Source organism: Lactuca virosa, chromosome 7 (genome assembly GCF_052849685.1).
Source record: "Lactuca virosa cultivar CGN04683 chromosome 7, Lactuca_virosa_CGN04683_v6, whole genome shotgun sequence".
Taxonomy (NCBI): domain Eukaryota; kingdom Viridiplantae; phylum Streptophyta; class Magnoliopsida; order Asterales; family Asteraceae; genus Lactuca; species Lactuca virosa.
In genome coordinates, this window is record NC_136432.1 from 202,399,094 (window position 1) to 202,471,182 (window position 72,089).

Consider the following 72,089-nt stretch of genomic DNA (forward strand, 5'->3'; position numbering starts at 1 on the left):
GTTTATTTATGATTCTTGAAATTGTTGATATGAACATTCATGAAGTTATGAGTTTAGAAGATCATAGGAATTATTTGTAACTTTCTTGTTAGTTTAATTCTTGATCATTACGTGTTTTAATAGAATCCATAATTTGTCCTCAAGTTATGGATTACCAAAAGTCATTCTTTTAAAGTCCATTATTAAACACATAGGTTACATAAAATGAAAAGTCTCTCATTTTATTAATCCATTAACTCATAAGTTATGAAAGATGAAAAGTTTTGAAAGTTACAAAACTTGCCCTCAAGTTTTGGAACATGTAAAGTCACTTTAAATACTTTAGTTCCAACCCCTAGAATTTTAAAAGTTAAAATTCAACCCCTATACTTTATATTATTATAAGTTTAATAATAATTATATATGTATAAGAACAAGTCGTTTTACCGTTAGTAGGCCTCATTCACGAAGCCGATCTATAAGGGGGGTATAAGGTTGTTGCCTATAAAATGACAGCTTAATGGGTGTCCACTCTCACCCACCGCTTCCTTGACTGGTGGAGGGTCGTTAGCCGAACGGGTAAGACAAGGACTTTAAATTCTCATTAAAAGTATGATGAAAAAATAAAGTAACTAAATGTTTTATAAATTCCCAATCTTAGTTACTTTAGGAAAATGTGAATAAGGTGCTAACCCATGAAGTTACACTTTACACTTTGATTAAGTCGTTAGTGGAGCGTGTGTGGTTAACCGGCACACTAACCTAGACTTAACAAGGTAGGTAAAGGGTAACTTAATGTTTATCATAGTATCGATGGAGCGCGTGTGGTTAACCGGCACATCGATTGAGGGGTAAATATTAAGGGTACCAAGTAATTTGCATGGTTACTTCACACCTTGTTTTGTGATCCTCGGCATCCCAGTCACAAAACCTGAAGGGCACACTCGAGATTGAAACATGCCATTGAAAAGTTCAATGAATCTCAAAGAATCTAGGAGTTTCAAAACCAATTAAAACCTAATAATTTATTTCGTTTTTCACGGTGGAAATTGGTGAATCGTCATTCACCTACCTTTCAAATATGTTATTGCTTAGATTACGGCATCCCTCTTCTAAGTCATAATATATTGTGATTAGGTCCTAGCCTTAATATTACATTTGGGTGTTTTATTAAGGACTATCTTTATATCTAATCTAAACTTGTCTTTTCTTCTTTTCAGATGTCTTCCAACAATGCTGCTTCTGGCTCAAACCCTACTGGCTCCTTCTCTCTCATGAACCTTTGTGGGAGAGTCATCTTTGATGGATCCAACTTTATGGATTGGATCAGGAACATCAGGATGGTCACTCGGTATGAGGACAAGGAATATGTCATCGACAAGGAGCTTAAGGAACTCGATGAGTCATCTGCTACTCCTGAGGAGATCGCTGAATACCAGGCACATGAGAGAGATGCTACCAAAGTGTCATGTATCATGTTGGCCACCATGACAGCCGAGCTCCAAAAGTCCTATGATGACTACTATCCTTTTGAGATGCACCAGGATTTGATGGACCACTACCATCAGAGTGCTCGTCAAAAGTGATATGAAATCATCTCCTCCATGATAACAACCAGGATGAAGGATGGTGAACCCATCACGGGCCACATGCAGAAAATTCAAAGGTATGTGGACCGTTTGTTGAAACTAAATGTGAACTTCCCAGAGGAGTTGGCAATAGATATCATTTTGCACTCCTTACCTTCGTGTTATGATCAATTCTGCATGACATACCACATGAACAAGGAGGAAGTTACACTCAGCAAACTTCAAGGACTTTTGAAGACCGCGGAAAGTGATCTTAAAGGTAAGTCGGTTGTTACTACTCCTACTCCTACCGCGGCCCCTGTCTTGGCAATCGGGCAAGGCAAAGGAAAGAAGAGGAAGAGCCCTTCGAAGGGTACCAAGGGAAAGTCTCTTGATGGCTCCTCTTCAAGTGGAACCAAGAAAGGTTTCGTCACTCCTTCTGCTAACCCTAAAGAGGCTGAATGCTTTTATTGCCATGAAAAGTCGCACTAGAAGCAAAACTTCCCAAAGTACCAGCAAGATGTTAAGGATGAGAAAGTAAAACCCAACCATTCAGGTATTTACACTATATTGTCTAATAACTCACCCTATTCTAATTCTTGGGTCCTTGATACAGGTTGTGGTATTCACATATGTTGTGATTTGCAGGGACTAAGAAGAAGTGAGAATGTAGAGCATGGGAAGATAAACTTGATCATGGGAAATAGGAAAGTTACACCTGTCATCAAGATTGGAGTTTATTCTTTGTTGCTAAGTAGTGGGTTAACATTATATTTGAATAAATGTTGTTATTCGCCTGAAATGGCAAGAAAATATTATTTCCTTTCATGATTTGTACAAACAAGGTTTTACCTTTTAATTTGATAATGATAGTGGTGGTATTAATGCTTTCTTTAATAATGTCTTTTATTTTAAAGCATTACCTTGTGATGGTGTGTATGAAACTGTGTCGGTTGTAGATAACCTAGGAAATAATGTATTGTGTATTGATTCTTCCACTAGTTTGGATAAAGCATCATTATGGCATTGTCGTCTTGGACATGTAAGCAAGAAACGCATAGGCCAACTCCAAAAGGATGGAGTCTTGGAGTCATTTGACCTAAAGTCAGATGATAGTTGTGAATCTTGTTTGCTTGGGAAAATGACGAAGTCACCCTTCACTGGTACTTGTGCTAGGGGTGAAGGTTTGTTGGATCTTGTACACACTGATGTGTGTGGACCCTTCAGAACCGCCACAAGGGATGCTAACCGCTTCTATGTGACTTTTACTGATGATTTTAGTAGATATGGATATGTCTACTTAATCAAGCATAAGTCAGAGACCTTTGAAAAGTTCAAAGAGTTTAAACAGGACGTGGAGAATCAGTTGGGCAGGAACATTAAGATGCTTCGATTCGATCGAGGTGGTGAGTATCTTAGTACAGAATTCCTTGACTATCTTAAGGAATGTGGAATTATCTCACAATTGACACCTCCCAGGACACCACAGTTGAATGGTGTGGCTGAGAGGAGCAATCGAACCTTGTTGGATATGGTTCGTTCCATGATGAGTCGAGCTTCGCTACCAATCTCATTTTGGGGGTATGCCTTAGAAACTGCCGCTCATATCCTTAATCTAGTCCCTACCAAAAAGGTTGCCAAAACACCTCACGAGATGTGGACTGGAAAAGTTCCCAATCTGGACCACATCAAGATCTGGGGTTGCGAGGCTTTTGTGAGGCGTGAGTCTCACGATAAGCTCGAACCTCGAAGTGAGAGGTGTATTTTCATCGGCTACCCACAGAGATCCTTTGGTTACCTCTTCTACAGACCCAGTGATAATGTGGTCTTTGTAGAGGTGTATATTCTCAAGTACCTGCGGAGGACTAAGGACTGGGTCCTTACCCTCGGTGGGAGTGATGACTTGAGAGTATTATGGTATAGTGATGCTAGCTTCCAGACTGATAGGGATAATTTCCGCTCTCAGTCAGGCTGGGTCTTTACCTTAAACGGAGGAGCAATTTCTTGGAAAAGTTCCAAGCAGGAGACAGTGGCTGATTCAACTTGCGAATCAGAGTATATAGCGGCAAGCGAGGCAGCAAAGGAGGCTATATGGCTAAAGAACTTCATTGGAGACCTTGGAGTTGTACCAGCTATAAAGGAGCCTATAGAGATTTTCTGTGATAGTGAAAGTGCAGTTGCCTTAGCCAAGGAACCAAGGGATCACGGGAGATCCAGACACATCGACAGAAAATACCATTTCATCAGACATCGAATAGAAGGACTCCTTGTGGCAAAGAGGGTATCATCGGATGAGAACCCAACAAATCCCCTCACGAAGGGACTGAGCAGGGTTAAGCATCTCCAGCATGCGAGGAGCATAAGGCTGAAGGATGATATTAGTTTTAGTAGTTAGATAACTTTGAAATGTGTAAAGTGTAATTGACATTTGATGATGAATAAAAGTTGTGTTTATTTATGAGTAAAGTGTTGCTATCTTTTGTCAATCGTTTACTATTGTTTCATTTTGCATGTTTTGACTTCCAGAATAATTATGTTATGGTATATCATATTATTCAAATTCTCCACAGTCGGTCATATGTTGGAAGTAGATATGAATCAAGACTGTCATGAGTTGGCTTGTAGAAGTCTAAGATGTTGGACATAGCAAAGTGTTGCTACAACACTCATGAGTGCTTATAAGTTCTGAGTATTGGATTCAACCCACGCTCGCTGGTATCACTTCATGGAATTTATCTCGAGTGATCGCGAGACGGTAATATCATATAAGTCTTCAAACCTAGAGATATGTCTTGTTGCCTATGAGTTGGTTATACATTGATTGTACGAAAAACGCATTGGTAACTCGATGTTATAAAACGTGCCTTTGTGTATAATTCAACAAGTAGTAGAACAAGCATATGAGTCGAAGTTTATCTGTTCCTTCTTGGATTAGAAGCGATATCTGGGCCCCTCGATGATTTTGTGTTGACCCATGTACCGAGCCCGGTCAGAACTAAGTTGATGTGTTCAATTAAGTTCTATGTCAAACAAATCGGAAATCGGGAAATAAACTGTTGGACAATAAGTAAGACATTGTTCCATGTATTTGTCCGGCTGATATCTAGAACAGAGGATTATATGATCACTTATCTTAAATGGCGTATCATCATCATCTCAGTTCCGAGAGACCTTGAAAGAGCTACGATTGCTGATCGGTTCCTGAAGTCATACTTGTAGTTATAATTATTAGACTTATCCAAGTGGGAGACTGTTGGATAAGGTGTCTAACTCCATAACTATTTATGGTATGTACTTGACCCGGTTTGGCATGGTCCATTTGGGTTGCATGGCATCATCCATTTGGATAGACTAAAATGAGAGAAATAACACTTATGGTTTATTAATATATTATAAGTTCTAATATATAAATAATATTATTTAATTAGTATTGATCAAGAATTAATTTGGAATTAATTAAGTGATCAAAAGGAGACTAATTAAATATATGGGTTGATTGTGTAAATCATCCATACTTGTATAGTGGGCTAATGTTCCATGGATTATCAAGTTGGGCTAAAACCCATAGGATGCTCCATGGTGTTTTTGAACCCATGGATCCAAGAAATGAAAAGCCATGACAATTAGGGTTTACATGGTGTAACCCTAATTGTAACACACTATATAAGCATCACTTTGTTCACCAAAATCGGCCACTAAGTAAGAATTGTGAGGGCTAGCCGATTTCTAAGTGTTCTTTATTTCTCTCTAAGTTATTCCAAGTGCATTTGGTGTTGTGTGAGACATTTGAGGCATCACACTTGAGGTGCTAGGCTCACAAGGTTCTCAAGGAATCCAAACTACTACACGGTATGTTTTCTTACTTACTTTTATGTTTAAAAGTTCCCCATGTATGCTAGATAGGTTATGAACCTTGGAAAAACAATTTTGCATGTATCATAGTAAAACATAGATCCAAGGTTTCTAGGGTTGCATGTACACCATAGGAGTGTTAGAATGCTCAAATCCCTTCAGGGGACTTAACCAATCCATGCCGATGATAGCATCAAAGCTCCTTATTGTAACAGGCATTAAATTAATTGGAAAAGAGTTATTGTTTAGTGTTAGAGTGCACCCTATGTACACATCTTTAGTGCTTTCTGTTTTACCATTTGCCATTTCAACTGTGAATGTTTCGCTAAGTGTTTGAGGTTTTTGGTTGAGTAATTGTTTAAACCTATGACTCACAAAACTCCTTTTCGCACCGCTATCGAATAGTATGCATGCATAAGTGTTATTTAGAAGGAACGTACCGGTAACCACCGTGGGGTCCCTTATGGCCTCCTCATACCCTGTTGCTAGAACCCTTCCGGTGTTCCCCGTGTTCCGGTTATTAGCCTTCGGACAATCCTTTATGAAATGCTCCACTTCCCCGCATCCATAGCACGTTCGGCTCACTCCCGCATTTGAAGTCAGGGCGGCTTGTTGGGTCGGTGCTTTGCAAAATCGGGTGGTATGCCCTTTCTTATTGCAGTTTCTGCAATGCATTTCCCGACATGCTCCGTTGTGATGGAAATTGCACTTGTTGCACTTGGGTAGATTTCCAGCATATTCCCTTATGGGTGTTGGGTTGGCAGGGATAGTAGCGACGTGGATTGCTACCATTTGTTGTCTTTTGGCTGGCTCTTGCGTTGGCTGGCCCTTTCTCTTGTTCCATTGTTTTCTTTTGTCACCATTCCTTTTTGGCTGTTCAGGGAGAGCTGTCATAAATCCCTGGCAGACTCCATGATCCACCAGTCTTCGTGCCAAGCGTTTGGCACTGTCAAAGGTGATGGGGTTTGAGGATACATTGTTTCCTTGAATCTGGGGTGATAGTCCCCAGATGTACCGTTCAATCTTCTTGCTTTCCGGGGTGATCATCCCTGGGCATAGCACCGCCAGGTCACTAAATCTGGCAGTATAGGTGGTGATGTCAAAGTCTTGCATCGTGAGGTTCCAAAGCTCTTGTTCCCGTTTTTATACCTCGCCCCTCGGGCAGTATTCAGCCAACATTATAGCTTTTAAGTCTTCCCAGCTTATCGATTTAGCTACTGAGAGGGTCAGGGACTTGATATGCCCATTCCACCAGGTAAAGGCTCTTTCTGCGAAAGTGTAGGCCGCAAACTTGGTCTTGCTTTCCTCCGGATACGAACATATTTCAAATACAACTTCCGTCTTCTCGAACCATCTGGTTAGGGCAATGACGCCCCCGTTCCCATAGAATGTCTTCGGCTTGCAGTTCGAGAAGTCTTTGTAAGAACATAATCTCGAACGACTCTTGCTTTCTCCATGAGTAGAACTATTTATACCACCTCCCGATCCATTGGTACTTATTTGTGCCATTGTTGCGGTCACGGCAGCTATTACAGCAGCCTGAAAGACAGCAGTGTCCATCGGTGGAGGTGGTGGCGGTGTAGGTGGTGGCGGTGGAGGTAGTGGTGGTGGTGTTGTTGTGTTAATGAAACATCCTGGATTTCTTCTTGGCAGCATGATTCTGCCATAAATTCAAGGACAAAAAGTTGATAAGTCTTCGATAATAGTTATGTACAGTCTTAGTGATATTTGTTTTGTGTCTCGACTTCAATGTATTTGCAAGTTATTTGTAAAATGGAAACCTACTATAATAAGTAACTGATTTCTTAACTTATGAACTTAATGGTAACATCCAATGAAATAAAATGCATGCCACTTTCATTGATATTATAATTTGATACATGGTTCAGGAAAATTTGACCTTGATAAAGGTCTAGAATACATCAATGTAAATGGGAAAATTTTGGCAGCATTCCGACCCCTTAATAGTGTAATCACTTATCCGTAGGGTTGATAATACATACAAGAAAAGAGTAGCACCAACGCTTACTTGAGAAGCCTAGTCTATAACATATTGTGGGTAGCATACGCGCTACTCGGGGTGTGTGGTATGCTGAGGACCATGGTATGAAGTCATGAAAGTCTGCATTTGTGCTACTTGGCGCTCAGCCTCAATGACATGCCTCTCCATCTCAGCTTGACATTCTTGGGACTCTATTACTTCAACTCTAGTCGTGGTAACTTCCCTCTGAAGGGACTCGGTGTGGTCTCTACTATGATCATGATCTTCGTCCAGACGACGAAGTCGTACTGCAGTAACTTCAGTGGTGGCACCAACTCCCATAATCTGGTTGGTGGTTTCTATTGCTTGTATTCCTTGGCGAGCGATGCGTCGAACCATGACTAGGAGAACCCTGTCCACTGAACCTCCATTGCTGAGGTTGTAGAAGCCTCGATTCATGTCGTATGGTGGGCGTTGTCCCTATTCCTAATTCCATTGTTGCAGATCCAATCCCCATCGGGGCGACGGGCCCTGAAAGTTCCGTTAGGGATTTGGAGCGCCTTACGGAGGGTTGTAGACCTCTGGTTCTGAGTCGGTGTCTTCCTCGACTTCTTCATCTTCTTCCTCTTCTTCGAAGATCTCTTCAGGATCCTCCTCTGGATCCTCCTCGATCCAGCCTCCGTTTCCTTGGTAAGGGTAGTAGGGATCTCTAGGGATGAAAAATCCTGCCATTATGCCTAAGCGAGAATAAAGGTAAGATGTATGAAAAGAGTTTAAAAGTGCAGTTCTATAGTATCTTAAAATACTCTTATAGTATTTTAAATTTGTATGTTTATGTTTTCTTTGTATGGTTTGATGGTAAGTTTGAGACTCGGCATTCCCTACGACATTCATCGGCATACATCAGTCACATCCTGGATAAATATAGTTGATCAGGCTATATTCATCCCAGACCCGATTACATACCCCGAGGCCTACTCGTAGTGTTCGAATTATGTTAAAACTTTTTGTTTTGTTACCGTTATGACTCTGTACTAGCATTTGCGTATGCATTGATGTTTTTGTGATTCTCAATCCATTCCTGGTCCTTCCATACTTTCCTTGTGTATACAAGTCATATATAATCAAGATCGAATAGTCAATCGAATAAGTGATCTTACCTTAAGCCCACATCCAAACAAGGAAAAGGAAGTAAAGTGAAACCATAAATTCTAAGTCTATAAAATCTTTATTAGATATAACCCTAACGTATACTCTTAACAAGCATAGATTTACCAGAAGAAGGTCTTAATGTACTTGTGTTTTTGAAATCCTGGAACCATTCCTGGTCCTTCTATATTTTCCATGTGCATACAAGTCATATATACTCGGGATCGAATACTCAGTCGAATAAATGATCTTACTTTATATCCACATCCAAACAAGGAAAAGGAAGTAAATCGAAACCACCAATTCTAAGTCTATAAGGTCTTTAGTATATACAACTCTAACATATCCACTTAGCAAACATAGAATAACCAGTAAGGACCCCTAATGTTCTTGTTTTGAAAATGATACGTCAGAGAGTTTTAGTCCCTTTGTATTAATAGTTTGTATATCTTATGTGGTTTGATATACTTAGTTCACTATAAACAATGCTTTGATACCAATCCGTCACACCCCCAAACCAGATCGGCAGAAACATCCGAGGGCGGGTGACTATCATGTATAATATCATAACAGTTGAGTATAAATGTTCAAAGCAAACACAACCAACATATATATAATTGAAATAGTTATAACATTCGTATGTGTTATATGTTTCAAAATGTCAATTACAATATGTTGTCAAAGTATAGATAGACGATTAAGTGTCCCATCTTCAAAAGCCAGTTGTATCTGATTACTGGTTTCCTGAAAATACAAGTTATTTGAAAAGAGAGTATCAACAATAAAGTTGGTGAGTTCATAAGTGTTTTGTATAAATAATTTAAAAACCTCTCATTGCAATGTAATGGTATTTTGTTACTAGAAAATCCTATATTTTCCATAAAATGAGTTGTAGTCTTATCTGTACCAAGACCGTAATGTATAAGTTTTTCACATACTTAAGATAATTTTATGTAGTTTTATTTATATATAAAACCATTTGAAGACTAATTTTGCGTAAACTAAAATGTGTCATTGTTACTTTATGTGAGTTTTTATATCAGGCTGATGACCTAGATGGCCTGTAGCGACGTTTCTTCAGGCGTCGAAGTGTTATGAAATTTGTCACCCACGACCTGTCGGTCTAACTGTAGCTAACACTTAGGGTGCGGGATTGTCAGTCCCGTATAGATCTATACGCAATATCACGCTCCCCACACATGAGATTCTGGTTATAAAACAGGACTTTCGTGTGTAAGTAATGTACCGTGAAAACAATGATTCACAAAGTTTATTCAACGAGTTTACATGTTTTTGTACTTAAAACGTTTGTATATGTAACTATCCTCTGAGTCTAGGATAATAGAGAAAAACAACGTGAAATAAGTATATATGCATTTTATATAATTATACCCTTTGCTCATCGGTTACAAAGGGGTAAAGTTTCGTAAACTGTATTTATATAGTTTATTGTAGAAAACGAGTTTGTAAACCAAAACATATATATGGATATATATATATATATATATATATATATATATATATATATATATATATATATATATACTTTAAAGGAATGATTTAATATGTTTCGCAACAATTGTTCATATTATTACGTTTTTATCAAAACTTTGCCCGTATTGATATACGAGTTTGGTAGTAAAGCCATTTCATGTTTTTATCACTTTTTGTAAAACTAGTAAATAACCATTGTTATATGGTTGCATTTTAACGTAAAATTTCTTGTGAGTTACTTGTATCCCCCCCCCCCCTAAAACATAGAAAAAGCTTGTAAAATGTAGGGGTAAAAACTCACCTTATGTATAGTTGCGGTTTGATAACGAGATGACGATGATGATCTTTACGTTAGATTACTCGGAAATGATCGAACTCCTAAGCGTTTTAGCATATTCTAATGTGTAAATAAAATGAACTAATCATAGAAAGAATGTAGAACACTATGATGTTAAGAGAACTTACCAAAATGCTAAGGAATGAGTCTCAAAGATGAAGCTCCAGGGAAGTTTGATTCTTGAGAGAGAATTGGAAGTGAATGGTGTTTAACTGAGAATGGTTTTTGGAATTGTGGAGGTTTCTAATGCGTGTATATGCATCTTATATGAAATGTGATAATAAGAGTTGATGAGAAGTGATAGTGAAGTGATATTTACCTGGGTAAGAGCACTTATCACCTTGGGAAGCTAATTTGACCAATCAAGTGGCACCACTTGCGCACTTTATGGATGATTTCGGTCAATAAGGAGGATATTTCCGCCAAGCATGACCGAAATCTCTCAAATATACATACTAGAACATGATTTCGGTCGTAATGGACCTTAAGGAAGGGATTTCGGTCCCATGTGGTGTAGTTTTCGGCCTTAGTGGGCCTTAAACTTAAGGTTTTCGGTCCTATGTGTTACGATGAAGAGTTTTAGGTCCTATATGGCCGAAAATTCAATTGTGTAAGGCCTAAAAGTCCAATTCACTAAAACAATGCAATTCCTTTGACTATTGTTGACTTTCCAAGGCTTATTACTACATGGATTTCAATATATACATATACCTAACTTATATAAGTATGGTTTTCAAAGTATATTTATATAATAACTTATATAAACATGGCTTTCAATTTATATTAATATATATAAACTTGCCCTCTTGAGGGTGGTTTAACGTGACAAGGTTACAATGTGGTTCTCACTTATACATGGTGCATCTTTCGACTTGTTTTGGCTCTAAGTTCGCCAGTTGTCACAGATATAGATTGGAACCCAAATGTGAATTTGGGTGTTATTTCGTATTAATAGCTTAGGGATTCGTCAGACTAGCAGCCAGGGATTTTTAATGAGATTCAGCAGTCGAGGTGAGTTTCCTCACTGGGTTTAGCGGGTCTAAGGCACCAATGTCGGCCCTTGTAACTTATGTTAGGATACTAGGAGTTTTTGTGACCCTTGCATGTGATATGTGTTGCTATGTATACCGGGCGGGGCTCGATGCTGGGCGAGGCCCGATGACTGTATCATATGCTATTGTTTATGATCATTGCATATGTTAGTATGATTATGTGATAAATGTCTATGTGTATATTGGACGGGGCCTAAGAATAACAGATTTGTATACCGAGCGGGGCTCGAAGTTGAGTGAAACTCGATACCGGGCAAGGCCCGATGGAGGGCGGGGGTTAGTATGTGATTTGTTTTGTATGGTATGGCGTAGTTTGAGGAACTCACTAAGCTTTTTGCTTACAGTTTTTAGTTTATGTTTCAGGTACTTCTGGTTCCAAAGGGAAGAGCTCCGGATGACTGCATCGCACACACGACATGAATTCTGCTTTTGAGATATTACTCTGATTGATTTGATGTTTGATACACTTATTTTCATTTGGTCGTATGGATAATGTTTTTGGAATATTGTTTTAATTAAATCAAAAATGAAATTTTTGGATCATATTTTTGGACGTTAAAATACTATAAGAATCAACATGTTCAATGTTTTTTTTTTATCTTTTTTAGTTTTTTTTTCACGCTGCATCAAAATTATAGTTATTGAGAACAATATATTAAAGAGTATTTATTATGAAGAGTTGGTGAACAACTCTGCTTAAAAGAATGTTAAGAGAGCATACTGATTGATGTAACTATGTATGATTAGATTCTACATTATCGTTATTTTTTATTATTTTTCTAACAATTATCGATTTATCGTAGTATTAATGAATTTTGCATACATATAAAAAGAAATTATGTTTAGGGGCCCAATTTTATTTTTAACATAGGGCCTATAAATGAATAAGACATCCATGTAAATTTTAAAAGTAAAATTTATATATGGTATCTTTAAAGTCTTAATTATAAAAAAGGTTTATTGTCTTAATATTGTGAAGGTATAATGGTATACCGGAAGTATAATACAACAAATTGTTAGATTTTTGAATGTCTTAATGAGAAAAAAAAAATAACTAAAAGTATAATGCTATAATTAATAACAAAAATCTAACAAATGTATATTTTTGAAATACAATGTCTTATATGGTTAAATTTTAAAAGTGCAAAGTCTCCATTAGAAGTATAATGTTAACGATGATAAATTGTTTAAAAGCACACTATCTTAATAAGAATAAAATTGAAAGTCTATGCATTTTTAAATTGTAGAATTATAGAAAATGGCCATATGTATTACTAAAGTTCTAGAAGTGACCCATATGTCCTAACATTTCTCATGAATTTTGTTGGTGATTTTAGTATCACCATGTCATTTTAAGTAACTGAAACTAACATGTGAGCTAAGAGACTTCAAAAATTGTACTCTATTATATGTACGGGGGTTGTGTGGAGTGCACGCATGTATAAGATCGAATTAGAAGCCGGTTCGACGACTAGTCGAAGGTCCGGGGGCAGCGCCCCTTTGGCGGGGTCTAGAGGCAGCGCCCCTAGCGGGGTCCAAGGGGCAGAGCCCTAAATCCGGATTAATATTACTTGCTTCCAAAGCAACTAATGACGGCCCAACCTGATAAAACCCTAATATCGTTTATTATACAAACGACTCTTCTTTTCAGAAGAGGGTTACGATCTTAAGCTCTCGTTTTTCATCATACTTTCACAGAATCCTCTAGCATTTTGGCTTACGATTTCTGTGCCTAGAATCGTAAGTGTCCACTTGGATTATCCTAGGCTGAATTTCTTGTAACCCAGGCATATGGTAGAAATATCAGTTCGGAAAGTGATATCACGATCCAAGTCGGTATCCAGATCTCCACCACAAACCCTAATATTCTCAACATTGGCAACATTATAAAAATGGTTATGTATAATTGCAGGAAATATAAAAATTACAGAAATATTTCGTATGTAATAATAAAATTATAGAAATAACCCCTATGTAATAATTTAAAACTAAGTTACATAATAGTAAAATTACAAAATGGTCTCTTAATGGGAAATTAAAGATTCAATATTTTCATGTTATAAGTGGTGTATCTTTTTGATGATCCTTCAACAAAAATAACATAATCAAAATGCATCCATTATGTAGTTTCTACCAATATTATAAAAAGTACCTATAACAAATAATGTGAACTTAAACTTCAAAAGAAGATATTATATACACAAAAAACAAAAAATATTGTTTAAACTCCTACTGCAACACATGAGTTTTAAAACCCTCGTTACTATACAATTTTTTTTTAAACTTCTACTAATTTGGTTGTTGATGGTTGACTTTGAAATATTATTGTAATTGTTGTTCAATAATTTTATTTGGGTTTAAGTTAAGGACATCTTTTGGCAAAAGAAGTTAAGTAAAATTTAATTGGAAATGAAAGAGAAGATGTTAAAATTTTGTTTGAAAATTTAAAATAATGAATGTACTGAGTCTAAAAATTAAAAAATCAATTACAAACGGTTGTTTAGTTCAAAAGTTTAGGTTTGACTTTTTCATGTTGTTCATATCTTTAGCATACAATGGATTCTGTATGTATAGGATGATCTTAATTTACTTATTTCCATATGTTTATACAAAGATGATAGAATCTATAAAAGCTTATCACTGTTTTTTGGAAATTGATTTTTCAGGATGTATTAAAATTATCAAATAATCAATTTTATGTTTTCAAAGGACAACCAATTTTTATTTTTGTATGGTTACTTGTTATTATATGAAATTGAATGATTTACCCCTCTTTCTAATTCTACACTTTTGGCACACATTTTATATTTTATTACAAATTTTGTCTGGATTTAAAATTTTGTTATGTATTGGCCCCAAAATTAGTTTTTTTATTTTATTTTATTACAATTCAGTTTCCTACGGCATTTTAAGACTTTTTTTATAACGTTTTAAAAGAATTTTTTCTTTAACTTAAAAAAAATTACAATATTTTCTTAATATTTTTCCAATTTTTACATTGTCTCATCTACATTAACAAACCAATATTTCTCATTGATTATGCCGCACTTGAATTTGATGAAAATAACAAATATGATTGAATCGTTGTTTTAGTATTTCTTCTATTTTTTAAATTATCAAATCCAAGTGCTGCACAATCAATGAGAAAATTTGGTTTGATAATGTATATGAAGCAATGCAAAAGTTGTAAAAAATTGGTTATTTCATCAAATCGTATTTGTTATTTCATCAAATCCAAGTGACGTATAATCGGCTAGAAAAATTGGTTTACTAATGTATAGAAGCAATGCAAAAGATGGAAAAACAATTAAGTGAATATTATAATTTAAAAAAACAGTAACAAAAAAAATCTTATAAACCGTTATAAAAAGTTGTGGAAAAAAAATTTGTAAAAAAAAAAAATAATAAAAAATAAAAAAACTAAACAGGGAACAAATTTGTAACAAAAATTTCAAATCGAAACAATTTTGTAATAAATTTAAAATCTAGGCAAAAAATATAAACTTTAAAAAACTGATAGACCTATTTGTTAGCAGGTAACCAAATATAAAACATAAGTTGGTTACCCTTCTTAAAACATACAATATGTTAATTGGCAACTTTAAAACATACAAAGTGTTCCGATGATCTCAATGGATTTTTCAAACGCATTTCCTACGTAAAACTTTTATGTTTAATCTAATATGATAATATTTGTGATCTTGAGAAAAAAAAAATGCTATTAGGGATAATTTCTTCAATAACATGCTTGTTGATTTCAAGAGACACATTAAAATTTGTTACATGGTCCGAAATCAAAGTTAGTGCTCCTGTGGAGACACTCCTATGTGGTAAAGCTTGGGACTAGATTGGTCTTTATTTAGATTGTATTAATCATGAAGTACTTGGGATCGTTTATGACGGAGGGACAAAGCTGAGAAGTAGAGTTGTTGGTTGTCTTATTTGTAACATATTTTCACCTCATTAATGCCAATAAACCATTTAATCTCATCATATTATCCTTTAGTAAGTCTTTTTGTGCTTAATAGCAATTTGATATTGATTTTCGAACAATAGATAATCACTCTCTAGCTTATATATTTTAAGCTTCTTATCCTCAAATTTGTATTTTAGCCGCTAAAACCCTTTCAAACGCTCTTAAGGCCTAAAGTTGCATTACTGATATTTGAACTCTTACATAATAGCACACTGTTGAAAAATGATGACCCTAAAAAAAACTACATTGTATTTTACCTTGCTATTTTTTGGGAAAGGGAACTTCCCTAACGAGGGTTTCCGGGTCAGCTTTCGCGCACCGACTAATCCCCCGCTACAACATGAGGCTTTGCCTCATGCCCTGGAGTTACTGCAGGTGAACCTTCATGGCCACAAGAGCTGAGTGGTGTCAGGATTTGAACATGGGTCAATAGGTTATCCACCATATCTTCCACATTGTATTTTACCTTGCTATTTAACACGTGAGAAGATAATATTAATAATAATAGTAATACTGTAACACCCCAATTTTCATGTATAGATTATATAACAAATAATCGTTTCAACATCTCCCAATATCAATTAAGAACTTACTTATAGACTAAACTACAACGGAAGCAAAATAAAATAAAATAAAATATAGTCTTCAACCAAAGAACTTCAGGTGTTACGTCTTTGCGGAACTCTTTTGTCGTCTTGTTGATCAATCATTCTCCTTAGCCTTCTTACTGCCACTTTTTAAATAGTTTCCTGGGTTGCGCACATTTAAAGTTTCTAAAAGGGTAAGCCTAGGGTCTAGTGAGTTCGTGTTGCACATACATGTCCATCACTTAAAAAAACACAAATAATTTTATCATATATCTTCAATAAATCATACAACAATATATCACCGGATGACCTAATTTAGGGGAAAGATTAATTATCCAGAGAAAGAACCAAATGTTCATTTCCCTTCTCCTTGAGACAACTCATCATCCATTGTACTCAAGTTTTTAAATATCCAAGGAAATGAGTATGATTCTCAATTCCCATCCCCGCCGATCACACACATCCGTCATGCTCACGGCGATTAAACACCCACCCATTCCCGCTAAACATGTCATCCAAAAACACACCCAGTAGATAACAAATCCAAAATTAACATTTACATGCAACCATACTTATCATAAAACATATTGTCAATAAATAAATAAATAATGCATAATAAACCACATGATAAACATTTATGTGCGAGCAACCATAGAACACGAAAAAAACTCACCTTGTTGGTGTTAGTCTTAACCGGATGTCGTCACGCTACCCACAAACATGCACCCTACAACCAACATTTATTTTCTAAGGCTTAATCCTATAAACATCGTATGTGTTTGTTTTGGTTCCATCATACATATGTCTCCTTCGGCCAACCAATAATTATTTCATCATATTAATTAGAATGTGCGTAACAACTTTAATAAAAATATTATTATCTTTTTCTTCATTTTCTTTTCATGTCGTCATTCCCATTTAATGAGGTTTTACCCGTAAAAGATTTAATACTCAAATGTCAAAATAACTAAACCTTAAAACAAAGACTTTGTTTGAATAATAACAATAAGTAATATTAACATCAATATAAAGTAGCAAATTTAAAATAACAACCATTTATGTAATGGTGTAGAAAACTAAAAATTGTCAAATTATAAAAACTGAAGGGGCTATTTTTATATATTTTGTTATGATACACAAGTAACACATTTGTTACCTATTTGTGAAAACTAAAATTGCAACTTATCAACAATAGTGGGACCATTTATGTAAATATCATTTTAATCATTTGAAACATCAAGAAAACCGTTTCAACATAAAGATCCAAATTCTTTTCTTCTTTATCAGAACAATAAAAACGTTTTCGACCATTTTATCACAGTAAAACTTAAAAACTGTTGTCAAATAAAATTTATAAAACCACCATTAATAATCTCCATTTCATACTAACATATTCATATACTAAATCTTGAATAATTTATTATAAAGCAAGTTTAAATTCACCATTTCTTTTACCAAAACATAACATTTGTTTTTCACCAAATTCGATCAATCCTTGGCCGAAAAGAGACATAGGATTGAACCAAAATACATACTCAAATCCTATAAACCTACTCAAACAACTTGATCAAGCTTAAATCGAAGAGACATACCTTAATTTCTAAAATAGCTCCGAAAACCTTCACGAACTTCAAACCCCGATTTCTATTTTGTTTCTCCAACCTTTCTTGCAATTTTTGTGGGCATTTCACTCTATTTCTCGTGCCTTTTATATTGCCCAAGTTTGTAACCTTTCTAGTTAACCCAAAAGTCTAAATTTATGACTCTAATCAAGTCATGAGTTTTGGAATTAAAATTTCATAATTTCTCTATTTACTCCTAATTAATTTATTAATCATAATTATAATAATATATTTATACCATATATTTATTTTAATTTGAGTTATCACAAATACCAACATTAATTTTTCTAAAATGGTTTTTATTGGAAATCTTTTTCTATAGTGACTTCAAAAGAATATAAAAACTTTGTGGTTTAAATTTTAATAGCTTTTGTACATAAAGATGGAATTTTGGATAATGCAACTTTCTTTGCTATAAATACCACGCCCCCACCACCTAATCTTCTTCACTCAAATACCAAAAACAAAAACACTCTCAAATGATCGAAGTTCTTAATCCTTCAGCGATCTAATCACAAGTCAAAAAAGGTAGTAGGCTCACAAACAAAGAACTCTATATCTCGAATTTCAGTTGGAAAATGAATTCTGTCGATTTGAAATTGGAAAAAGCCAACGCGATCTTCCGGTTCCGAAAGCTTCAAAATCTCACGAATCTATTTCGATTCATGGAGATGTTTGTTTTCTTTGTTTTGATTTCTAAGTTATCTTATCAACTTCCGTTCGCCATTAGAGTCTCTGCTGAGCATTTCAGGGGAGTTTCCTTCTTGATTTTTAGCCCGAGGTATGTTTTTGTGATTGGAAACGTGATTATCTTAATTCTATTATTCAAATCTCGAGTTACTGAAAATGGTGATCTCAACGGAAATATCGATGTTTACGATGAGTATGTTAAGAGATGCGAGAAGAACGTAGCGAACCCCATTAACATTTTAACTGTAGCTACTACTGAAATTGTTCCGAGTGAGGAGAAGAAGATTTGCAGGAGTCAATCGGAGAATCTTATGATCGTGAATAGAAAGGGAAATCAAAATCACCGGGAATTAAGACGCTCGGTGACGGAGAGAAACATATCGAAGAAGATTGATCGTGGTGGCTGTGTGACTGCGGTACAGGAGAAGAGTTGCGCAGCGGATGAATTGAGTGGCGAAGAGTTCCGGCGAACGGTGGAGGCATTTATTGCGAGGCAGCAACAAGCCCTTCGAAATGAAGAGTTGACTCAGGTAGCTTGTATAGGTGCATAATAAAGTGACACTTCTTTTTCTTCTATAAAGAGAAAAAATCAAATTTTAGTTTAGAAGAAAATAGAGAATATCTTCCTTGTGTATCCTTTTAATGGTTAACTATTGTATATTATAGGAAATTGACACTTAAACACCTTCTAAGTTTTGTGTTTGTACCCGACCCATATTCATGTTTTGTTTTTGTTTTTTTTTAGTTTAGACCGTAGACCATTAAACTTAAATTTTACCTATTAAATAAGTGTTTGACCTAATAACTACCGGTTCTTAGGTAAACTAATGCTTAGTTGGCATGTTGACACGAAGACATAAATCTCATATCCTAGCCACGTTATCTCTTTGTCCACTTAGACAATTAATTATTTTATTTTTTGAAATACAAAGAAAAAAAAATCCAAAAAGTATAATTAACCCCAGATTATATATCCAGGCTTCCTTCTCTTCTATGCAGTTTCTTCTTCTTTATGTCACCTCTTCTTCTTCTTTATCAACCTCTTCATATTTTTACATCGTTTTCTACTTCATCTTTGAACCAAATTTCGAAGCAAACGAGTCATAAGCAACCTTTGAACCAACGCTTCAAAAGCAACCTTCGAACCAATGGTTTTATATTTGAGTTTTGACCACCTGTGATTCCCATGTTCATCATCATCTTCACTTCACGAAGACACCATTTTCGGACCTGCAATCTAGAATCAAGGAGGTTGAGAGATGATAGACCATGTTTGAGAGGCTTAGTCTCCCGAGACTAGTGAAAGGAAAATAGGTAATTTGGGATAATTATCTGAATATTCTTTCTAATAAAAGCAAATAGATCAAATTAAAATAACATCTACCCCTAATGTTGAGAGCTTAAATTGCCAAAATAAAAGGAAACATGGAAAAGTGGAGATATTCCACAACCTAACTCCTAACTTATTTCTCAAGTTGAACAATCTTAATTGCTTGAAATTCGGTGACCAATTCTTTCTCTTGTACACTTTGACTTCTCCTTGGTTAAGCTTTTATTCTTCATAACGAGTGGGTCGTTTGTGGATTCTTTTGGGCCCTTGCTGATGAGTCGTATCAAGAGACACAGAGCAAAGACAAACAGAAATCAAACAATAACAAATTCTGATTTACCCCCCTTCCATCTCTAATGAAATCAAACAACACATCGGATCCCAATCAAACAACTATTCTTCCTAACTGTAACGTCTGAAGATTCGGCCTATAGTCAATTTAGAGATAATAAACGTTAAAAATAACTTTTTGATAAAATATTATTTATGATAAATAATCTTAACATATTTTATAGTATATGTCACAAGAATTATGTACATATAAAGAACATTAAGGTCCGACTTCGTATGAAGAAGTTATGTGTAACGACGTAAATTTTCAAACAAATTTTTCATTTTAAAATCGCATACTTTTCATAACACATTGTATAAAAATCTCGTTTATTCAAATTACAAAACACAACTCCATTAATAATCCAGGATCCTCAAAACATAACTCTTTCTCTGGTGTGTACAATCAAGCCGGTGCCGTCCCGCGATCCTGAGAAACCTGAAACACATAACACATAACACGATAAGCACAAAGCTTAGTGAGTTCCTCAAAATACCACACACAGCTCGTTAGCCACTCGAGGCTATAACTCAATAAGACACTCCGGTCAATGTGTCTCAGTGGAGACCCTCTGGTTCCACAGCTCGGATGAACCCTTTGGTCCTAACTCCGTAGCTCAAAATAATACACAGCACAAATCACAAAGACATAATGCAGGATATCACAGTACTCAAATAAATACATAAGACCCTCCGGTCACACACAACTCATATTACCACTCTAGGCATGTATAGTGAGAAGACTCACCTCGAAGCAAGCAAGCAGTTATCCCCATACTTGAATCTCGAACTAGTCACCGCCTAACACACAGGGTAAATATCTCTAATCAACACTCAAATTCTCAACTCTAAATAAACCAAAGGTTAATCTTTCTCTCTCTACTCGGGAAGTGGGTAAAAGACCATTTTACCCTTCCATGGTCTCTATTACTCAGGTATGTCCAAACCCTAAAGTCAACAAAAGTCAAACTCGAGTCAACAATCCATGTTTGACCCGACTCGTCGAGTGCACTCATGCAACTCGTCGAGTCCCCCTTGCTTCCTCAGAGTCTCATGAAAGCCCGGCTCAGCTCGTCGAGTTGACCCCCAACTCGCCGAGTTATCGCATGTTCAAGTTCGTCGGGACAAACCCTAACCGACTCGTCGAGTCGTCTCATTGACTCGGCAAGTTCATGCAAACTAAATCCCCATTCAGACGATTCTAAGCAGATCTACAACCCCACACTCCAGATCTATCCTCTTAAGGCTCGAATAGCACGTAAAGCTGCAAGCTTTACGTTCATGCATGGCATAAAGGGCTCATAATGCCAAAACATGCTCCAACAAGGGCTAGATGCTCAAGAGCTTGCTTCCAGCTCAATAAAGCTCGAGTCTCTGGACTCACAAGGCCACTCATAGTCCAGATCTGAGGTTCCAACCTCAAACCATACACAAATCACTCCATCACACAAGATAAATGGAAGAAAGCCCTAAAAGTTCTCTAAAACAAGATCTCATAAGGAAATGATCAAGCTAGCATCTTTTTACCTCCAACTGAAGCAAAAATCTGAGGAGTCTCTGGATCCAAAAGCCTTCCCTTCATCCAAGCCAAGATGCTCTCAAAATCCCCCTCTTAAAGTTGCACAAGAACACCCAAATTAGCCACTTTCTCTCTCTCAATGGATGGAACTGATCTAGGGTTTCCCACAGGGCTCTCTGGAGATAAGGGAGGCGGAAATGAGGGCTTAAGGCCCTTTAAATAGGACATAAGCCCGGAAAATTAGGGTTTCTCTGCCCAGCACCTACTCGGCGAGTCGGCTCTCTGACTCGTCGAGTCCATTCATTAATCCCACGTGGACAACTCGACTCTACTCGACGAGTCACTCCATAAATCTCAAGATTAAACACACAATAATATACCTGAAAGTCCGGGTGTTACAATTCTCCCTCACTTGAATTAGATTTCGCCCTCGAAATCGCTCTTCAACAACAGATAGATAGAACCCAAAACCGAAAAGCACCACCGAAAGGATCTCATACCATACAACTATCTCCCTCCATGAACACCTATATCCAAACAGGTTCTCTCACCCAGAAAAAGGATAGACCCTTCTGCCGCTACGATAACTCTCATGACTCTCCAGAATCTGGAAACTCTAGTGGCCTGTCTCACTGCCAGACCACCTTCCCAACATAACGTCATGCTATTCGCTCGTCGAATAACAGACCCTGACAACTCACTGCCCCTCTGATTCTCTCGTTGCAACTGATAAAACAAGACAATGCCCAAAAATTGACTACCGATCACTCACACCAGACATGTTAAACAATTCAGATCATACTCCAAAGAATGAAAGGATCACATCACTCCAAGGACTCATCCACTGTACTGCAATCAAAGCCCATCTGAACAATGGACTCTCAACACCCTGTCCTTAGACACAAGACAATGATCATGCTTGTTCAACGCCGAGCAAAGGGGTACATTCATGAACAGTCATACTAAACATAATATACATATAAATTATAATAGGTATAATTTATGATACAAAAACTCTATTTTTACTAGTCAAGTATACAAGGTTAAACTACTTTGCTAATACAATGATACAATTTAAAGTTATACAAGTATGTACAATTCACTTTATATTATACTAGAAAAGGAATATATTATCAGTCATTTATTGCAGAATGACTGTGCATTAATATTATACTCGTAATCGTCAATATGATTTTTGTGATTCTAAGTTCATTAGCTTAATTATTTAAGCGACACTATTAAAGTACTGATAATTATAACCAGAATCTCCTAACAGAGAGCGAGACAAATGTATATAGATCTATACGGGATTGACTATCTCGCACTCAAACTGTTAGCCACAGTTAGGCAGAAATGCCATATGGGTGACAAATGTTGTTACAGTTCCGGCGCCTACAAAGCATCGTATCAGGCTTATTATTCTTAGTATGGTTATAATAAACTCACAAAAAGATATGAACAAATACGATTGGTGTATAAATAATTAAACCAAAGAGTACGAATACAAATTACTGGTTTTGTAATAATACGATTTACAGTATTACATTAAAAAGTACAATTACAAAACTTGGAAAACATAAACAAAACAGAAAACATTCTTCTTATAGTTTTACCGTGAACTAAAACTATGTTATACTATTTTATAAGTACAATAACACTTATACAGAATGGTTTTATGGTATTAAAACTACTTTTCAGTTGTAATAGAAAATATTGGATTTTCTGGAAATAGTAAACATATTCGTTATTTCAAGGAACAGAAAACAAACTTTTAAACATAAATACTTATGCACTCACCAACTTAAATGTTGATACTCTCTTTTTAAAAATACTTGTATTCTCAGGGAACCAATAGACATGTACATCCCCAAGCTTTTGAGGAGACGGAGCAGTGTCGTGTTGCGTCTTTTGTCTTTTGCTATATCTACTTTTTGGTGTCAATATACAATGTTTGAACACTTATGTAAAACTTATACATTATTAATACAATGGTTGTTGTACTTTGATTACTATAATGCATGTGTTGTGATACTTAAACATGAAGTCACCCACCCCCGGACGTTTCCGCCGTTCAGGTTTAGGGGTGTGACAGATTGGTATCAGAGCATTGTTTATAGTGAACTCAGTATATCAATTCATAAAAGATATACAACTATAAATACATTGGGGCTAAAGAGCTCTGACTACAAGTATACTTTTAAAATATAAATATTTTATAAAAAGTATACTAACACTCATATATATACATTAACAACATCACAGTCATAACAACATAAATGTATTTGGATGTTGGACACTACAGTTAGACCTGGACAGTTATGTAATCATATTTGGGATAAATATAGCCTGATCAACTATATTTATTTGAGATATGACAAACATGTGTTTGGGAGTGATCGCGGTGTTGCAACAAGTCTAAAACTTACCAATAAACCATACAGAGAACCTTTATCATTTAAAATACTATAGGAGTATTTTATAATACAATAAAACTATATTCCTTCTATGCATCTTATCTTTAAATTCTCGTACAAATACTATGGCAGGATATCCCCCGCACAGAGATCCCTATTTTCCTGATCAAGGGAATAATGGCTGGATTGAAGAAGATCCGGAGGAGGATCCAGAAGAAATAGTAGAAGAGGAAGAGGAACCAATGGAGGAAGAAGATTCTGATGGCATTGACACAGAACCAGAAGTATACAACCCCCCACCAGCCGTCCAACACCCCGTAATAAGACAAGATTTTCAAGGACCAACACCAGCATGGGCCGCACACTTGCACCACTAGAGTCGACAACAAGGCCAACACCCTCCTTACGGGATGGCAAGGGGCTTTTATGACCTCTCTAGAGGAGGTTCAGCCGACAAGTCTATCCCTGTCATAGTACACCGCATTGCTCGCCAAACTGATCAGGCACGGATTTCAATAAACCGAATTCTAGAAGTCACTGCTGCCTCCCAAGTAAACGCCGTAAATCTTCATCGTCTGGACGGAGATCACGATGAAACCAGACACCACACAGACATGCTTCATGAAGAAATGATTGTTGCTCAAATCGAAATTAGATCACTCAGGGAGCATCAAGCTGCACTTGAGAGGCGTTTGAGGGGAAAAGAGCACCAGGATACAGATTCCATTGCCAAGAACCGTACTCGCCGCAAGTAGTGTTTACACTACTTCTATTTTGATATAGACTAGGATTTCGAATATATATACTACTTTTAACTATATGTAAAACTCCACCCTACGATTAAGTGAATACACTACTCGTAGGTCATAATGCTGTCTAATTTCCCTTTTTGTTGATGTAATATAGACCTATATCTAGGTCAAATTTTCCCAACTTCATGTACAAAACAATATATCAATGAAAATGATAAGCATTTTACTTCATTGGGAGTTACTACAATTTTCATAAACATTTTGCTTCATAAATTTTGGTTGCAGACTTAAAGCAGACTCATTATGTTCAACTATACAAAGTCATTACGAAGTATAGCTATAAACAAAATTGGCAATTATCTACTTATACTAGTAGACTTTTATTGTTAATTGCTAAATTGAACACAATAACAAGTCAGGAAATGATACGTTAAGAACTGAGAAATTTATTGTTCAAATATTTCCTGACTCAAGATCAATATAGAGTACTTATCACCATTTTTCTTAAAACATTATAGATAAAGATGCCTCCAAGAAGAAATCCAAGGCATGTCAATGTCAATGCAACTCCGACACCACCTCCACCTCTGCCGCCACCTCCACAATTTGATACTGATATGTTTCAGGCAGCGGTCACTGCAGCTGTGGCAGCCGCCATGCCACAAATAAATACAACCGGTTCCAGTGGATCTGGGGTTGGTGCTCATCCATCCAATCATGGTGAAAGTCATGGACAACCATGGGAGTGTTCTTATAAGGACATCACAAATGGCAAACCTAGAACCTTTAATGGGACTGGGGGAGTCATGGCTCTATGTCAATGGATAGAGAAAACCGAAGCAGTCTTTGAGATCTGCTCGTGCCCTGAAAGTAGCAAGGTGAAATTTGATGCCTGCACTTTTTATGACCGAGCTCTCACATGGTGGAACGGTCATGTTAAGTCACTGACTCTTATAGTGGCTAACTCAATGGGCTGGGAGAATCTGAAATTGATGATGATGCAAGAGTACTGCCCGAGGGGTGAAGTACAAAAGCTCGAGCAAGAGCTTTGGGGCCTTACCATGAAAGGTACAGACATAGTGACTTATACCAACAGATTCAGTGATTTGGCAATCCTATGTCCTGGAATGGTTGCTTTGGAGAGCAAGAAAATCGAAAGATATATCTGGGGACTATCACCTCAGATTCAAGGAAGTGTGTTAGTTTCCGAACCTGTTACATTCGATAGTGCCAAACAACTGGCACAGTCACTCGTTGATCATGGAGTTCGTTAAGGCTTCATGACTATCGTTCCAGAACAACCCAAAGGAAACAACAACAACAACAACAACAACAACAAGAAAATCCTTGGAACAAAAGGAAGGGTCAACCTTCGCAAGAACCTTCTAAGAAACAACAGATAGTGGCAGTTCATGCCGCTACTGTTCCTGCTACTCCTACACCAGCAAAGAAGTATGTTGGTAAATTGCCGAAGTGCAACAAGTGTAATTTCCACCACAATGGAAATTTCCGTGAAATACAGTGTAGGAACTGCAACAGAAAAGGGCATACTGCCCAATTCTGTAGGTCACCGCCGCAACCGATTACTCAAGTACCTGGCGCTGGAGTAGGTCAGGCATGTTATGGATGCGGTGAAACTGGACAATACAAAAGGGATTGTCCAAAAGAGAGAAATGTCGATGGAGTAGGAAGAATACTAGCTATTGGCAACGAAGAAGCAGTGGTAGATCCTACGGTGGTCACGGGTACATTTTTTCTCAACAATACTTATGCATGCATTCTATTTGATTGTGGTGCTGAGAAAAGCTTCGTGAGCCATAAATTCGAACACCTACTAAAAAAAATTGCCAACCACGAACAGAAACCTTCACTGTGGAAATGGCCAACGGGAAAACCGAATACACAAAAGATATATACATAGGATGTACCCTTACCCTAAATAACTTTTCCTTCCCAATCGACCTTATGCCGGTCTCCATAAAAAGTTTCGACGTCATTATTGGGATGGATTGGTTAAGTCTCAATCATGCCGACATCCTATGTTACGAGAAAGCCATCCGCCTTAACCTGCCAAGTAACGAAACCCTTATCATTTATGGCGACAAACTCGGTACAAACCTACATATCATTTCCTGTGTCAAAGCGCAAAAGTATCTTTGCAAGGAGTACTATGCTTTTCTAGCTCACGTGGTAAACGAGAAACAAGAAGTGAAAGACATCGAGAACATTCCCGAGGTCTGTAACTTCCCTGACATTTTCCCCGACGATTTTCCAGGAGTACCGCCAGAGAGACATGTCAAATTCAGAATCGAATTAATACCTGGAGATACCCCCGTAGCCAAATCCCCATATTGTCTTGCACCATCAAAAATGTAGGAACTATCCAGCCAACTAAACGAACTTATTAGAAAAGGTTTCATTAGGCCAAGCTTCTCACCCTGGGGAGCACCAGTCTTGTTCGTGAAAAAGAAGGGTGGATCTTTCCGTATGTGCATAGACTACCGCGAGCTAAATAAACTTACCATCAAGAACCGATACCCTCTACCTCGCATTGATGATCTGTTCAACCAACTACAAGGTGCCAACTACTTTTCTAATATAGACTTAAGATCCGGGTATCACCAGTTACGAGTTCTGGAAGAGGATGTTCCCAAAACAGCATTCCGAACTCGTTATGGTCACTATGAGTTTGTAGTGATGCCTTTCGAATTAACGAATGCACCTGCTGTGTTCGTGGACTTGATGAACATAGTGTGACGTCCTTACTTGGACAAATTCGTAATAGTCTTCATAGATGATATCCTTATCTACTCACGAAGTAAGGAGGAGCATAGCCAACATCTCCGACAAGTCTTGCAGACATTAAGAGCAGAGAAGCTATATGTGAAGTTCTCAAAGTGCGAATTTTGGATTAGGAAAGTAGGTTTCCTAGGTCACGTGGTCAGTGAAGAGGGAATACATGTGGACCCTTCCAAAATAAAGGCAATCGATAACTGGTCAGCACCCAAAAAGCCTACAAAAATCCGCCAATTCTTAGGCCTTGCTGGCTACTATCGCAGATTCATTCAGAATTTCTCCCGAGTTGCTAAACCAGTCACCACCCTGACACAAAAGGATGTAACTTTAGCTGGTAAGAGAAACAAGAAACAACGTTCCAAACACTGAAGCGAGCCCTATGCAGTGCACCTATCTTGTTTCTACCAGAAGGGACAGAAGACTTCGTAGTATACTGCGATGCGTCTAACCAAGGGCTAGGTTGTGTTCTTATGCAACGAGGAAAGGTCATATCCTATGCCTCAAGACAGCTTAAGACACATGAGGTTAGCTATACAACACACGAACTTGAACTGGGAGCAGTCGTATTTGCTCTGAAGATATGGAGACATTATCTTTATGGCACAAAATACACAATATTCATGGACCATAAAAGTCTTCAGCATATCTTCGACCAGAAAGAACTGAACATGAGACAACGACGTTGTGTAGAGCTACTAAACGATTACGAATGCAAAATTCGTTTTCATCCTGGTAAAGCCAATGTAGTAGCTGATGCCCTCAGTAGAAAAGAATACTCAGGACGTCGACTAAAGTCGTTGACCATGACAATCCACTCACACATGTCCACACAGATCAAAGAGGCTCAACTTGAGGCCTTGAAACCCGAAAATGTGGTAGGTGAATCTTTAAGAGGAGTGGAAAAGAACTTGGAAATCAAAAGTGATGGAGCCCGATATCTCCTGAACCGGATTTGGACACCAAAGTTCGGTGGTTACAGAGAAGTTGTCATGAATGAAGCGCGTAAGACACGATACTCCATTCACCCGGGTTCAGATAAGATGTATTTGGACCTTAAGAAAATTTATTGGTGGCCTAACATGAAAGCCGAAATTGCTACCTATGTGGGCAAGTGTCTTACTTGTGCCAAAGTTGTGACACCGTAAATTTCAAAACAATTTTTCTTTTGAAAAATTATTATTCTCCGTACATATTTCACAAAACATCATTATTAAATCACAAAAACATAGATCCATGTTTAATAAAATGATAATCCAGGATCCTCTTAACTCTTTCTCTGGTGTGTACAATCAAGTCGGTGCCGTCCCGCGATCAAATAAGAAAACCTGAAACACATAACACATAACACGGTAAGCACGAAGCTTAGTGAGTTCCCCAAAATACCACACACAACACATATTAGCCACTCGAGGCTATAACTCTGTTTGACCCTCTGGTCAATGTGTCTCAGTGGGACCCTCCAGTCCCATAACTCTGTGGGCCCTCTGGCCCTAACTCTGTGGACCTTTCGGTCCTAACTCTGTAAACTCTGTAACATGCATAGCATACATCACATAGAAATCACATCATGCAAAAGCATACAAAATACTCTGTCACATAACTCTAATTACCACTCTAGGTAAAGTATAGTGAGAAGACTCGCCTCGGATGAAGAACAGCTCCTATAATCACTGCTGCTACGTACCAGACTCTAACTCTGTGCCAAACCCACAATAAATCTCAATTAGGAGCTAAGTCCAACCTCTCACTCATTGGGTCTAAAGATAGACCACCTAACAGCCCATTAATACTCTAAGCCCTTTGGGCCCACCAAAGCCCAATAATAAATGGGCCCTCACACGGCCTAATTCCCAACCAAAAAGGTAAGCCCAAACCAAGGGCCCCAAAGCACACACACACACACACACACATATATATATATATATATATATATATATATATATATATATATATATATATATATATATATATATATATATATATATATATATATATATTCCGCTCGTCCAAGACTTTATGCATGAAGCCCAAACTCCAGGCCCAACACTCAAGGCCCAAAACATCACTTAGCCCAAAAGCCCACAGAGGGGTTACGCGGGGCGTACCTCCTTTGGTATTCTCAGCGTACTCAAGCATGCACAATTCTGATCGGGGACCTCAGCCCAGCACGCAGGGCGTACTAGGATTACGCTGGGCGTACTCTCAGTTTTGCTTAAATCAATTTCTGGGTCTTAACCCGTTAAGACCTTAACTCATCTCTTGGATCTGGACTTCCTAACATCCCCTACTCCATAAAGTTATCGACTTTAAGCCTTTGCATGGCTGATAAGGTCACAACACATAAAGACTCTTACTTTCTTAACCCAAAATGCTCATAACTCATTCATGGGTAGATTCACACGATCAAGACCTTATTTTTATGGTTCTCCACCACTAGAAACACTTAAAATGACAGGTTATTAAGCTCTGGAGTGCATCAACTCATAAAGCCTCAAGCTTGGGACCAAAAACCCTAAAATGGACCCTAATATGCACAAAACAAAAAGAGAGGGAAAGCTTGGAGCTTTATACCTTCAAATGGTGCTCTAGCTTCAAGAAAGCTCAGATCCACAGCATGCTCTTCAACTTTACTCCCTTCCATGCTCCATCTTAACTCTTAAGAGTCCACAAGAACACAAACAAGCTCTTCATGGCCACCACAAGCTTCAAGAACGGATATTAGGGTTTGAGAGGGTTTAATAACTGAGGAAGGTGGCCAGAAATGAGACCATCTCTTTCTTTTTATAGGGACACTTCACTTATTTAGGGTTTCCTTCTGTGCCTAGTACGCCCAGCGTACCCCCCTGGTACGCCCAGCGTACTAGGTGGCTCTTGCTTAAGAAACACGCGCATCTATACGCTAAGCGTACGCATACGTACGCCCAACGTACTTCGCTGCCACACTTCTCCACTTTAGGGACTCATCTTGCCAACTCTTTAAACTTCCATAGCTTCTTTGATATAACTCCGATTCCAAAGATCCTCATACCTACGGAAAGGTGATGAGATGCTTTACGATTCCAGAAACTCACCACAACCCGAGACTTCCTCATGCCCAGCTCGTGGCCTACGAACCCTAATCATGGACCATCCGAATCAGGATGTTACAATTCTCCCCCACTCAATCAAATTTCGCCCTCGAAATCGCTTCTTATCAACACTTAGATTGAAACCAAACCCAAGAGGCACCAATTAAAAGGACCTCATATCCCACCACTATCTTTCCATGGATGCCTGAGTCCAAACAGGAACTCCCAAATCCAGAACCAAATCGAACCCTCTGCCGCTAAGATACCCCCTTGTTGACCTTCCCAAAATCAGGAACTCCAGTTGCTTGGCCCGCCGCCAAACCGTCCACTCATGTTATCACCATGATAGTCGCCCCTTGAACCTCAAACTCTGATAACTCACTGCTCCTCTGTCTTCACAAGACAGAATTCAACAATCGGCTATCGGTCACTCATACCAATGCACCCAAACAATCTGGATCACGCCCCAAAGAACGGAAGGGTTCACATCCCACCAGGGCTCATTCACTGAACTGCTATACTAACCCATACGAATCAGTGAATTCTCAACATTCTGCCCTCAGACACAAGAGAATAATCGCGCTCGCTCAGAAGTGTCCTCAGACACACAAAAAAAAATAACCATAAACCTCAACTCCATTTCACATACCCCTTTTAACACTGAGCACCAGGTTTGAACTCGACTCATCCGTTGAACCTCCAAGGTCCATTGCATTATCTCAACCGTCTCAATGGCTCCCTTCTCACAATAACTACCTCGGTCCATAGTGACACACAATTCATGAAATTCTCTTTACCCCAAGCGAATGCTATACACCCACTGAAGGTCGACTCAGCCCCAACCTATGTCGTTCACTGCTCAAAGTTCCATGCATCTCGCGGTACTTCCCGTACCCGAGTACTGACCTACACAGGTTTAAAACATCAGATGATAAACAATACCCCTCAATATGGAATCCATCTCTGATTCCAGGATCTCATCTCGTCTATCCAACACGCCACTCGGACTCAACTCAACTCGAGAGTTTGGTCCGACCTGAAGTAGGAACCATTCGTCCCAAAGACCCACTCAACTCATGACTCGCGACCTGCAACTCATGCGTTCTTCACTTATCCAATTCCTTCGGATTGCGATGCCCACCCTTACTCAGAATACAATGATTCCCGATCATTGAGGAGACCCCGGTCTCGCCCCTGGTCTGACCACCAGGCTCCCAAAAACTCATAAATTAGGGCTACTCAAGCCTAAGACTCTTCTGCGTCATGCTCTAAACAAGAGTGCTTCAACATAACAACCTCTCACTAACTAGTGCGTACTATGGCTCCCCATAGCATCACGACACCCCCTTCTCTCTGACTAGTGAATACTACGGCTCCCCGTAGCATCACAACACCCTCTCTCGGACTAGTGAGTACTACGGCTCCCGGTAGCATCAAAACACCCTCTCTCCGACCAGTGAGTACTACGGCTCCCCGTAGCATCACAACACCCTCTCTCCGACCACTGAGTACTACGGCTCCCCGTAGCATCACAACACCCTCTCTCTGACCAGTGAGTACTACGGCTCCCCGTAGCATCACAACACCCTCTCTCTGACTAACTCATTGAACTGCAGCTCTTCGCGGTCTCACTCCGCTAACTCTTACCACTTCACAATCTCACTCTCAGATCGACGCCACACTGCGATCATTACTTATGCTCTGCGGACCATCCATAGATAGGTGCACGCACCTACCTGAATTATGCACCACGATAACTGACGAAAATCGTCATAACAAAACACCTTCCCTTGCTGCAATCCATTGTCTTAAATAATCCACTTGCCGTCTCAACTCGCGACCCCAAAATTATCAGAAATTCAAGACATTAAATTCGGATACCTCGATACACCACCCTAGAACCTCACGATGTCTCGCCTCAACCACTGATCTTCCTGATATACAAACCGACATTCAGAATATTTCAAATTCTCACCTTGAAATATGGAGGGATCGTCAACGACCCAGAACATGTTGATGGCAATCCGAAACTCCTTCCCGAACTGCATAACAGCCCAAATATTTGAACCCGGATTCTTCCATCGCCGAACCAACCCTATGAGCCAACCACCTCGAATTCACCATTTAACCTTAAAGGGTTCCTGACTACCACAAGGTCTCCGACCAACGGCCACTTTCCGTGGAGACACTTATCCTTTCTCAAACACGTACCACATGCACTATCTCACTCTACACCTCTCCTTGATCAACAATAACCCTGGTCTCAGAAATCCGCACCGCAGGCCTCTCTATCCAGATCTCTAACCGTTCTCGGACAGCTTTCTGATCCTCTCAACCAAAAGACCCGTTCCTCCCCCACTTAGGGTTCGAACCATCACCGATTGGTGCACTAACACTATATCCCTCGGACTGACTCCACCAGCAACATCGCACCCAATCTCGCAAGGTGCTACGCAACGCTCGATGATCTCCTCGGCAGAGACCGAACAACTCCAAATACCCAAATCTCATAGGAAATCCTCAGAACTTACCATCATGACCGCCTCTAGTTATTCAGGATCTCACACTATACCCTCACCGGACCTCCCAACTGTCCAATGTTAACACTAACTCTTGATCTGGAAATAATGAACCATCGTACTCCTCATCCTTGACTCCTTGCCCAACGCTCCAACATGTCCCTTATCATAAGAGCAGAAACCACATTTCCACTCCCTATACCTCTCAAGAACAATAAGAGTCACTGCCCTGATATACTCCTCTTGATCGCCCAACACTGCAGCTAACACATGCCCTATTATACTCAATTAGGGTATATCCTGGTCCTTGACCATTTCAGTTCCCACCGACAACCTGCTCAAGCTATATCATTCCCTCGCGACAGACTTACTGCTAGATACTCTGATTGGAAAAAATCACCATCAGTGCGATCCCACAGGGCTCACCCCAACTCAGCAACCGAAATCTCAACACCCCTTACGTCTCCCACAAGAAACGGAAATAGCACCGCTCGGGTCATGGACAGTGACATATCTACTATCGGCCGGTCCCCCCCCCAGCTCAGACCGTACCCCTCCATAACGCACCGACCCTACTCATCTCTAAGTCTTGCGACTCCACATGCATATCATCAACAATCCCTCGGAGCTAACTCGGTTTCCCTATCAAGGGATGCTCCACTAAAACTCGTTCACCCTGGCCTTCTGGGCCCATACTCCTTCACATCTGACCTTGGTCTAGATAATCACTGCGGAATAACCGGCAAAACCAGAAGCACTAACCGTACGTTTCATGGTACTCGAACCATGTCCTCTCTTCTCAACCCGCCTCAAATCATGGTACTCGAACCATGACATCACCTCTCGATCTGCCACCAATCATGGTACTCGAACCATGACATCACCCCTCGATCTGCTACTAATCATGGTACTCGAACCATGACATCACCTCTCGATCTGCTACTTAAACCCCTGGAATACTCCCCGCATCGAGTGTGGGTCCTCTGCTTTCAGTAGTATGGGCCCATACTATCTGCCACATCTACCCATACTCTCTGCACGGACCATCCCAGATTCCCTAAGTAGCTGCTCGACCTCCTCTTCACCAATTTCAACACGCGTGCTCGCTCCCCAGCAAAATGATCTACTCAGTCAGCGTACTCACTTGACTAAGGCCACTTCCTAGGCTCTCACATTTTCCGCCATCAGCTGCTGAGAAACTCCTTATGATGCCAGTCATCTACCTCCTGAATATCGTCACATTCACTTGGTAGCTGACTCCCATTATCGGGAGTTCCACAAAGCACGAAGCAAGCAGCATTCGGGCGTCGAATAACCACATATAACCCGCTCTAGGTGATAACTCCACTAGCTCTACTCATACTCACAAGATATCACCGAACTCTGCAACTCTACCTCTCCCGGTCTCTAGCTACTCTCTCGGTAGGTCCCACCAATGCTCATCTAGGTATCTCTCCTAGATTACTCCTTTACTCAAATCCCTCTCTACAAGGATTCCCGTTGGATACTCTTACTCAACACATACTCGAAAGTGCATCACAGATAACAACAACTCCTAGGCTAAGGCATCACAAATCAGGCCACTCTAGTCCTAATATATTAAATACCTAGCCTATCTCTAGCATGCATAATATCTTATAACATATTTCATAACACAAAGGTAATGGTATCTTGGGAAATCACCGTTCGGGCTCTGGCTAATTGTACACACTGCTCCTTCCGCTTTCTCTTAGGAACTCTTACTCGTTTTAGAAAAATCATTTATTTTGAAAACTTTCCTCATTTCCTCAGTTTGAGTCCAGATATACCCGAAGGTACATCCGAATCCCTCAAACCAAGGCTCTGATACCAACTTGTAACACCGTAAATTTCAAAACAATTTTTCTTTTGAAAAATTATTATTCTCCGTACATATTTCACAAAACATCATTATTAAATCACAAAAACATAGCTCCATGTTTAATAAAATGATAATCCAGGATCCTCTTAACTCTTTCTCTGGTGTGTACAATCAAGCCGGTGCCGTCCCGCGATCAAATAAGAAAACCTGAAACACATAACACATAACACAGTAAGCACGAAGCTTAGTGAGTTCCCCAAAATACCACACACAACACATATTAGCCACTCTAGGCTATAACTCTGTTTGACCCTCTGGTCAATGTGTCTCAGTGGGACCCTCCAGTCCCATAACTCTGTGGGCCCTCTGGCCCTAACTCTGTGGACCTTCCGGTCCTAACTCTGTAAACTCTGTAACATGCATAGTATACATCACATAGAAATCACATCATGCAAAAGCATACAAAATACTCTGTCACATAACTCTAATTACCACTCTAGGTAAAGTATAGTGAGAAGACTCACCTCGGATGAAGAACAGCTCCTATAATCACTGCTGCTACGTACCAGACTCTAACTCTGTGCCAAACCCACAATAAATCTCAATTAGGAGCTAAGTCCAACCTCTCACTCATTGGGTCTAAAGATAGACCACCTAACAGCCCATTAATACTCTAAGCTCTTTGGGCCCACCAAACCCCAATAATAAATGGGCCCTCACACGGCCCAATTCCCAACCAAAAAGGTAAGCCCAAACCAAGGGCCCCAAAGCACACACACACACACATATATATATATATATATATATATATATATATATATATATATATATATATATATATATATATATATATATATATATTCCGCTGGTCCAAGACTCTATGCATGAAGCCCAAACTCCAGGCCCAACACTCAAGGCCCAAAACATCACTTAGCCCAAAAGCCCACAGAGGGGTTACGCGGGGCGTACCTCCTTTGGTACGCTCAGCGTACTCAAGCATGCACAATTCTGATCGAGGACCTCAGCCCAGTACGCGGGGCGTACTAGGATTACGCTGGGCGTACTCTCAGTTTTGCTTAAATCAATTTCTGGGTCTTAACCCGTTAAGACCTTAACTCATCTCTTGGATCTGGACTTCCTAACATCCCCTACTCCATAAAGTTATCGACTTTAAGACTTTGCATGGCTGATAAGGTCACAACACATAAAGACTCTTACTTTCTTAACCCAAAATGCTCATAACTCATGCATGGGTAGATTCACACGATCAAGACCTTATTTTTATGGTTCTCCACCACTAGAAACACTTAAAAGGATAGGTTATTAAGCTCTGGAGTGCATCAACTCATAAAGCCTCAAGCTTGGGACCAAAAACCCTAAAATGGACCCTAATATGCACAAAACAAAAAGAGAGGGAAAGCTTGGAGCTTTATACCTTCAAATGGTGCTCTAGCTTCAAGAAAGCTCAGATCCACAGCCTGCTCTTCAACTTCACTCCCTTCCATGCTCCATCTTAACTCTTAAGAGTCCACAAGAACACAAACAAGCTCTTCATGGCCACCACAAGCTTCAAGAACGGATATTAGGGTTTGAGAGGGTTTAATAACTGAGGAAGGTGGCCAGAAATGAGATCATCTCTTTCTTTTTATAGGGACACTTCACTTATTTAGGGTTTCCTTCTGTGCCTAGTACGCCCAGCGTACTAGGTGGCTCTTGCTTAAGAAACACGCGCATCTGTACGCTAAGCGTACGCATACGTACGCCCAGCGTACTTCGCTGCCACACTTCTCCACTTTAGGGACTCATCTTGCCAACTCTTTAAACTTCCATAGCTTCTTTGATATAACTCCGATTCCAAAGATCCTCATACCTACGGAAAGGTGATGAGATGCTTTACGATTCCAGAAACTCGCCACAACCCGAGACTTCCTCATGCCCGGCTCGTGGCCCACGAACCCTAATCATGGACCATCCGAATCAGGATGTTACAATTGTCAAGGTAGAATACCAAAAGCCTTCGGGTCTATTGCAACAACTGGAAATTCCCGAATGGAAGTGGGAGCAGATTACAATGGATTTCATAACTAAGTTACCTAAGACGACGGGTGGTCATGATACCATTTGGGTAATCGTCGATAGATTAACCAAATCCGCGCACTTCTTACCAATAAAGGAAACAGACAAGATGGAGAAGCTAACTAGAACATACATTAGAGAGATAGTTAAACCGTACGGTGTACCAATATCTATTATCTCTGACCGAGATAGTAGATTCACCTCATGATTCTGGCAGTCACTTTAGAAATCTCTGGGAACTAGGCTGGACATGAGTACAACCTACCATCCTCAAACAGACGGACAGAGTGAGAGAACAATTCAAACGTTAGAAGACATGTTAAGAGCATGTGCGATCGACTTTGGTAAAGCATGGGATACCCATTTACCACTAGTCGAGTTCTCCTACAATAACAGTTATCATACTAGCATTAAAGTTGCTCCATTTGAAGCTCTCTATGGTCGCAAGTGCAGATCCCCTCTGTGCTCGGCTGAAGTGGGTGACACGCAACTGGCTAGAGGTTAAGTTCCTGACAGCACTCTCACTGGTCCTGAGATTATTCGAGAAACTACTGAGAAGATAGTACAAATCCGAGAAAGACTTAAAGCTTCCAGAGACAGACAGAAAAGCTACGCAGACAAGAGGAGAAAACCCTTGGAATTTCAGGTTGGTGACCGCGTCATGTTGAAGGTCTCACCCTGGAAGGGCATGATACGCTTCGAAAAGCGTGGAAAACTAAATCCAAGGTACATCGGACCGTTCGAGAATTTTGCTAGAATCGGTCCAGTAGCTTACAAACTCAAACTACCTCAAGAACTCAGTAACATACACCCTACCTTCCACGTGTCTAACCTAAAGAAGTGCTTATCCGACGAGACCCTTGTTATCCCACTCGATGAAATCGAGATAAACGAGAGCCTCAACTTCGTGGAAAAACCAGTAGAAATCCTAGATAGGGAATGTCACACCCCGCTAAAGCGGAAACACGAGGCGTGGCAGTATAAAGGGTTTCATAGCAAAAGTTAAAAGACAACACCAACCATAGTATTAAAAATCATTACAAATTTACGATGGGTTTGAACAACTTTTAAAAGAAATTACAATGTAAATTGAAATACAACACATGCGAATGCTCCTAAAAGTGAAGTGTCCCTAAGTGCCACTTACTCGATGATTCCTGAAAAAGCATGTAAAACGAGCGTCAACTATAAAAATAGTTGGTGAGTACTCACAGATAAACAAAATAATACTGGTTCCATGAATTGAAATCAAAGTTTTGATAAAAGTTTCCAATAATAAAAGTATATTGTTAAAATGAGTAAATAAGTTTGTAAAAACAAAGTTCTTTGTCATCATGAGAGATAAGGTATGTTGCCCAAATAAGATGCAACATTCATATTCTCATGGAAGATAAAGTTCGTTACTCAAACGAGTAAACAAGTTTCATTGCTAAAATGAGCAATCAATTTCGTTGCTACAAGGAGCAAACAATTTCATTGCTAAAACATGTATATAAGTTTTCAGTAATAACAGTTCGTTGTTGTAATGAGAAACAAAGTTCATTGCTATAATTAATAAACAAGTTTATTGCTATAACGAGAAACGAGTTTGTATGTGTATGAGCAAACAATGAGTCTCAACCAAACCTATGACTGAAGCCCTATCAAGATCTATGCTTATCGTTTCATAGATGAATATGGTATCATGCACTCCAGCAATAGGGCGAGTGAGGAGTTGTCAATTCCTAATAGCGCTATCCATAATGACCATTGGCTCAAAGAGTTAATGGTTAGTGATAAGGGAAGGGCCTTAGTACGATAAGTTCTCATGTTCCGTGTTGCATAGACATACATACAGAGACATAGCAATAAAATAGCAATCATGTTTGATACAAATCAATTTAAATACAACATTCAAATAATAGTTTTTCGGGACATGCTTTTCCACCCCAAAACATAAAAACCGAAAATAGGGGAGTGGTGAATACTCATAATGCATTGAGATGATGCAAATGGTGCCTTGATCTACGCTCCACTCGTACCACTATCGTTTTTCCTACAACGACGTTACACACTAATGAGTCCCTAATTGAAATCTAATACTAGTATACTTACTACTACAATAGAATTATGCCAATAATGTGTCAAAGTTTAATATTGATAGGTTACAAACATTTTTCTGTGAAAATTAAATTTCAAAGAATCAATTGTTATATAACAATTTAAGTGGAAAATTCTCATTATTGAAATGTTAATATTTAACATTTTAAGAGGTATTCCAATGATTAAATATTCAAAAACTAAATCAATTTAGTTCTAAACTTTCCTAAACTTTGCATTTCAGTTTTAATTGAAGTCAAAGACCTTAAGATAAATTTTCTTGACTTTTTGATTTGTCTAATTATTTTTCACCATTTAATTCCTTGAATAATCATAAAATCATGAAAAAATAGTAAAAAGTTAATAAAAATTACCAAACTTCAGATTTTGGTTCTAACTACATTAAACGACTTCCAGATAAATTTTCATGGTTTATAGATATGTATAACCAATTTTCTTATAATTAATTCTCTAAATAGATAAAAATTCATGAAAAATAGCAATCGGTTAAGAAAATTCCCCAAACTTCTTATATTACTGCCATTACACATACTTAAGCTGGGAAAAATATAAAAATGGATTTATAAACTGTTTAACCCAATTTTTATGATTTTTGTGCATTTATTCTAATAAAAATGGAGATAAATAGAAAACAGTTTCCAAAATTGTCCAAAGTTTTTGTAACACTTTTATTACATATATAGAAGCTGTGAAAAATATAAAAGATATTTTTCAATTAGTGTTGCTATTTTTCCTTGTTTAATCCTCTTAAATAATCATTAATTGAATAATAATTATTAAACAGTTAAAGTAAATTACCAAAAATTTTGTACACTTCATTTACAGAGTAGATAATCTGGGAAAAATACCAAATGTGGTTTTTATATACTGAAATCCGATTTTGTGTATTTAAGTGTATTTAATCTTAGAAAATAGGAGAAAAATAGTATACAGAAGAGAAAAATCATCAAAATTTTTAAGTAGCCTACTAAAGTACTACAAGGTGTTCTGGTAAATTTTCATGAATTTTGGATGAGCGGAACTATTTGTTCTATGTTTAGGCCATTATAAATACAAAAATCGGGGAAAAATAGGAATGCATTATGAAAAATTCTGAAAATATTTTTCTGAGTCTTATATCTCTGGTAGCAACTGCGAAAATTGTTATATATCATTTTAAGATTCTCTAAAGTGCTTTTATGATTTATTGGAGCCAAACAAAAAGAAAATTCAAAACCATATTAAACAGTAACAAAAACCGATGAAATTTAATTTGGGGTCATTTGTTAGCATAGGGGTCATCCACGAATTTACCTAGGATTTATAGACATCAGAAAGTATTTTATATGATTTATTGCCCTATTTTATTTCAACAATTATAATAATTCGAGAAAAATGAATTATTTTCTGAAAATTTGTTGAACATCTGATTTTGTTGATGGGAATCTGGGAAAAATCGGATTTGGTCAGAAAAGGAGTTTTAGATATTTATTTGGAAATAAATCCTTCATGAACATATTTGAAAGCTTTTAACAACATACTTTGATGATCTAGCATCTAAGCTTGAAGATCATCACATGCATGTTTGTTTGAAGACCATTCATGAGTTTGAAATGTTCAAAAATCGTTTTTGAAAGAAAACTTAGAGTGCATGTGGTGATTTTCCACCAAAACTTGTAGAAAAGTGCATTTTCTTGATCTTGACTTAGGTTTAGGTCCTTGGATTTCACCATTTACAACATGCATGTTGTTTTTGGGTGAAATCCTACCACAATCATCATCAAAACTGAAGTGAATGAACATGCACACATATTTTCTACGAGAAAGGTGTAGAAGAAGAAGGAAATGCAAGAAAAACCTTGAAAACATGGAGGAAAATGAAAGGAAATCGTGTTCTACCTTAATGAACACCACTAGATGATGAAGATTTTGAGCATCATGAGTGTTCTTGGACTTGTTTGCTGTAAAATTTCGTGGTTCATAGAGGGAGGAAGAGAGAAAATGTGTGTGAGAGTGTGAGAGAGAAATGAGAGAGAATGAGGGAAGATGAAGTGTGAGAGAGAAGAAGAATGATTTTGTGTTGGGAAGAGGAGAGATATGGGGAGGGAGATCCGAATTTTCAATGAGGAGGGAGACTCCCCACCTCTTCCATTTACTTTATATAAATTTGCCTCAATTTTTATAAATTTTCCCATTTTTTTATAAAGTGTGAATTAAGCCATGATTTGTTTTATTAAATTATTGATTTAACTTGTTAATTAGGAATAAATGTTGATAGTTTAAAATTTATTTTCCTTGAATTCATTTTTATAATTTTGATTATTATAAGATAATATTAGAAGCTTCATAATTATTTTATAGAATTTTTAAGGTTAAAGTTTATAAATGTGAGTTTTTAGGGCATTTAGGGTTTTTAGGGTCTTGAGATTTAATAAATATTTGGATATCAAGATAAATTGAATTATTTGAGATTTCAATTTATGTTAGAGTTTCATAACTCTTTTCTAGTTAAAAATAATGTTTGTAATTTATTTTTATCGATTTATTGGCATTCTATGTAGTGGTTTCGAGATTCAAGCGAAATTGAGGAATCAAGTATACTAGTCCTAGTTTTCAACTCTAACTTAAGTTCCAACGAGACTAGGACCTCATTTCTACCACTAGGTCAAGTGCATGATGCGTGTATATGATTCATGAAAAGGTGTTCGAGTCAAAGAATGACCCGAATATGGATAGTCTCTAAAGTTAAGTAGTTATAGAATTCACATATCAATGTGAAATCTATGCACACTATCCATTGATTCTAATTGTTACCAAGTTTCTAGTAGGTTATAACTTAGCTTCTAGTTACTAAGTCTAGTATGTGTAGTGCCTATATGTGCAACTAAGTTTAGTCAAATCTAAAACCGACTTGAATTTTGACGACTGTCACAGGGAAGTCAAGAGAACTAAGCAAAGCCGTATCCCAATAGTGAAGGTTCGCTGGAATGCAAAGCGGGGACCTTAATTTACTTGAGAACGGGAGGATCAAATGAAACAAAAGTATCCTCATCTATTTCCCTAGTCCTAGGATATCTCTATAGTCTTAATTCCGGGACGAAATTCCCGCTAACTGGGGGGGGGGGGGGGGGGATAATGTAACAACCCGTTATTTCAAATCAATGTAATAGTTTAGACCAATCATTGTAACTCGTTTTTTTGAAATAATAAAAATATATTAAATTAAGATGAAAATAAGCGTCAAAAATAAATTGTTTAATAAACCCAATATCTATAAATAAAGTGATAGTGTTCGTATCAAAGATTTCTGAAAATATAAAGAACACTGAAATCCGAGTTATAACGAAGAAGTTATGACCCATCGAAGTTCCGCGACGGAACCGTCACGACATTAGGTGTCATAAAAAGTGAGTTTTTGATAAAAAAAAAAAAACGCTTTTTAGCCTTAACCATCTAAATGAAAGTCGTAGAATACCTTAAACCGTGAGCGTACATAAAAAGAACGTCTAAATCTGACTACGTATGAATAAGTTATGATTTTTATAAGATTCGGCACAGCAGTATACAGCCCAAAAATCGAATTAGAGATCGAGCGATTTTTAGACGACACAACCTAAACGAGAATCGAAGATCTCGTCAATAGTAATTCAAAGGTAAAAAGACAGACGAAAACGGATTCGGATAAAGAAGTTATGAAATTTTAACGGACTTTTCCTGTCCCGGCCTGTTAAAAATATAACTTTAAAAATAAAGTCAAAGTTAACCGACGGAGTCTAAACGAAAGTTATAGAGAATGGTCTCACCTACGCGTGGATATAAAGAACCGTAAAAAACAGAGCTCGTATGCAAAAGTTACGACCTACCGAAGTTTCAGCTAACTTAGAGCTTGACACGTGTCAGACACCTGGTCTGACCAGGCTCACGACGTGAGCAGGTAAAACTCACGACGTGAGTTAAGAAAACGACTCCTCTCAAGCCTAGTACTCAGACGGCAAGTCTACGGAGTGATTCATCAAGGACTCACGACGTGAACAGTAACTTCTCACGACGTGATGACACAACGAGACACCCTCCAAGCTAGGAACACAGATGTCGGGACTACGAGCTGATCAGGACCGGACTCACGACGTGAGCCATAAAAGCTCACGACGTGAGCTTCAAAATTTCGGACTATAAATAGAGGGTTCGCCCTCTTCACTTGGGTTACGAAAATTATATCACTTCTACTCTTTCTTACATTGCTTTAAGCCTCCCAAACACCCCCTTAACACCCAGTCGAAACTATGTCCGCATAAAACCCGGTTTTTCATCAGAAACTCACAATTTCTTCAAGAAAAGTCTTTCCTAGAAACAAAACGCTGCCCGAATCACCACTCATCAAGTGAGTTCATACCCCTGCGTTTTTACTATTTTTCACTGTTTTAGGGGGGGGGGGGATACAAGTCTAACACAAGAATATTGTGTTTACAAATAAAATGATTTCTAAATATTTTCAAAATGACATTAAGTCACTGAAACTCTTAAATATTGTTAAACTCTTTTAAATGTTTCATAAACTCTTTTAAATGTTTTATAAACTCTTCAATCAGTGTCATTACCCTTTGTAACACGTTGAGCAAAGGGGTACATTCATGAACAGTCATACTAAACATAATATACATATAAATTATAATAGGTATAATTTATGATACAAAAACTCTATTTTTACTAGTCAAGTATACAAGGTTAACTACTTTGTTAAGACAATGATACAATTCAAAGCTATACAAGTATGTACAATTCATTTTATATTATACTAGAAAAAGAATATACTATCAGTCATTTATTGCAGAATGAATGTGCATTAATATTATACTCGTAATCGTCAATATGGTTTTTGTGATTCTAAGTTCATTAGCTTAATTATTTAAGCGACACTCCAGAATCTCCTAACAGAGAGCGAGACAAATGTATATAGATCTATACGGGATTGACTATCCCGCACTCAAACTGTTAGCTACAGTTAGGCAGAAATGTCATATGGGTGACAAATGTCGTTACAGTTCCGGCGGCTACAAAGCGTCGTATCAGGCTTATTAGTCTTAGTATTGTTATAATAAACTCACAAAAAAGATATGAACAAATAATACGATTAGTGTATAAATAATTAAACCAAAGAGTACGAATACAAATTACTGGTTTTACAATAATACGATTTACAATATTACATTAAAAAGTATAATTACAGAACTTGGAAAACATAAACAAAACAGAAAACATTCTTCTTATAGTTTTATTGTGAACTAAAACTATTTTATACTATTTTATAAGTACAATAACACTTATACATAACGGTTTTATGGTATTAAAACTACTTTTCAGTTGTAATAGAAAATTTTGGATTTTCTGGAAATAGTAAACATATTCGTTATTTCAAGGAACGGAAAACAAACTTTTAAACATAAACAAACTTTCAAAATACTTGTATTATCAGGAAACCAGTAGACAGGTACATCCCCAAGCTTTTGAGGAGACGGAGCAGTGTCGTGTTGCGTCTTTTGTCTTTTGCTATATCTACTTTTTGGTGTCAATATACAATGTTTGAACACTTATGTAAAACCCGCGGACGTTTCCGTCGTTCAGGTTTGGGGGTGTGACATCTTTTTGCACACGCATGGCGCATCTTGATGTTGTAAGTTGAAGCCATGTTGATGCAGTATCATATGATATTAGGCATTTTCTTTAATGGATTCGGTTCACGAAGCAGAAATTAGGTCTTTCTTTCAATAGTTTCTTTGAGGGAATAATGCAACTGCACAAGACAAAGACAGGGAGACAATTGGTAAGATAATAAAACTTTTTTATTCACAAAGTCATAGACAGATGAAAACCAAAACGTACCTCACACCAAAACGTGAAGGACAATCGTCACTAGTACGTACTAGACCACCACTTTTGGATATGTCCTGTTCAAGAATATAACCGATAAGTAAAAAAATAAAATAAAAAAGATCAATGACCATGCATGTCCACAATTTTTAGTGTTTCATAAAAGAAATGGAAAAGTTATCAACAAAGCCAAGGGACTTACATGTCCACAATTTTTAGTTCAACAAGGGAATGACAAACCGACAAAGATACAGAAAGTGTTATCTTATCCTTCATTCTAATTCTCTAAAGTTGCAAACTTCTCAAACGCGACCTTGCAATTACAACATACAGTGTCAATAGAATAGATACTTTATATATACTTGTAGTTTCTTTCCAAAATAATGAAAACATACCCAGCTACACCACCATTCGCACTCAAAGAACTCAAGCAAGAGCCTGTTAAGAAAGGTGGATCCTCTCTATGTCCGAACTCTTCATCATCCGATTCATCATCATCGCTTGTATAATAAGGCCACATTACATCAGGCTTAATAGACCTTAAGTTGAACAAGTAGATATTATTTATTAGTAAGCGTGTGCATATTATACACTCTTGAACGAAAACACAAGAATCATAAGAGGGAAGAGAAATTACTGAATCGCACTTCCAGCTAGTTGAATGATTGTAGATACCATTGCATCTTTGTTCTTGGGGTCTTTGCTCTTGGGTTTGATCTTGGGTGCTAAAGTACCCAAGTTAATATTAGTATAACACAAAGGATCTATGGCGCACTTCTTACCAAAAAAAAAAAAAAAAAAAAAAACGTTGCTTTTAAACCAAATAGGTTTTAGGGATAACGACCAATGCGGGCCTTTTTTGATTGGTTTTAATGAAATCAAATTATTATTTTAGATTTTGGTTTTAAAAGTTCAAAGTATATAACAATTTATTATTATTTACTTACATTTATTGAAATTTAGTGTGGATTATCATCTATTGTGTTAACGAGAACGTAATGTTGCGTCAGATACCATGTTGATAATAAGGTAATATGTAAATTCACACAACTTGAAAACCCACAAGTGAATTACACTACACCTTAAAAACATCGCAAAAAAAAAAAAAAGGAATTCGACATAAACAGAACTTAGAAATCATAAAATTCATGAATCAGAGATACAAAAACAGAGTTTGATTCAACTATTGAGTAAAAGATGAAGGCCTTCCATGAAAGTTTAACATTTAGATCTAGAGTCCGTCAAAGTATCTCATATGATCTTCAAATGTCTCCCCATGCCTAATTTTTGCCACAGATCCATCTTCATCAACCTTCATTAACAACATTTTTATAAACACTATTCAGAAACTTGATAGAGAAATATGCAAAAAAACAAAAATTAAAATATTTATTGTTAATATGCAAACTCGAGAGAATCATGAACATATTTATTGTTACAAATTAAAATATGGTGTTTGAGTTGAAAAATCAAAGATGAAAAAACATACCCAATACTCAGGTGGGCGCATCTTAAGGTTGTAAGTTGAAGCCATGCTCATGCAGTATGCACCTGCATCATGAACTACAAGCCCAGAACCCTGTAAACATCAAATTCTCATCATTAATCATTTATTATACAGAAAATCAAAATGCAAAAAAAAAAATAATAATAATAAATAAAAAATTATATTAATAAAGAACAAAGGAGGTAGAATGTACACTGGCTGGAGCAGGAAGGTCCCTGTCCTTCCCCAAGAAATCGGCTGACTCGCAAACGGGGCCCACCACATCAAAAGTTGAAACAGCAGAATCAGTTGGTGGAGGTGAAACCAGTTCTATGTGCTGCATTTATATATATATATATATATATATATATATATATATATATATATATATATATATATATATATTTAAAACTAAAATCAATATTCTAATGATTTAATGGATTAAGCCAAAAAAAGACATGGCTTAATGTATTAAGACACCAACCATTTACCAATTTATCCTTATTATTTCTCTGCAACTCCTTTCACACTAAAATTAATGAATATTGTTTAAATTGACGAATATTGTGAATATTGTTTGTTTGATCATAATGGAAAACTAATCATTGAGTCTCATTCAGACATTTTACTCATTAGTCACTTTACACATTTAAGGATGTTTCTTTTAACTTAATGTAAAATGATCAACTTAATAGAAAAAGTCTAGAAAATGAGGCTTTCTCCCTTAGGTGCTAACTTTTTACAAATTCTCCCTCATTTAATATCAAAAAGACCTTGTATATTGTGTTTTATCCGGATTAAACCTCAACTTTATTGTTTTCCAGAAAAAGACCTTGTATTTTCCAATTTTTTCGATTTGGCCCTTTTAGCAGTTTTTTTTCGAAAAAACTTGTCAACTGTGAGGGTTTTTTTGGGAAAAAAATAAAAAGTTTTAGAGGATTTTTGGGAAAAATTAAAGGGTTGTATGCAAAAAAGTCCCGTTATTTTAGGAAAATTTCTGATAAAGTCATAAATGTTTTTTAGCAGAAAAGTCTCGTTATTTTGAGAAAATCACATAATCTGTCATTTCTTGTTAAAATACAAAAAAGGACTTTTTTTTTTGTTAATTTGGGCAAAATGTTAAATAATCGGGACTTTTCTATTAAAAAAAAATAGGACTTTATCAAAAAATTTCCCAAAATAATGGGATTTTTCTGCATAAAACCAAAATTTAAAGGGTTGAGGGTTTTTTTCGGAAAAAAAAAAATAAAAGTTAAGAGGATTTTTTCCAAAAAATGAAAAAAAATACAAGGTCTTTTTCAGGAAAACAATAAAGTCGAGACTTAATCCGCAAAAAACCCAATAAGAAGGTCTTTTATGATATAAACCCTTTATTTTTCCTTTCATTTCCCAAAAAGTGTAATATTTTACAAGCAACATTATTAAAAAAAGAGATGACAACAAAAAAGCCCTTAAGTTTGGCAGAAATATGCGGATTTTAGGTTCACTAAAACCAAATGTTTACAACTTTTTTTTTCAATTTTACCCTTTTGTGTATTTCTGGTTCATTAAAGCCCTTAAGTTTGGCAGAAATGTTGGGTAAATCTACAAAAGGGTAAAATTGAAGAAAAAGTTGCAAACATCCAATTTTATTGAACCTAAAAATCGGTACATTTCTACCAAACTTGAGGGCTTTAATGTCATTTTCATTTAAAAAAAGGATTAAAGTAAATAATACAAGTGAGAAAATCTTACTTGATAAGCATCATATAGACTAGGGCGAATAAGTTCAGCCATGCTTCCATCAATCACAATAAAGTTCTTTGTGCCATTTGTTTTCACACCAGTGACACGATTCACAAGACAACATGTATTTGCAATTAGCGACCTCCCAGGTTCAATTATAAGATTCAGATTTCGCGACAAAACCAACTCCCTAACCTTAACCAAATCAAACATAAAAACAATATAAACGATTTGATATCAATTATTTAAATATATATTTAAAAAAAAATAGAACTCTTACTGTGTCAATGAGATCCCTGGGTGTAGGAAGAACAGTACCAGTATGATAATAATCAATCCCAAGACCACCTCCAATATTTAAATAATTAATATCAAATCCTTGAGCTCGAATTTCGTCTATAAACTTCACCATAATTGATGCAGCATCTCTGAAAATGTCAACCTAAAAAAGACGGTCAAAGTCAAACCTTGGTCAACACACAAGGGTAGATGATAATATGATACTTTACAATACCTTGGTGATGGTGGATCCAAGATGGCAATGAGCGCCAACTAGCTTAAGTTCATCGGGGTATGACTTCACAGCATCTAGAAACCATTGCAATTTCTCGTTTCTTATACCGAATTTGGAGTTTTTGTTTCCAGTTGCAACATAAGGATGGACCTATTTAAAATCGATTATATATTCACATTATAGAGATGAAAGATTTGAATTCGATATGAGAAAGGGAATCACAAACCTGAGGGTCAACATCGGGATTGATTCTAAGCAATACGTTAACCTTCTTCCCTGCGATTCTTGCTGCAGATACAATGTTGTCCAAATCAAATTCACTGTCGATGTTGACAAATACGCCTTCTTGAGCAGCAAGAACAAGATCATCCAAAAGCTTCCCGTTTCCATTGAAAATACACCTATTATTCGCATCAAACCACATAAAAATCGAATCAAAATTCGCCAAATAGTTATTACTAGTTCATGAAACTGAAAAATAAGTACCTGGTAGGATCAAAACCAGCACGAATGGCCAATCGGAGCTCATTTCCACTAACCAATACAGCCCCACAACCCAAACTCTTCAAATGTTGTAAAATCAAGAAGTTGTTATTGGCTTTAATTGCATATCCGATAATCGAATTCAATCCCTCCAAAGCATCCTTATAAGCCTCAACGTTTCTAGTTATCTGAGGTTTACTGTAGAGATAAAAGGGCCTTCTTTCAACGGTCTCCATGACTTCTTGAACTTTAAGACCCTCACAATACAAATAGCCATCGTCTTTCTTGGTGAAGCAATGTTGAAATTTCTGAGTTGCTGGAGGTTTTTGTGATATGACAGCTCGGATAGCGAGTGTTTTGGAACCGGGTTTATAAGAAATTAAGGTTTTGGGAGTGATCGGCTTTGAAGATTGATTTAGGGTTTTGGCAAAAGAGAGTGATTGAAATTGAAGGTGGGAAGAAGAGGCCGCCGCCGCCATTGGTGAGGGGAAAGTAGTGCACTGTTTCCTCTCCAAATAGGAGCAAGGGTTTTTACGAGTTAGGTAGCTTTAAAACGTTTGTATAATTTAATAATAACACGTGTTGGTTACCATTTTGATTTTTTGTTTTTATTTTGATTTTTTTTAAAGATATAATACCATAAAAAACCTTAATTTTGGTCGAAAATATTGGTTTTATTTTCTGATAGATTTTTGGTTTGTTTATGTCACAAACTTATCATTTTTTTGTCGGTTTTGTCATTTTTACCTGTAATATCAGGTTTCCAAGTTACCACAAAATATTATTTGCAAAAAAATCCTTAAATTTACAAATATATCGCAAAGAAACCTTTAAGGGAGGAGGGAGTCATTCCCTCCCAACCCACTGAACCCACTGTGACATCACTTTTTCTCTTTTGTTTTTCTTCATCTTTCCGAACCCACAACACACGGAAATCATATCTTTTTGAACCCACTCAACCCACTCAATTAAAAAAAATACAAAACAATCAAATGTAAAATCTTAATTAGCAATAGAGTTATCGGCGGTACCACTTCCGCTTCAACGAGTGGGTTGATTGGTTTCACTAACCCACTTCATCATCTCTCTCTACTTTCTATTTCTTATTTTCTCTTGTACCATGTGTTTTAAAACTTGTACCTTAGTTGTTTTGTATTTTTTTAATTGAGTGGTTCAAAATGATAGGATTTCCGTGTGTTGTGGGTTCGGAAAGATGAAGAAAAATAAAAGAGAAAAATTGATGTGATAGTGGGTTCGGTGGGCTGGGAGGGAACGACTCCCTCCTCCCTAAGAATATAAATCTTAATAATGGTCTGGAATATGTCATTAAGGATTCTCGAAGTGACATCGTGTCTTATAAAGACCAAATGAAATAAAGTACTTCTTTGTAAAGTTAATATATTTCAATTGGGAATTGCCTTAGATAAGTCGTTGTGCTATTAACATTCTTTGTTCCTTATATCTTATTTTTAACAACTCTACAAAAAGATATTCGACATGTGCTCATCAATTGTTAAGTAACATCCCATTTTTTTTAAAGATAAGTCGTTGGTGTGATATATGTATGTCTACTTTTTTTTCTTATTTGTAATTTACGTGGGTTTTTGGATTCGTTGTATATATTTATGGCCCGTAAATCAGTTTTGGAGGTGATCATAGTCATTACGTGGTGGCATTATTTCCATACAGTTATTTTTTTAATAGAAAATAAAAATATTTTATATGTTTAAAAGGTTTGTATTTTAGAATAATAATATATCATAATTTTTTATAAAAATAAATATAGTTGTATATGTTATTATTTCTAAAAGGGAAATTGTCAGAAAAGTTCTAATATTTTCAGAAAAGTTCCAATCCCAAATTTTATATTTTGAACAGAAAAATCTCGATTATTTCATTTTTGCTTAAATTAACAAAAAAAATCATTTTTCCTTTTAACGGGAAATGACATATTATCGTGTAAAATCAAATAATCGGAACTTTTCTATTCAAAAAATAAAATTTATAATTAAAGTGAAACTTTTATTAAAATATTGAAACTTTTCTGACAATTTCCCTTTCTAAAACACAAACATAAATATTTCATATGTTTAAAATGTTTAACTATTTTAGCATAGTTAATAATTAGCTAACAGAAGTTTTTTAATTTTGTTTTGAAAAAGTTAAGTATTAATTAAGAAATATATTTAACATTTGATAAAATTTATATTGCTTTGATATAAACTTTTATTATTTAAATTTTAAAAACTATTTAGTTTTATCAAATTTTGAATATATATTTCTATTTTATATGTTTATAATCTTAAGGGTTTTTTGCAAAATATATGTAAACTTAAAGGTTTTTTCGCAAATAATATTTTATGGTAACTTGAAAACCTACTATTACAGGTAAAAATGGCAAAACCGATAAAAAAAATGACAATTTTGCGGCATTAACGAACCAAAAATCCGTCAGAGGATAAAACTGGCATTTTCCGCTAAACTTAAGGCTTTTTATAACATTATCCCTATTTTTAAAGTGATAATGTGAATGGGTAATATATTTTTTGATTTTTATTTATATGTAGTCATTGAGTTATTTTCGTCCATATTTACCCATTCAACATATTAAACAATACACATTCAATCTTTATGATTAGTTACTCCAGGTAAGCCGAGAAAAATGATTTAAAAGGGTATTATATTTCTCATTTTGTACACGTTTAGTCCTTCATATTTTTTTGCACATTTAGCCATTAATATTTTTTATTGCAAAATAAATCATTGTTGTTTATGTACACATTCAATACTTATGAGTGATTTTTTAGGTTTTTCTCATGTCATCCCACGTGGTACAATCATTAACGAGGTGTTTGGGGTTGTTGATGCTTATGTCCAGCACGACATGAGCTATCTGGTTGCTTATGTCTTGTGGTTTGGCTTAGGTTTTGTGTTCTGAATGTCGTAACTTTTTTCATACGATCTCAGATTTTAACGATCTGTATATCCACACATTCGTATTTAAGTCTACTACAACTTTCGTTAAGATTACTCCCGTTAAAATTTAATATATTTTTACTTACGATTTAATAAAAAAATATTCATAAATTCATATATAACGCATGTGTAACGTCCCAAAAATTATAAGTGGAAAATTTTCTTTAAATCAATAAAAAAAACAACCATTCATTTAACTAGAAATCCCATCAGAGTATAAAAATATGTCATATAGTCATCAGAGTACAAAACAAGTCAAATCATGCAGAACACTGGTGGATGCGGTACAATCATGTCGAGCTCTTCCATCCAGAATGGGAAGCACCTGAAACCATAAACATGAAACTGTAAGCATGAAGCTTAGTGAGTTCCCTAAAATACCCGGTACCATACATAACCTTGGGCCCCGCTCACCCATCGGTCCCAGCCCATCATAACACTCCCTGCCCAACATACACATGCAAAAGTCACAAAGACAGCTAACATCCTACATAACACAATCTACGGGTCTCACCCAACAAGCAAAACAGGCCCAGCCCAACATACAGATAAAAGGCTCAACATATCATACACATGCAAGGGTCATAAGGACAGCTAACATCAAACCTAACACTACTAGTGGATCGGTATTAGTGCCTTCAACCCAAGAGTACAGTGAAGAGAGTCACTTGACCTACAAAGCCGACTAAAAACTCAACTCAATACCATGCGGACCACAACTAACAACTCTCGCTATCAAATGATGTCACACCCCCGGCCGAGGCGGCGGAACATGTCGGGCTGTGCGACTAAGTTCATGGATCACAAGTAAACTGAATATATAACACAAGTACAACAATAAACAAAATAGCATTCATGTTCCATGTTGATATTTGAATACAAGGTTTTTACAAATAATAATAATAATATATGAATTGCGTTAACAAATAGGCAGATAATACAACAGCTAGTAACTATGCCACCTGTAATCCAATCCATCTTGAATTTTGTTTAGTGATTTCCTAAGAATACATGTAATTTTGAGGGTCAACACAAGGTTGGTGAGAGTTACATGTTTTCTGCTAACAGTAGTAATACTTTTAAAAAGGTCTAAAAGTGTTTTATTTGTATGTATAACAATAGTTAAAACTGTGTTTGCAAAGAGTATTTGAAAGCCAAAATGTATCTTTGTATAAGTAAATCCATACTTAAAATTGTGTTTATAACGAATCTTTGAAAGCCCAAATGTATCTTTGTATAAGTAAATCCATACTTAAAAATATGTTTTATAAGAATCCTTAAATATACTTGAAAACCAAATTGTATTGTTACATAAGTAATTTCATAATTAAAAATAGTTTTGAAAGCAACCAAGCCTATGGTTTGTAGTGAGAGAGAGAGAGAGAGAGAGAGAGAATCCAGTTAATGTTTATAGTGAGTCCTATAACCAAGCTATGTGACTGAATGTACCCCCTAAAACGCTTCATTGGACGTTGTAGTAACAATTGTAGACACTTATCACCCGTTTCGATTGATCGGTTGATGTTGTAGTTAGCAACCGCAGGTGGGGATGACAACCCCATATAGATCTATACATATGTATCTCGTTTCGAAGATTAACAGTTATAGTAGTGTGGGTATGCCAAGTGTTTTTGACTCAGCTAATGAATATAGTCTCACTAAAAAAAGCCCTTAACTAATGTATGTGAATAGCTCTCAGCCCTAATTTAATGTTGGATTAGGTATCTAAGCCCATAACTATTTTGGTATGTACTTGACCCAATTATGAGCATGGTCCTTTTGGGTTGCCTTCACCATACCAACTGATAGGATGAATTATGGAGAAAGAGGATTAATTATGATTTATTAATATATTATGGGAATAATATATTAAAGAGAAATCATATTATTTAATTAATATTGATCAAGAATTAATTTAGTATTAATTTTGTGGTCAAAAGAGATTAATCAAATTAAGGGGAATGATACTGTAATTATAAGATAGTTACAAAGTTGGGCTTATGATCCATAAGGAAGCAATGGATGAATTCTATATGGGAGTCCATGTAGAAATCGTCCAAGGGGGACTTCTGGAAGGATCTTTGGGCTGCTTAAGGACTAAGCAACTGGATTAGGGTTTCCTAGTTGATAACCCTAGAAGCCTACCTATAAAAGGAACCCTATAGGCCACCAAAATCGTCCCTTACCTTCTGAGAGAGCCCTTGGACGATTTTGTGCCTCCTTCTCCCTCTCCTAAGTCATCTTGTTGCCAATGGTGTTTGTGACTCCATTAGAGGTGCAACACTTGGGGCACTAAGCTTTCAAGGGTCAAGGAGTTCTTGTTATTACTACATAACAAGAAAGGTATGATCTAAACCCTAGTTTATATGTCAATTTGATTGTTATATGCTAGTTCATAGGTTCATTGCTTTGGTATTCAATGTTGTTATGTTCATAGTAGAAAACTTACATCAAAGCAATTAGGGTTGCATGAACACCATAGGAATGATGTTTTGCTCATAACCCTATAGTGGTATCATAGCGTAGGTCGTTTTTCTAGTGAATAGATGCAAAAGTGAACTGCCAAAGATCAAGAAAATTGAAATTTTTGCATTCTGACAGGCTAACTCGCCGAGTCCATGTATGGACTCGACGAGTTCCATAGTGGACTCGACGAGTCCAGGGCTCAGGTACGGGGAATTTCGATTTTCTGGCCAGATTTTGATTGGGATAGTTACCAAAACTTCTTTTTCTTGCCTAAAATCGATTTTTATGATTGGTAATGGATATCCTCATCAAAATTGGTGGATTTGGTTAAATATGGATAATATAGGATTATTATAAGTCAAATATTTAACCTAATAATTTTGTAAAAGTTTCAAATTACACCCCTTAGGTTTTATAGTTTAAATTTGAACTTAAATATATTAGTTTTTGAAATTTAAATAGTATTAATTTTGAAATTTATAATTTTGTCCTCAAGTTTTAGAATTTATAATTTAATTAAAAGGTATTAATTTTGAAATATTAAATTCTAAAACTTTAGTATTTGAATAGTTCAAATTACACCCTTATGGTTTTAATAAATTAAATGCTTAATTAAAAGAGAAAATTAATAAATCCATAATGACATGGTTTAAGTTTAATCAAATTAAAGGTTTAATTTATTAATAGTTTAAACCACCTAGTATTTTAAAAGTATAAAATACACCTTATACTATATAACATTTAAAAGTTTAACATATTATATATGTATGAGTAAAAGGTCAGTCTTACCGTTAGTAGGCCTCATTCACGAAGTTGGTCTACAAGGGGTGTTTAAGGAAATTGCCTATAAAATGGCGATTGAATAGGTATCCACTCTTACCCACCGCACTCTTGACTAGTGGAGGGTCGTTAGCCGAACGGGTAGGATAGGACACAATCTTCCATTATAAGTATAATGAAATACGAAGTAACTAAACTCCTTTATAAATTCCCAAATCTTAGTTACTTTAGAAAAAATGTGGAATTGGTGCTAATCCATGAAATTTCACATTGCACCTTGTTGGTCGTTAGTGGAACATGTGTGGTTAACCGGCACACTAATATGGGACCAATGAAGGATGGCAATGGGTAGCTCGTAGATTATCATAGATCAATGGAGCGTGTGTGGTTAACTGGCACATTGATTAGGTGATGACATCTTCGAGAGTACCAAGCTAATTTGCATGGTTATCCACACCTTGTTTGTGATCCTCGGCATGCCAGTCACAAACATGAAGGGCATAATCGAGATTAAACATGCCATTGAAAAGTTCAATTAATCTCAAAAGATCTAGGAGTTTCAATTCATTTAAAACCTAATATTCAATTTTCGTTTTTCATGGTGGAAATTGGTAAATCGTCATTTACCTACCTTCAAATATTCTGCAGCTGAATTACGGCATCCCTCTTCCGAGTTGTAGAATATTGTGTTGGGTCCTAGCATTAATATCTCATTTGGGTGTTTTATTAAGGACTCAATCAACTAACTTGAATTTCTCCCGTTTTGTAGATATCGAAATCTAACGACTATGGTCTTCCCAAACCTTTTGGAAAAGGCTTTCCACATGAAGATGATGTTCCACAATTGGATCATGGAAATGAGAATCATGCTTCACTTCCTCCACCTCCTTCAATAATTCTCCCTGACCCACAAGTTTGAAGGCTTGAAAAGTTCAAGATCACTCAAGACCTATTGGCAAAAAAGACATGAAGATGGGAAGTCTGTGTGTGCACACGTCTTAGAAATGAAGTCACACATTGACAAGTTGAAAATGATGGGTGTTGTTTTCCCGAGGAAGTTGGCTGTTGACTGGGTTCTTCAATCACTTCCTGACTCATATAGTGAGTTCATTAGAGAGTACTATATGATGGATCACGACGTGACCCTCATTGATTTGACTTATTTGCTTATTGCTGCTGAATCAGCAATGATTTGGCGCACTGATCTAGCAAATGTGTCTGGTAAGTCATCCTCCCAAACTTCCATGGACATTGATAATGGCAACGTTGGAAGTCCAGAAAAGTTTTCTCTGCGCAAGAGAAAGGCTAAGTCTGAGATTGTCTCGTACCCTATTCCAAAGAAGTCCACCTGTTTCTATTGCCAAGAGAAGGGGCATTGGTTACGAAGCTGTCGTATCTACCTCAAAGATCGTGAAGATGGGAGAGTCAAGATGTATGACTCTACTTCAGGTAAAATTCACTATCTAACTCTATTAAGTTCCTATTTGTAGATTCTTAATACATGATGTGATAAGATTGCATTTTGATGTTTTGTACGATCGAAGAAAAGAAAGGAAGCTTAAAGGAAGAAGAGTGTTGAGTCTGATCGCGAAGAAATGGATTTCGATCGCATGGTTCGATGATTGGATTTTTGAGCTGCTGCTAAGAGTTATGATAGATTGCTTAGGAATATGTAATAGCATAGTTTTCATTTGATTTTGCGTTGTAAGGACAAGTTTTTCCGCAGTTTAGATAAAAGAAAATTTTGATTTTTGTCTTATTTATCATGGTTGTCAAAATCGCGATCCTGATCGTAGGATCGTACGATCCTACGATCCTAGGTATGAAAACGATCCAGATCGTAAAAGGATCGTATTTGGGGTAGGATTGTAAGATCGTAGGTAGGATCGTAGGATCGAGATCCGATCCAATCCTACCTTCCCTTGATTTTTTTTTTTTTGCAAATGAATTTTTTTACCACTTTATGTCTTTTACCCTTTACCAAATTACCATTTATCATTTTTTATTGTGACTTATGACTATTATTTTGAACTTTTTATAACTTTTGAAGGAAAAATTAAATGTTTGAAATATTTTTCATGATTAAATATAGTATACATTGTTGTGTATTGGTCGATCCCGATCTTGCAAACCCAAAAACGATCCTAGGTAGGATCCCGATCTTGACAACCTTGTTATTTATATTTCCTTGCAATGACATTTGTGAAAATTGATGTTTGTATGTTTCTATTTTTAGCAATATGAATGTGATTCTTAATTATGTTATTTGTGATAGTGTCGAAAATTTACTAAATAAGGAAAGATTCTCATTGCCCAAGTTTCAATTGGACAGAAACTTGGAATCATATAACTTGTTTTGTGTGATGAATGAGAACCTTCGTATTTGGGAAATTAATACTAATTCCTTGACAAAGAGTCAAGTGAAATACTAGAAGATATAGTGCACATTGTTGTGTATTGGTCAGATCCACCACAAATAACAAAGAAGGCTATTCGTCATATTTTACTAAAGGTTAGTAAATATGGTTATGCTTACAAGATTAAGTACAATTCTAATACATTGAAAGGGTTCATTGTATAGCAGAACGAATAGAAAGAATCAATTAGGCAGAAAGATAAAAGTTTCTCCAATCTGAAAAGAAGGGAGAGTACTTTTGTATCGTGTTTTATGATCGTCCTAACCATATCGCAATTGATCCTCTAAACAGAGGAATTCGGAATTGTTGAAATGGTTAAAATCATAAAGGTGAATCATACTTCGTTCCAAAATCAAGTCTTAGAGTCATACTCCAAGATTGTGATTTGAGTGACACAATCTTAAGTAGGTTTACAACACTCATTAAATGTAGAGTAGGAAAAGTTTCTTATTTCCATACATTTGAAATCAGTAAATTGTGATGTATTGGATAAGACAAAGACCAATTAAGACCAATTGTGTGAAGTGTTTGTCATGATAAGAACCCGCACTAACTCTTGAATATTTATTTGTCAAGGAATGTTTCTTGACAAGAGAATATTATATGTCAAGAGGTCAGTGGGAGTCTTAATGTTCTTGAAAGGCTTCAAGAGCTAATAAAGGGTAAACCTATTGATAATCACTAGCACACGACTTGAGGTTTATAACCTATTGTGGTTGACATATTCTTGTTTCTGTGCCATTCCAGTTAAGTTAGCTGTGCATATGAGTTCTATGAGATCTCAATTGATTGCATAAGGCAGAGCACCTTGATCAAGTGAAAGTTCATTGACCAGTATGGGTGAAATGCTGAACAACTTGGAAGCAATCGTGGGCACTCGTGCTGCCATGAGGTAAGAAATTAAGATTGAACAAGGTTCAGTCCATATGAGTTTGATTTGTCACAAACATTGTCTTATGATTATGATTATGATTATGACAAATTAACATGGATAGGAACACATACGTCATAAAATCTAAGTGACAAGGTTTCTCTCCGCTTCATGAAAATGATTGTGAGAAAACGCTTTCACTAAGAAAGATCTTAAGAAGATAGCATTTGTGTAAATTGCATTCTGTAATTCGATTATGATTACGGAATCCCTCTTCATAGTTCGAATTGTGAGATTTGGCAATTAGGTTGAACATTCGAGACTTATTGCTATAAGTTCTAGAATTGTTTAGACTCACATATGAGTTATCTAAGGAAAGGTGTATGAGTTTGAGAAGCTTAGATAAAGTCTTATCAAAGCATCTCGTATCAGAAATATGAACCTTGGTTAAGAAAGTCAATAAGTATTGATTTCTAGAAGTCCAGCTGATTTCTGAATACATGTCAAAGCTAGTGGGAGCATAAGTGTTATGCTGGTAAGGAAATAATCATCATGTTAGTGGGAGCATGATTATTATGTTGCAAGTTAGCAATATTAATTATAGAAAACAAAAGTTTCGATTCGCAAAATTGCAGAGATTGAAAAGTTGTTTTGCTATAATTAAGGGAGAGAATATTATACTTCATTTCAAATCGAATTTAGTCAAAGAACATATATAAAAGTTATGTTGAAAAGATTCGACATAAGGAAATTCTATATATGACAATATTATAGCAAGAGACTGGTAAAAGTACCATGTCTTTATGTAAGACATTATGAATCATATCCAATACACTTTGGGTATAGGATCGATTGCATATGCCGTAATATTCATCCGTTCTGATTTTCCAAATGCCTAGGGCATTAAGAGGGAAAATGACCAGAACCGGATAGGACTAAAATTAAACAGCTGTCAAGGATAATCTAAGGTTTGCTAAGGATTGGTCGTTTGTAGGCAGTTGGAAGTATAGTAAATGATGGACCATATTGGCATTATTATGAGTAGATAGGAATCTATTTAGAATGGGTTGTCATATGGGAAATATGGAAATGTTTCCATAATAGGAGTTGGATATTAAGAATCTATGTAGATTAGAAACTTTTATGCAAGAAGGATGTTCAAAGGAATGTACTTTGAATGTGAGACTTCAAATCTATGGAATTGTCTTGTAACAATCTCCAATAGAGCACTTTGTAAATTCATTAGTAAAGTCTTGGTGACTTTGGTGCTATGACATTACAAAAGGATCATTGCATAAAATGTTACACTTGTGATAAGGATTGGGAAATGTGAAATGAGTATCATTGGAAATGTTTTCAATTGATCTGTTTCACAAAGTAAGGACACTAGGTAAACATAGTGTGCATGCTTGGAGCATGGCACAACTATTGGTATAATTCAAGTGTTAAGTTGATTATCCGAAACATTATACAATGAATAATGTGTAATCGATATGGTGATTAAATAATAAGTGTTTTATTTATACTCAAAGTTTGAGACCATATTGGATTCGATTATTCTTGTGCTTCACTTCGCATGTTTTGACTTCCAGAATAACTAGGTTATTCAAACATCCACAGTCGATCATACGTTGGAAGTAAGTATTGAGGCAAGACTGTCATGAATCTGTCTTTAGATTGTCTAAAGTGTTTAGACATAGCACAAGTCTGCTGCAGAGTTCATGAGTACTTCTGTAATAAGATTAGAGTATTGGATTAAACCCACGCTCACTTGAATCACTTCTTGGATTTAATCATGAGTGATTAGTGAGACGATAATATCTTATATTCTTGAAACAGAGAGATATGAGTTGCAGTTTATGAGTAGGTTGCACATTGATAATACGTAAACGCACCAGTAACTTGGTGTTATAAAACGTACTGTTGTGTGAGATTTGATGAGTAAATAGTGCAAGCATATGAGTCGAAGTTTATCCGTTCCTTTTATTCAATGTGGATAAAAGTGATATCGGTGGGCCCCTCGATGATTTAGTGATGACAACCTAAAGCGCTTGGCCAAGCCTGGACTAATTTGATGTGTTCAATTGTAGTCTGTTGTCAGTCGTCATGAATCAGAAATCGGGAAACAACACATGAACAAAGAGAATGATTTAAATCCATGTCTCAGTTCATACGATATCTTGTAGAATGGAGGAATATATGATCCCTTATCTAAAGGATGCGTTACTCATAAGATAGAGTTGACAACGGATTTTGAAAGCTATGATTGCTGATCAGGTTCTAAAGTCGTATTTGCAAAATAGTTATTAGACTTATCCAAGTGGGAGACTGTTGGATTAGGTGTTTAAGACCATAACTATTTTGGTATGTACTTGACCCGATTATGAGCATGGTCCTTTTGGGTTGCCTTCACCATAGCAACTGATTGGATAAATTATGGAGAAACAGGATTAATTATGATTTATTAATATATTATGTGAATAATATATTAAACGAAAAATCATATTGTTTAATTAATATTGATCAAGAATTAATTTAAAATTAATTTTGTGGTCAAAAGAGATTAATTAAATTAAGGGGACTGATATTGTAATTATAAGATAGTTACAAAGTTGGGCTTAGGATCCATAAAGAAGCAATGGACGAATTCTATATGGGAGTCCATATAGAAAATCGTCCAAGGGGCCTTCTGGAAGGATCTTTGGGTTGCTTAAGGACTAAGCAACTGGATTAGGGTTTCCTAGTTGATAACCCTAGAAGCCTAACTATAAAAGGAACCCTTAAGGGCACCAAAATCTTCCCTAACCCTTCCGAGAGAGCCTTGGACGAATTTTGTGCCTCCTCCTTCCTCTCCTAAGTCATCTGGTTGCTAGTGGTGTTTGTGACTCCATTAGAGGTGCAACACTTGGGGCACTAAGCTTTCAAAGGTCAATGTGTTCTTGTTATTGCTACATAATAAGTAAGGTAAGATTCCAAACCCTATTTACATATGAATTTCGTTCTTAGACATGTCAGATTAGGGTTTATGCTTTGGAAGATTGTTTGCATGTATAACTTGACAAAAACCTAGATCCAAAGCATTAGGGTTGCATGTACACCATAGGAATGATGTTCTGCTCAAAACCCATCAGTGGTATCAAAGCCTAGGTCATTTTTCTGTTATATGTGATGCTAATGTGAATTGTTCAAAGCTGGAAAATTTTCGTTTTTGCTTTCTGCCTGATCACCACGAGGTGGTGGGCCATCACGAGGTGGTGTCGGGTCAGATGGCAGTTTTTTTGGATTTTTGGCCTTAATTAGGTTAGGATAATTACCATAAGTTGTTTTAATTGATTAAAATCGTTTTTTAATATGGTAATGAATATCCTCATCTAACTGAAGTATAATTGTCAAATTTTAAGATAATTACAAGATTATATGATATATTAGTTATTTGTAAAATTTTATTTGAATTATCTTGCCATAATAAAAGGATTAGGTCAAATTTAGATAATCACTAATTATTTGATTAATTAAATTATTTTAATTTTGATCTAGAGGTTTTGAAAAGTTTCAAAATTTGCCCTTAAGTTTTGGAATTTAAAATTTGATTATAAAGTTTTAATTTTGAAAAGTTAAATTCTAAAACCCTTGATATTTTGAAAAGTTCAAATTACACCCTTATGGATTTTATTAAATTAATTAAGTGTTTAATTAAAAGAGAGAATTAATAAATCCATAATGATATGGTTTAAGTTTAATCAAATTAAAAGTCTAATTTATTAATAGATTAAACCATTTAGTATTTTAAATGTATAAAATACACCCTTATACTATATAAAATTAAAAGTCTAATATATTATATATGTATAAGTAAAAGGTCAGTCTTACCGTTAGTAGGCCTCATTCACGAAGTTGGTCTATAAGGGGTGTTTAAGGAAATTGCCTATAAAATGGCGATTGAATGGGTATCCACTCTTACCCACCGCACTCTTGACTAGTGGAGGGTCGTTAGCCGAACGGGTAGGATAGGACACAACCTTCCATTATAAGTATAATGAAATACGAAGTAACTAAACGCCTTTATAAATTCCCAGATCTTAATTACTTTAGGAAAAAAATGTGGAGTTGGTGCTAATCCATGAAATTGCACATTGCACCTTATTGGTCGTTAGTGGAGCGTGTGTGGTTAACCGGCACACTAATATGGGACCAATGAAGGTTGGAAATGGGTGGCTCATAGATTATCTTAGATCAATGGAGCGTGTGTGGTTAACCGGCACAATTATTAGGTGATGGATATCTTCGAGAGTACCAAGCTAATTTGCATGGTTATCCACACCTTGTTTGTGATCCTCGGCATCCCAGTCACAAACATGAAGGGCATAATCGAGATTAAACATGCCATTGAAAAGTTCAATGAATCTCAAAAGATCTAGGAGTTTCAATTCATTTAAAACCTAATTTTCAATTTTCGTTTTTCATGGTGGAAATTGGTAAATCGTCATTTACCTACCTTCAAATGTTCTGCAAATTGGATTACGGCATCCCTCTTCCATTTTGTAGAATATTGTGTTGGATCCTAACCTTGATATTTCATTTGGGTGTTATATCAAGGATTCTTCCCAACTAACTTGAATTTTCTCCCTTTTTGTAGATGTCAAAGTCTAGGTCTTCCTAAGTCGTTTGGAAATAGCTTTCCACTTGAAGATGATGTTCCACGATTGGATCGTGGAAATGGAAATCATGCTTCACTTCCTCCACCTCCTCCAATTATTCTCCCTGACCCACAAGATCGAAGGCTTGAAAAGTTCAAGATCACTCAAGCCCTATTGGCAAGTAAACACGAAGATGGAAAGTCTGTGTCTGCACACGTCTTAGAGATGAAGTCACACATGGATAGATTGGGAATGTTGGGTATCGACATCTCCGAGAAGTTGGCTGTTGACTGGGTTCTTCAATCACGTCCTGAATCATATAGTGAGTTCATTGGAGAGTACTATATGATGGATCACGATGTGACCCTCATTGATTTAACTTATTTGCTTATTGTTGCTGAATCAACAATTATTTGGCGCAATGGTAAAGCGAATTTGTCTGGTAAATCAACCTCCCATGCTTCTATGGACATTGATGATGGCCACATTGGAAGTCCATAAAAGTTTTCTCTACGCAAGAGAAAGACTAAGTCTGAGATTGTCCCGTGTGCTATTCCAAAGAAGTCCACTTGTTTCTATTGCCAAAAGAAGGGGCATTGGTTACGAAGCTGCCAAAATTATCTGAAGGATCGCGAAGATGGGAGAGTCAAGATATATGACTCTGCTTCAGGTAAAATCCACTATCTAACTCTATTAAGTTCCTGTTTGTAAATTCTTAATACATGATGTGATAAAATTGCATTTTGATGTTTTGTAGGATCGAAGAAAAGAAAGGAAGCTTAAAGGAAGAGTGAGCTGAGTCTGATCACGAAGAAATGGATTTCGATCACATGGTTCGATGATTGGATTCTTGAGCTACTACTTAAAAGTTATGATAGATTGCTTAGGAATATGTAATAACATAGTTTTCATTTGATTTTGCACTGTAAGGACAAGTTTTTCCGCAATTTTTATAAATAAAATATATTTTGATTTTGTCTTATTTATATTTCCTTGCAATGGCAATTGTGAAAATTGATGTTTGAATGTTTTCCTATTTTAAGCAATATGGATGTGATTCTTAATTATGCTATTTGTGGTAGTGTCGAGATTTTTCCAAATAAGGAAAGATTCTCATCGCCCAAGTTTCAATTGAACAGAAACTTGGAATCATACAACTTGCTTTGTGTGATGTATGAGAACCTTCGTATTTGGGAAATTAAGACTAATTCCTTGACAAAGAGTCAAGTGAATAAATAGGAAATCTAGTACACATTGTGTGTATTGGTCAAGTCCACCGCAAATAATAATAAAGGCTATTCATCATGATTTACTAAAAGTTTAGTAAATATAGTTATGCTCACAAGATTAAGTGTAATTCTGAAACATTGGAAAAGTTTCAATGAATGACAGAACGAATAAGACAAATCAATTAGGCAGAAAGATAAAAGTTTCTCCAATCTGAAAAGAAGGGAGAGTACTTTTGTATTGTGTTTTATGATCATCCTAGTGATTATGAAACCATATCACAATTGATCCTCTAAGCAGAGGAATCGAGAATTGATGAAATGGTGAAATCAAAAGGATGAGTCGTACTTCTTTCCAAAATCAAGTCTTAGAGTTGTACTCCAAGATTGTGTATTGAGTGATATGTCTTAGGTAAGTAACATGTTGGATTAGGTGTCTAAGCCCATAACTATAATTGGTAGATACTTAAATTGATAGCAACACGGTCCTTTTGGGTTGCCCTCAAACCTAGCAACTGGACAAGGAAATTATGAAAGGAGAGATATTGATTTATTATAAGATTAATAAATTAATATAAATGATTTATTAATATGTTAAAAGGTTAATATATTAATTAGAAATCATAATGTTTAATTAATAGTTATCCATAAATTAATTAGAATTGATTTTGGGGTTAATTGTATTAATTATAAAGTGCAGGGACTAGTTTGCAATTATCAAATAGTTGAGTGGAAGGTTCCAGAACCTCTTTGGAAGGGGGTGGACGAAATCTATAGGGAAACCCTAATGATTTCATCCAAGGGGCTTGGATAAGGCCTTTGGATAAGCTTAGGCCCTAAGCAAAGGAACATTAGGGTTTTCCTTAAACCCTAGATACCTCAGCTATATAAGGAGCCTCCTGGCTCCCAAAATTGGCACTCCTTCTTTTGAAGAAACCGTAGGCCAAAATTGCATACCCTAACGTCTCTCCTCACAAGTTTCCTTCTTGCTAGCTCTTGGGTGTGATTCCAATAGAGGCATTACAGTTGTGGTGCTAGGCTTCCAAGAAGATCAAGATCAAAGGATTACCAATTGTTTACTATAACAATTGAAAGGTATGTAACTCTAAAACCCTAGTTTGTTAATTTCGAAAATAGCCTCTCTCCTTAGGGTTCTTGTTTTGCAATTCAAAGTTATATGTTCAATAGTTAAAACATAAATCCAAAGTAGGTTGCATATGAACTTAGGAATTGTTTTTCTAGTTTATTTGTTTTACCTAAAACCTATCAGTGGTATCAAATACATTGGTTTTGTTTTAAATTGAATAGCTATAACAGTTGAATTGCAAATCAGGGTTTATAACTATTAAACCCTAAATGGCCATGGTTTCGTTTTTAGGGTTTTTGGTTCAAAGGGTTTTTCGAAAAACCCTAGCCTCCATGAACCCTAATCGAAATTAGGGTTAGGGTTTTGAAAAACCTAGCCTCCTCCCTTGAATTTTGAAATTTGCTTATAATATTAGGGTTTTATTTTATTTTGGATAATTATTGCCTAATTGGATAATTATTGCCTAATTTGATAATTGAGAAAAATAAGGAAATTATCTTATACCCTAATTTTCGAAATCTAGAGGGATATGGATTAGGATTAAATTAATTGTTTAATTTGATTAAATAATCCTTACAAGATTTAATAAATTAATTAATAGTTAATTAGTAGATAATTATTAAATCTAGTTTTGGTTTATTTTAAATTTAAAATTAATGGTCTAATTTTCGAAATCTTTATATAAACCCTAAAGTTTTAAAAAGTTTAAAACACACCTTATATATAGATATTATAATTAAAAGTTAAATATTATATATGTATAAGAGTTGGCCAGTCAAATCGCTAGTATGCCTCATTCACGAAGCTAGTCTATAAGGGGGGTATAAGGAATCTGCCTATAAAATGGTAGTTGAATGGGTGTCCACTCTCACCTACCGCTTCCTTAATTAGTGGAGGGTCGTTAGCAGACCGGTTTGACAGGATAACTAAATCTCATTAAAAGTATAATGTTATTAATGAAGTACTAGAACATTATTTTACAAAAATCCCAACTCTAGTTACTTTAGGAAAAAATGTGAAAAGTATGCTAACCCATGAAATTGCACATTATGCTTTATTGGTCGTTAGTGGAGCGTGTGTGGTTAACCAACACACTAATAGGCACTAATAAAGAGTAGTAATGGGTATCTCATAATTATCATTTTGGTGGAGCGTGTGTGGTTTACCAGCACATCAATAGATAATGATAAAGACATTGAGGTTACCAAGCACATTTGCATGGTTATTCACATCTTGTTTGCGATCCTCGATATCCCCGTCACAAATAGAAGAGCATAATCTGAGATTAAAACATGCCATTGAATAGTTTCAATGTATCTCAAAAGAATTAGGAATCTCACTTCATTTCGTCCTATGATGGAATTGGTGAATCGTCATTCACCTACCTTTATGAAATTTACACTTGGATCTCGGCATCCCATTTCTAAGTTGTAAATCGTCATAGTTGGATCCTAACCTTAATATTGTATCTTTGGGTTATTATATTGAGGTATTTTGAAATCTAACTAAAACTATCTTTCTTTTCAGATGTCTACTCCTGGAAACACTTCTGCTTCATCATCCTCCAACCACAACTTCTCTTTGCTCAACATTTGCTCCAAAGTCGTTATGGATGGCTCAAACTATAACGATTGGATGCACAACATCAAAATGGCGCTTCGTTTTGAGGACAAAGAGTATGTCCTTGAAAAGGAGCTCAAAGAAATTGATGAATCCAAAGCCACTCCCGAAGAATATGCTGCCTACAAGAAGCACTATGACGATGCCACTAAAGTGGCATGCATCATGGTGGCAACCATGTCCCCAGAACTGTAGAGGTACTATGAGGACTACAGGCCTTTTGAGATGAACAAGGACTTTATGGAAAAGTACCATAAGCGAGCTCGTCAAGAAAAGTTCAAGGTACTCAAATCACTCATGGCTTGCAAGATGAAGGATGGGGAGTCGGTTGTTAGTCATGTGCAAAGAATGCAACGCTACATAGAGCATTTGGTCAAGCTCAATATTCACTTTGATGAGGAATTGGCCATTGACATGGTCTTGAACTCATTACCCGATTGTTATGGTCAGTTCATCCTAACTTACCATTTGAACAACACTAAGCAGATACTGGCCCAATTGCACAACTTGTTGCAGACAGCTGAAGCAGGGATGAAGGGTAAAAGTATAGCCTCCACTCCTGCAAGTGCCGATGTCTTGGCTATTGGACAGGGAAAGGGGAAAAAGAGGAAAGGTCCTCCTAAGCAAAATTGGAAGGGCAAGGCTCAAGCTGGGTCATCTAGTAGTGGCCCACAGGCTAAGCCCAATGCTACCATTCCCCATGTTTCTGATCCAAAGGATGTTGATTGCTTTTATTGCAATGACAAAGGGCACTGGAAGAGAAGCTGGCCAAAATATTTGCAGGACATCAAAGATGGAAAAGTGAAGCCATCTTCAGCAGGTATTTATACTATTTCTTCTAATAACTCATTATCTTCTCGTTCATGGGTCCTTGATACATGTTGATTGCTTTTATTGCAATGACAAAGGGCACTGGAAGAGAATCTGCCCAAAATATCTGCAGGACATCAAAGATGGAAAAGTGAAGCCATCTTCAGCAAGTATTTATACTATTTCTTCTAATAACTTATTATCTTCTCGTTCATGGGTCCTTGATACAGGATGTGGTTTTCACATCTGTTCTGATTTGTAGGGGCTAAAAGAAAGTGAGGAGGTGGAGCGAGGGAGGATAAACTTGATCATGGGGAACAGAAAGTCTTCACCAGTGACCAAAATCAGAGATTATGAACTTTTGCTTAATAATGATGTTAGATTAGATTTATTGAATTGTTGTTATTCATCTGAGATGACGAGAAACATTATTTCATTTCATGCATTGTTTATACAAGGTTTTAAGTATTCTTTTAACGATTTGAATGGTTCAATTTCTGTTTATAAGAATGGTGTTTTTGTGTTTGAAGTTTTTCCTTGTGATGGTGTGTATGAAACAGTGACTTGTGTTGATAGCTTAGGTAATAGTGTGTTTAATATTGACTTGTCTAATAGTGTAGACAAGGCATGCTTGTGGCATTGTCGTCTTGGACACATTAACAAGAAACGCATAGCCTAACTCCAAAAGGATGGAGTGTTGGAATCATTTGACCTAAAATCAGATGATATGTGTGAATCTTGTCTTTTGGGAAAGATGACAAAATCACCTTTCACAGGATCTTGTGAAAGAGGTGAAGGTTTGTTGTACCTCATACATACTGACGTGTGTGGACCCTTCAGATAAACCACAAGAGATGCTAATCGATTCTATGTGACTTTCACTGATGATTATAGCAGATATGGTATATCTACTTGATCAAACATAAGTCAGAAACCTTTGAAAAGTTCAAAGAGTTTAAAAATGAAGTCGAGAATCAATTGGGTAGGAAGATAAAGGTACTTAGATCCGATAGAGGCGGAGAGTATCTTAGTATCGAATTCAATGACTATCTGAAGGAATGTGGAATAGTTTCATAATTAACTCCTCCTAGGACACCACAGTTAAATGGTGTGGCTGAGAGGCGTAATTGGACCTTGTTTGACATAGTTCGTTCTATGATGAGTCGTGCTTTGCTTCCTATTCACTTCTGGGGGTATTCCTTAGAGCAGCCGCCCACATCCTCAATCTTGTCCCTACAAAGAAGGTTGCCAAAACACCTCACGAAATGTGGACGGGGAAAGTTCCCTCATTATCACATATTAAAGTTTGGGGTTGTGAAGCTTGCGTAAGACGAGAGACTCACGACAAGCTAGCAGCTAGAAGTGAGAAATGTGTTTTCATTGGTTACCCAAAACAGTCTTTTGGATATTTGTTCTACAGACCTAGTGAAAACGTGGTCTTTGTGGCACGAAGAGGAGTCTTTCTAGAAAGAGAGCTCATATTCAAAGAGGACAGTGGGAGCACCATTGACCATGAAGAAATTCAAGAGTTAGCCAATGAAGGAACCTTAGATGACACTGGCACTCAACCAGAGGAAACAATTCCTGTTGAACCAGTTGATAACTCAATACCTCTTCGAAGATCCACTAGGGTGAGTATGCAACCTGAGTTGTATGGTTTTCATATTACTTCAGATGGTGACACATTCATCAGTGATAGGACACTGGTAAATTTAGATGAACCAGTTACTTACAAGGAAGAAATGGCAGGCCCAGAGGCTTCCAAGTGGAAAGAGGCAATGGACAGTGAGATAAAGTCCATGTATGACAACCAAGTTTGGAATTTGGTTGATAGGCACTAGGTCGTAGGACTGTTGGGTGCAAATGGATCTTCAAGAAGAAGACATACATGGATGGAAATGTGTACACATTCAAGGCTCGACTGGTTGCAAAAGGTTTCACTCAAACCCCAGGGGTTGACTATGATGAGAGCTTCTCACCAGTAGCTAAGATTAAATCTATTAGGATATTGCTCGCCATAGCGGCCTTTCATGACTATGAAATCTGGTAGATGGATGTCAAGACTGCTTTCCTTAACGAGAAGTTGGCTGAGGATGTTTACATGAATCAGCCAGAGGGTTTTGTTGATGCAAAATTTCCCAATAGAGTGTGCAAGATTGAGAAATCCATTTATGGATTGAAACAAGCATCTCGCAACTAGAATCTTTGCTTCCATGAGAAAGTCAAAGAGTTTGGTTTCTCTAGGAGTGAAGATGAGTTCTGTGTATATATCAAGGCTAGTGGGAGTGTAGTGACTTTCCTGGTATTATATGTCGATGACATATTACTCATCGGTAACGACGTTCCAACCTTGAAAGATGTTAAATCTTGGCTTGGAAAATGTTTTGCCATGAAAGACCTTGGAGAAGCTGCCTATATTCTTGGGATTAGAATATTGAGAGATAGAAAGAAGAGACTAATTGGACTTAGTCAGAGCACATACTTGGACAAGGTACTAAAGAGGTTTAGTATGGAAAACTCCAAGAAGGGAGAGCTACCTATCCAAAGCAATAACAAATTGAGTAAGACTCAATGCCCGAGTACAGATGAGGAAATAGCTGACATGAGTCATGTAACTTATGCTCCCGCTGTTGGATCGATCATGTACTTTATGACATGTACTCGCCTTGATGTAGCCTTTGCTCTGAGCATGGTCAGTCGTTATCAGGGAAATCCGGGTAGAGCTCTTTGGATAGCTGTTAAGAATATACTCAAGTATTTGCAAAGGACAAAGGATTGGGTCTTTGTACTTGGTGGCAAAGATACTTTGAGAATAGATGGTTACAGTGATGCCAGCTTTCAAACGGATAGAGATAACTTCCGTTCTCAATCAGGCTGGGTATTTCTACTGAATGGAGGAGCAGTTACTTGGAAAAGTTCCAAGCAAGATACGGTGGCTGATTCTACTTGTGAATCAGAGTACATAGCAACAAGTGAAACGTCTAAAGAAGCGGCTTGGTTAAGGAACTTCATCGGAGATCTCGAAGTTGTCCCGACCATCCAGGAGTCTATGGAACTGTTCTGCGATAACGAAGGAGTGGTTGCCTTAACAAAGGAACCCAGAGATCATGGTAAAACCAGACACATCGACAAAAAGTACCATTTCATAAGACATAGAGTAGAAGAAGGCCATCTTGTTGTAAAGAGGGTATCATCCGAGGATAACCCAGCAGACCCCCTTACAAAGGGTCTGAGTAGGGTTAAGCACATTCAGCATGCTCGATGCATTGGACTGAGGGATGATATTAGTTTTGGTAGTAAGATTAGTTTTCTGAAACTTGTAACAGAGTAAATGTAATTGACTTTTGGTGATTAAATAATAAAATATTATTTATGAGTTTGTTTACTGCCTTTTGTCAATTGTTTATTATTGTGTTTCATATTTTGCATGTTTTACTTTCCGAATAATATGATTATTCAAACTCCACAGTCGCTCGTACTTTTGGAAGTAAGTAGTGAATTAAGACTGTCATGATTTGGATTGTAGATTGTCTAAGGATAGACATAGCAATAGAATTGCTGTAATGATTCATGAGTGCTCAGAAATTGAGATTGTATTGGATAAACCTTCGCTCAGAGTATTACTTCATGGAATTCATCACGAGTAATATTGAGACGATAATATCTTATAATCTTGAAACGGAGATATATGAGTTGTAATTTGCAAGTTGGTTATACATTGGTGATACGAAAATGCATCAGTAACTTGGTGTTATAAAATGTATTGTCATGTATAATTTGATGAGTGAAAGATACAAGCATATGAGTCAACGTTTATTCGTTCCTTTTGCCTTAACTGGAAAAGCGATATCTGTGGGCCCCTCTATGATTTGGTGTTGACTTATGTGATGGGCCCAACCAGGACTAAATTGATGTGTTTAATTAGAAGTCCTATATTATCACAAATCAGAAATCGGGAAACATAGATTCTGGACAAAGAGATTGATTACATTCCATGTCTTATGTCTAGGGATATCTTGCAGAACGAAGGATTATATGATCACTTATCTTAGGACACATAACTGATTGGGTCAGAGTTCGGCAGCGGCTTTTGGAAGCTACAATTTGCTGGTC

The 72,089-nt window shown here is 36.6% G+C and overlaps 2 protein-coding genes across 2 annotated transcripts; one reads left to right on the top strand and one right to left on the bottom strand.

The window, feature by feature from the left end:
- The first annotated feature begins 18,175 nt into the window (after nucleotides 1-18,175).
- Nucleotides 18,176-18,838, top strand: LOC145127469 (uncharacterized). The gene has a single exon (XM_079062660.1). It carries the CDS (start codon nucleotides 18,176-18,178, stop codon nucleotides 18,836-18,838), a length of 663 nt encoding a protein of 220 aa, XP_078918786.1.
- A 27,139-nt stretch (nucleotides 18,839-45,977) lies between these two features.
- LOC145124362 (diaminopimelate decarboxylase 1, chloroplastic-like) lies at nucleotides 45,978-49,626 on the bottom strand. Its single transcript, XM_079059678.1, has 8 exons — nucleotides 49,090-49,626; nucleotides 48,830-49,004; nucleotides 48,604-48,753; nucleotides 48,370-48,531; nucleotides 48,099-48,284; nucleotides 46,579-46,701; nucleotides 46,368-46,457; nucleotides 45,978-46,190 (listed from the first exon to the last, which is right to left on the bottom strand). The coding sequence occupies exons 1-8, from the start codon at nucleotides 49,563-49,565 to the stop codon at nucleotides 46,110-46,112; spliced, it is 1,443 nt and encodes a 480-aa protein (XP_078915804.1). The 5' UTR covers nucleotides 49,566-49,626; the 3' UTR covers nucleotides 45,978-46,109.
- Nucleotides 49,627-72,089: the final 22,463 nt, after the last annotated feature.

What these genes read in the sequence shown, in the direction of transcription:
- LOC145127469 (XM_079062660.1), top strand. Translation starts at nt 18,176, where the DNA reads ATGAATTCTGTCGATTTGAAATTGGAAAAAGCCAACGCGATCTTCCGG.
- LOC145124362 (XM_079059678.1), bottom strand. Translation starts at nt 49,565, where the DNA reads ATGGCGGCGGCGGCCTCTTCTTCCCACCTTCAATTTCAATCACTCTCT. An exon ending in ATCCCGATGTTGACCCTCAG is followed by an intron (nt 48,754 to 48,829) that starts GTTTGTGATTCC and finishes GATTTTAAATAG; the next exon opens with GTCCATCCTTATGTTGCAAC. An exon ending in CCAGGGATCTCATTGACACA is followed by an intron (nt 48,285 to 48,369) that starts GTAAGAGTTCTA and finishes GATTTGGTTAAG; the next exon opens with GTTAGGGAGTTGGTTTTGTC.